The following is a 71,938-nucleotide window of genomic DNA, read 5'->3' as shown; positions in this document are numbered from 1 at the left end:
AAAACACCGCTAAATAAAAACTTACAGCTTCAAAATTGGATGTGTCCTCACTGGCCTGCTCCCGGATGGTTGGTATTGATCCCGGCAATGCACGTGGCCGTGGCTCATTCCCCTGATAGGTGGAGAGTTGACCAATAAGCAGAGCACGTCTCTTTGTGACGTAGGAAAGTGTTGAAATCTGGATCCGTTTTTTTCAGATCCGTTTCAGCCACTTTTTTAGAGATTTGGCGAAGGAGGAAAATAGAGAGGGTTGTGTTTTCTGACACTTGGTGAGTTCCCTGGAACACCGGGGACACATATTCATGTATAAAAGACGTCCAAAGGTGCATTTTGCATGATAGGTCCCCTTTAATATAGACTCTGACAAGAAGGTAATACATTTGTTTTGCTTTCTTTGTCAGTTTGCCAGGATTGCAGGAAAATGACTGGCCATGAAACTCCAATTAAATGTTGGAGCACATTATTGTCAGTGGAGGTCTGCACTCTCAAATTCCCCTACTGGTTTACTGTCTTTCAATGTAGGGTCTTTGGAGCTATAATAGGCATATTATTGGAGGTAGGGAATAATTGTGTTCATACTTTACAGTTCCTCTAAAATGACACATGACATTTTTTTTCATCGACCTCTGATTCACCAGTTTGAACTAAATCACCATAGCTCCATTTTAACAAGAACATTTCAGTCTGCTGTTCCACAAATTGACCATTGTGCAGCAGATACTCAAATATAGCCTCCGTTTCAAAGGGAAAATTATGGATCCCTATGGCTCCCTTGTTCCTCGTGTAGCTGCAGAGTCTATCCCAGCAGTGCGCAGCAGTTTGGCTTCCTCTCCGCCGAAGATACGTGAGGCTGTACTGAATCTGACAATTATGTGGGGCAAACTCTTCGGTGTCCCTCGCCCATGCACGTCTCTGCTCACCATTTAATGGGCAAGATTGAGAATCCCTGCTTGGATGTGCGTCAGGAATCATTTGGTGACGTTTGTTATGAAGACAAAAAACTAGTTTACAAGATGAAACAATCCATAAGCTGTCCCTAGAAATTCATTGAAACCTTTCTTTTGACTCAGGCTGGTGTTATCTGAAATACTTCATAGAGAATTCCAACACAATGACCTTCTACATTGTATAAGCTCTACTGCATTATTTAGACACTGGCCTCATGCTCTGATATGGTGTCTTTGATAAAAGTTGCGTTTTCTTTTGTTTTGAGCACATCAAGGTAATGCTACTGTCGGTTTTTATTTTTATTTTACTCATCTCCACTTCCTGACAGGCTTTCATTCCTTGGACTGTTAGATGACCATCCAGCTGGAATTGGTCCAAAGATGAACCACCACTGGTTGGTGAAGGTTTTTCCCTTCTGTTCGACTTTATCGATCTGATAATCCATGAAGTAATTGGTCCTAACTATATTAATAAAAACCTCAAGCAATCTTGCTGAATGCCAAAGCATTGATGTGGTGGCTTATGAGTTAACCAATCATACTGTATGTTGTGTTTTTTGTATGGAAATGTTTTTCAGAGCTTCTGTAACCATATTTCAGGACAGCGTGAAAGAGTGCTGCTTGTACTCAGGCTTGGATAGAAATGTCCAACAATGTAGAACAAGCTAAATACATATAATTATAATATGTGCAGAATTGTTGCATTCACAGAAATGTGGCGTGCATGTGGGATTTTATTCAGTTGCCATGCCAACCACATGCAGTAGTACATATCTCCAGGTTGGTAGCCTACTGTATGTGCCTTTCAAGGTAAATGATGTATGGAATAGTCAGGGCCGGCCCTAGGCATTGGCGAACTAGCCGGTCGCCTAGGGCGCCAGATCTGGAGGGGCGCTGGGAGAAAAAATAAAATAATACATTTTTCATTGCCAAAGTGCGAGCGAACCTCCGAGCGAGCAAGAGAGAGAGAGAGAGAGGGCGTGCATCGGTACCGTGGATTGTTGTTGGACTGAGGCTGATAACTACAGCTCAGTGAGGTAAAGGACTCTGAGTGTTTAGATAGTTCACTTTAGTTATCTCAGTGGGTCTCAAACGGTTTGGTCACAATTTATGTAAACAAATATTTCCAAGGCACACCTTTATGATTATTGGGATAAATAAAAACAGGTTTGTAATCATTCCAATGTATAGGCTACTATAGGACAGTAACCAAAAATATCGTTTAAAACTGGAGATATTAAAAAATATGCATGAATAAATTAATGTTAACTAGGTAAAATAAGATATGAATGAACAACAACAAATAAAATACGTTACATTTATTTGTTATTGGCTATGGTAGGTTATTGGTTATGTTCACATACTTATTTGATTATTAAAATGTAAACCGATCTTTTTCATATGGGTGTTTTAGAGTTGTACCCCCTAGATCTAGTCTCTAGTAATTCTGCTCAAAGTGCACCAGATTGAAGCATTTTACTTTCAAATGTTAAAAAAATGAATACATTTGAAAACCTCCTTAATGTATACAACCAACATGTCAATACGCTTCAGTTTTTGTAGTGTATGGGTCTTTTGTAGAGATTTTTCATTTATTCTTTATATATTCTATTGTGTATTGCTTGGAGGGGAGGGGGGGGGCACCAAATCATAATCTCGCCTAGGGCACCAAAATGTCTAGGGCCAGCCCTGCTAGTCAGTGCACAGTTCCAAGAGACACGTAATGATGTACCTCTATGCCCGCTACACCCATGAATGCACATATTTTGTATAATGATGTGAGTCATGACAGTATGGGCATGTGTGCAAAACATTGAGATCCACCAGTGAATGTAATTTTAGAAAAGAAACAAACATTAGTCTTCCCAAGCATTAAATGCATTTTGTTTGACGTTCAAATTGGTTCTACACAAGCACTCGATCACGTGCACTAATGAACCTGTGCTCCACGAGGCACAGGTCACATGTTAATCATCAAACATACAGCACGTATTTCACCTATTTTTCACTAACTGCTAAGAAGGACGCATGCTGTGATCAGGAGACCACAGGATGTTCAGTCCTCGATCAGCAGAAAGAAGTTTAGTAAATTGTATACGTAAGCTCAGAAAACACTGTGGAAAACTTTTTAGAATATTAACTTCTATCCTTGTGTACAGCACAAATTGTTGGATTTGTGATGGCTAAACTGTCTCCAGTAAAGAAAAGAACAACAACACAAGAGAAGGAGAGAGGTTAAAAGACAGAGTTCTGGATGTCAGATAAATCAACAGAAGAAAGCAGACAGGAACTAAGTACTAACGGGAACACGGTATGGACTCTACTATTGTTTACAGAAAGAAAATGTGAACAGACTTGGACTAGTTCAGAACAGTATTGAGTACAGTATTGAGCTTTTTTCAAACAGTTTAGTTGTTTAGTACATGTGCAGAAGAAATTCCACATTCTCAAAGTCTTTGTTCTCGAAACTGGCCATGATCAGAAATCTTAAAGTGGTACTTTCTTTTACAAAATAGTACTGAAATTCCTCCTATACCTTGACCTCACCTCGCTGGGAAATGAACCCTTCACAGCACAGGAATAGTCCATGTTTAATTTACAAAGATGGGATGAATGGACCTTATATGTGAGTGACAGGTGGGTTCAGTGTGATGATTAGAAGATTTTCAGTTATGTAGGTAGGTACAAAATATAAATCAAGCTGCATATGAGGAATCTCATTTTGAATTTACCACGGCTCCAGTCTTATTAATATGCCGTGCAGCAGCTCTGGCTTTGAATAAGTCTACAACACTCGACATGTGGTTCAACATCCCCATGCTCTTCTGGTATTGATCATCTATTTTCTCTCATGCGCAGTGGTCTGTGCGTTTGATCATCAGATCAAGGGGGCGTTGGGGAACTCCAGTTCGAAACCCGCTCCCGCCCCACTGCGTCAGGCCGTTGTGTCCTTGGGCAAGACACTTCACCCGAATTTGCTCCTGTGGGTATTGTCCACAGTAGATGACCATTACATGTATGATCTGTATGTGTAATGTGTATTTGTAAAGCGCTTTGAGAGTCTTTGATAACGCGCTATAATAAATATAAGGATTATTATGCTTTGCCAAGATCAGCATCAATATTGCACTCATTTTAATAAATTACTTAGGATAGGTAATCCAGCCAGTTTTAAAATGTTTCAAATGGTTAATGGAAGAAGCTTGATCAGTACATGGATCATGTGTGTGTGATGGAATGTTTTAATACCTTTTTTAAAACCCTACATGTTATTTCTAACATCTAACGAGGAAGAGGTAAACACAGCTGAGTGTTGGCCTACACTGTGATACAAGATAGAGTTTGTTATGTGAAATCCTGATAACCGCCTTGCTTGTTGTCAAGGCAGCAAACAAGCTACCAGTCACTCTACATCTGGACAGCTCCTACTGTGTTCCCACACTACTGAACTCGCTCGCTCCAGCTAACAAAGAGCACAAAGCACTAACACAAACAATTAAAACCAACAGGTTGTCCAAGCTGCTAACGGTTGCCCTGGACAACCGTTAGCAGCTTGGACAACCTGTTGGTTTTGGTAGCAAGGATAGGAAAATATATCAGGATGTCGATAAGGCTTTGTTTCCACACTTTGCAGTTTAACTTGCTTCCCTTGGGGGTAAAATCACATATTAACGATTTATCAAGCTGGAAGCTGTGTCCATTTACCAATTACCCATTTTCCTTATCTTATTTACACAGAACTAACGGTTGCAAAAAGTAAATACAGATCGGTACGTGTGGGCAGATCTGTGTCACCTCTGCTTCTCCCCTATTCGCCTTTGCAAAGCTTCTAAAGCTCTATTAACTCTGAGCTTGAAAGTAATTATCAAGCCATGCCAGGGATGTTTTAGTGAATTGAGGTCCGGACCCCGTCGCTGGTGTTGTGTTGAAACCATTATAGCTTTGGCTTTATTTTTTTGTTCTGTGTCTTGTTGGATGTTTTCCTACGTCGCAGTTCTCCTGCTGAGTGTGTCAGGTTTTCTCGCAAGGCTTTTTCTGCATTATGCTAAAGTCATTTAATATAAACATTGCATTTTCTAAGTAAATAATGTCTGCAGGAGGGCATAATCATTCAGAGTCATTTCTTATGATTACATTTTTCCACAGGCCAACAACAGCTTCAAAAAAACTATTTCCCTCAAAGAAAAACCAAACATGCCCTGCTGTCGTGAGAGAAAAAGTGCAGAAGGAAACATCCATTAAACTCAGTGTGCTGCTCTGTGATGCTAGCTCAAGTCAGATACTTGGCATCTCATCTTGGGTGCAAGTTCATCAATGTTTGGGGTCAGGCTCTGAGCGGAGGAGACCCTCAGGATGGAGTGAAGGTGTGCGTGCAATATACCGGCGGGCCAGATCTAATAGGAATTAGAAATTATCCTGCGGGCCGAAGTTAAATCTACCACGGGCCGGATTTGAGTTTGACATATGTGGTCTATATCATCCAGTCATTCAACATGTCAAATATGCATCAGGACATGTTAAGATAAGATAAGATAAGATGGTACTTTATTGATCCCAATTTGGGAAATTAAAAGACAAGGCATTTTACAATAACACAAAAATAAATAAACAAGAATAGAAATAAAATAAAATAGAAAATATACATGTAGATATTATACATACATATATATATATATACATAAATATATGACATATGGAATATTAATCTGAATGAAGCGTGCCATGTTTTCTATCATTTCAATATAACCAGTTGTGTATTTACTGCATGCTAATGAATGCTTCGCCTGCATGAAATACACAGTTTATGTTAGCAGACACTGATCAACATTTGTTTGTTCGGTTGGTCAACTTCAGTATGAAGTCCAGCATGAATGTCACCAAGGTCTTTCATTTTATTATTGCAGGTGATTGTTATTTCCTGGCCCCTTTAGTATCGAGTCATATTGTGGGGAAATACACCCACCCAATTACTGTAGCAACTTCTCCTCCTGGTGAAATCCTTTCTGTTTTGGTTTTTCTTCGAGTACTTTATCCGCTTGTGCATGTTGATTCCAGAAAATTGAGTTTGGTTTTGTGTAGTTTGGACAAGAAGTTCTTGAGATATTCAAAGAACTGGAGTGTCCTTCGTAACCGTCTGTTATACAATGGTCTGCTATAAAGAAAAAATCGACTGTGGAATGTTAAAATTGTCCAATCAGGATCAGCTGTTTAATTAAAATGGCCCTGTTGTGCTTTTTGGGGTTTTCCCTTTCCTGTCGTGTGCAAAAATCCCAAAGTTCTCCAGAGGGAGTTTCTCTCCCCTGCCTGAAACGCCTCCATTTGACTCCTTTTTTCACTTGTGCAATATAGTGACATCACTATGTAACACTGGCACTTTCATTGGCTTGAGCTTAAACACATTGTACGTGATAGGTTAAAGGTTGGGACATCTCTTAGTGTTTGACCAATCGAAACAGAGCCAGCCAGCAACCAATCAGAGCAGACTGGGCTCTGGTTTCAGACAGAGGGTGAAAAGAGGTGCTGCAGCACAGACATGTGAACAATGAAGAATTTTCTAATCATTAAAGCACGTAAAGATGACTGATTTTAAATGCCATTTTCTGAATGTCTTTCGTTTTTTGTAAAGCACTTTGAATTGCCTTGTGTTGAAAGGTGCTATATAAATAAACTTGCCTTGCCTAAAGAAAATAGAGGCACAAAATACAAATATGAACCTCGAAGTAAGCATAATATGTCAAAAATACCTCAGTAAAAAATAAAATAAGGGTTTGAAACGCATTATTAAAAACGCGAGCTGGTGTTTTTACGAGTGGTTCTACAAAAAGCTGCATGCTGCAGAACCTTCATTTACATACTTTCACATCTCAAGTATACTGTACATATTTTTCTCTTTTTTTTGCTTGGTATGTGGTGTAGCACTACATCTGATGCAGACGAGTGTGCTGTTTTAAAAATGTATCAATAATTTCTCCCAGAGGTTTCTTTCCATCATACAGTATGTGAAGGGTCACTTCCCAATGAAGAGAAATGGAAAAAGAATATTAAGCAGGCGTGTAATTAACAGAACTCACATGCATATAACTTAACTAATTTAGCTCATGCTTAGATCTCAATGTACTTTGTACAAAGAGTTGTCTAATTCAGAAACCTTGACAGCATCCTCATTAATAACCACACTAATGCACCTTCTTTTCCTAATGTCTGAGAGAAATGAAAGGCAGAATGTACACGTTCTAAATGGAAAAGTGTACATAAGTGGCCTCTTATAAGGTGACACATTGAGGACACTTTAGGAGGTATGTACAGACAAATACTAATCTTCTGATGGTAATCAATTAAAATGCATTTACAGGAATAATACAAAAGTTTATAGCGCTGGTCATTTGAATTGAGAGGTTTCAATTATGTTCAGCTTTACATGTAAGTATGGTATGTGAAAAATGTTTGTTCCAACTGCTTTTAAACTTGCTATAGTTAAGCGTCTTTCCGATAAGCAATCTGGACCCATTATAATAACAGGCCTATTATTATAGTAATAGGCCTGTTTGGTCCAGATTTCAGGCCTATTTCTAAGCTACATTTTCAGTTTGGAGAAGGTCTGGAGAAAGTCATCGTAATTCAGTGGCTTTTACAATAACATAATCGTAGCAAACTGTATGTAAAAGGTCTTCAGTCTGTCGTTGCACAATGTCATTGTCCTGAGACAGTTAATTTGAGAGTTTTTAACAATCATCTATTTATGCATTAAAGGTACTGCCTTCAGCTCACCAAGAGAATATTTCCTGATGGGCTTACCCCACTTACCTGTGGGGTACCTCAAGGGTTCATTTGGGGTCTTCTCTTGTTCCCATTGTATAGGCTGAACATGGAATGCCTTTATATAAACAACATCATTCCCTTTTATTGTTTGTTGACAATTTAAGATATTATTTGCCAAAAGAAAATAGTAGGTTACCCTTTAGCCTTTTCTGAAGTGTTGGATGGATTCAGACATTCTCAATGTTTTTTAAAATAGGACTGTAGTTGTTATGTTTGGTAAACAGACCAATTAAATGTCTCTTTTGGTATTCTTGGCCATTTAGTTCCTCAAAAATTAAAATGTTGTTAAGAATCTTGTCATAATGTTTGACAGCTTTCCCAGGGCTTATAGCTCCAAAACATCTTTACAGAATTATGTATGCCTTTATTACCTCAGCGTCGTGTAACTTTTTGATTTGGAAGTGTCATCAGTCATCGCTAGTATGCTTAACATTTGGTTTCTAATCTGTTTATGACAAAAGGAAAGTTTAAAAGAGATTCTGGCAGAATGTATTTATTAAAACAAATGTTATACAGGTGGGGAACACATTTTTGCCAGGATCTGCGGGGGACGCTGCAGTGGTCTTAAAACTGTACCCTCTGTGGTGGGAAAGCATTTTTGATTAATTTGTTTCCTTCGAAAAAGAGCGCAAGACCGTAAATTATTTTAAAGCCAGTGATGTCAGACTCTTGTGACATTATATTGTTGTCCAATGGTATTGATCATTTCATTGTTGCAGCTATATAATCTTCACTATGGTATATTACAGCTGGCAGGCCTTATGATCACAAGCTGTTTCCAACCTATACAGCTCACTATTAACCATTTATCCAATCAATACATTGTAACTACCTTTCAGATTGACAACTGTGTTGTTGAGAAAGACCTAACAAAGCAACAAATCATTCAGAGATAAGAAAAGAAAGACATTATAACACATCTCAAGTCTCAGGAACATTGAAGAAAATTGGTTGGACTATCATGGGGAGCAGATAGAAAAAGAAGTGCAAGGTGCTTGAGAACCGTGTAAAACAGAGAGGAATGTCATGTAGTGATACTGTATCATGTGATCAAATGTATTCATCATTTCATTTTAGAGTTTAATGGTTGCTAATTTTTTGTGTTTAAAATTCATTTAAAGAGGAAATAATGTGCTCATTTTCAGGTTCTTGTGTATTTTCTGCCTCCACTGTGACATGTCTCTAAGCTTTAAGATTTAAAAGGTCTTTGTTTTTCTCATGATGCCTGAAGAGAAAAGACAAAACTCCCTCTGGAGGGAACGTTGGGATTTTAGCCTTTGCAGACCATTTACATGCTCAACCATCTATAATAGGGCCTTTCTTTAAATGATGTGACTTTGCCGTTAAAAGCCTTTTTGAAACACTTTATTTTACAGCCTAAAAATTATAGTGTGATTGAGTGTGATAAGAAAAGTACCATTTCAGCTCTTAGACGTTTTATTTTTATTTATTTTTTTCAGGCAAGAATGGAGAACACTTCCACCGGAGGAAACTCAATTGTGTTAAGAGTGAATCCACGAGCTGTCAGTCAACTCTCTCCCCACTCTGTGAAGCACCTGGGGACGCTGCAGTGTTCGTCCTTTAAGCGTAAGAATGTCATTTTCGAGCCTGAGACCTGAAAAACAGGCTCAGGGTTTAACAGAGTGCTAAGAAGTGTTTGAACTTTAAATCCAAAGGAATATTTCCCCCAACAAGTAGAACGGCGCTGGGATGAAGGGAAACAGAAATGTTAAAAGACAGTTTATTTGGCAACACCACAGAGGTCTCTCCTCAGGGGTTGAGAGCAAAAATGTAAACATGTTGAAACATTGATCACTGAGCATCAAGCTGCATATTTGAAGATATACATTTGAATCACAGACACATGTAATCACTGACTATTATGACCAACAACAATCAGATATCTTTTACATGTAATCATATAACATTATAGCAAAATAGATTGAAGATTCACATTTAATGGACATAAAATACATATTTACAAGATAAACCACATTCTCATCTGAGTGAAACACTTTAAAATCACACAGCATTTAGATGAATTTCTGAAAACATTTCACAAGATCATTTATTTCATGAATATCCTAAACTGAAATGTAACATGCAATGAAATATAAGCACCAACTTTAATGCAAATGGAATGTCCATTTCATTATACGTGTTAATTATTTCGAGAAAATATCCTGATGAATATTGTGCTGTGGCTCCTGAATACAATTTTTGACTGAGAAAATAAGAAACATTGCCACTTAGGCAAACAGTGTTGTGTGCAAATGCTAAGGTCAATGCTGTCCCAAACAGGTCTGAACCAGGCCCGGCGCCACGAGGGGCCAAAAGGGGGCATTGCCCCGTCAGTTGTATTCTTTGCCCCCTCACTTTGAGCATCATTCATCCATCAAAAAGTACAATAAATGTCACAATTATTAAATAACTTTAAATAATCATTTTCCCCAATTCACGTTACTATGTTTAGATCAGATATATGGGCAAGTCAAGCAACGTGTAAAAAAGCCTCAACCCTAAGTGAGCTTGTAGTCTTAATTAATGTTAGCATCTGTGCTTAGCTGTAAACACAGTCGGATGGGTGACCAAAACGCCCCCGTTTTCCGGGCGAAGTCCCCGTTTTCGGTGGGTTTTGAATGTGCGTTAAAAAACTTAGAGCAAGGTGAAATCAAATGTTACATGTCAGTAAAAACAGAGTAACAAGAGGTTTATCAATTCTTAAATGTCCCCTCCTCGACTCCTATCCTCGTGTCTTAGTCCCGCCCACAGGAGATGCGAGCGGAGGACTGAGGAGGGGAACCGAGGAGAGAGGAGGGGAAGCAGCAGGCGGTTAGAGAAATGAGAACTCCTCTCCTCTGAGCGGTCATCTTAAAGAGACGTCCATTAATGATGACAGGAGGCACAGCAGCCTGATGGACAGATGTGTTCATGATGACTTACATATTTACTTTGATTCATTGACAGTGCGGTATAATGAGACAATAACAGGCTACAGATGCGGACACACACACACACATATATTTATATAAATATATACAATTTCAGCCCCCTCAGTCATTTCATCCTGGAGCTGGGCCTGGTCTGAACAGTAAAGTCGGTGCATTCTCTTCAATGGCCACCACGTGCTACTAAAAAGTGGTTGAAAAGATTGTATAGAAGTCAGTGAGAAAATGACACTACTTCTTAGTTGATTTAATACATATGTAAACATATTTTACTCAAGAGTTTATGGTCTCAAGTGATAGCTCGGCGTATACTTCAAGCCTCATTTTGTCAATAAGGATCCCATTTAGAGTACAATAGACATAAAGAAGGATATGCTTTATTGGGTGGCTACCCTGAGGTTGATGAGACGCTACCACGTCGTCAGGTTTGGGTGTTCGTCCCCATTTCCAAATGTTAACCCTGTCACAATTTGTTTTCAGCGCATTAATTGTAACATTGTCTTGTTTAGTGTCCGGTTGTACTTGCTTCCCCCCTCCTTTGACACTTACTGTTCCTTCTTTTCATATACAGTCTTTGGAGGGGAGCAGGGATTTCTGGTATGAAAAAACCTAGAGAGGTGACCTTGATGAAAGCCACAAATATAAACTTGTATGTCTATGTCCAACCCAGTCTCACGGCATTTCGTGTTATAGTCGCGAAATTTATTTCATCTATTGATTCGTGTTCACCAACACGATTTTCGCATTTTTTTCGTGTCACACAGAACGATTTTAAAAGCAATGTATTTCTATTGGTAGTATGTCTCGTGCCTGCACCACGTCTTTTTGTCCGGTCGGGTCTTGGAAGACCGGAAGCTGTGTGGTTCACAAAAACATTTTCTATCCCTTTTATTTTAAATTGTATAATGTCGGAGTTTTTTTGCCGTCCGCGAGGAAAATAAATGTGGCAAAGAGCCTCAGAATACTGAAATCTGTATTTTTTTAAATCTGTTGTTCCTTCTAATTTGTTATTATTTACATTGGTTTTAAAATCGTTCTGTGTGACACGAAAAAAATTGCGAAATCGTATTGGTGTCAATAGATTCATTTCGTGACTATAACACGAAATGCCGTGAGACTGTGTTGCTATGTCAGAGTACATGCAGATGTTTAGTAGGTATATTGATAACCATGTTAACCATTTTAGTTTAGGTGTGTTTTTATGCTACCATCTGCTACTTACAAATAAACATACATGAGGCTGAGCCAGTGATTCACCACCAACCATACATCCAATGACACACTTAATCCAAACAAGATTACTGAGCAATTGTTATAAAAATAACGTCAGATAAATAGACGTAAAACAGAATGTGTTTCTTTGAAGAGAATGCTAGCTATAAAAACACATGTTGGCACAATGGCACTGGCAGCAGGGTGGAAAATATCTCTGGAACCATCTGACCAGTATAACATTCATTTGTATATAATACTATAATTATAATGTACTATATACCCGGGCTTCTCAACATTTGAAAGGTATGGCCGTTATCTGAAATTCTCAAAAGACCACCTTCCTAAATAAATAAGGGAAAATAACACAATATAACGAATAAACTGAGCAGTGAGTATGTGTTATGCTCCTGTGAGCTCCAACTATCGTATTCAATTATTAATCGAAATGTAATGTATTCAGGGTCATATTTCCTTGGATATTTTACTCGCGTTCAATTGTCTCCCATATTAATATTTCATTAAAAATATATATATATACAGTATTTAGCATTCAGAGAACGTTGGATAGGTAACACGTTTTCTCTACCTGATGTGTCACGTTGCTGATACTTTTATTCAACTTTTATTTATGTGAACTCTTGAGCAAATGTAGGTATAAAAAAGACCAGCGGCAGCCAAGAAAAGCTGCAATAAATGACAATTGGACAATTAAACTGTTAAAGAAATACAAAACCAACCTTTCCATTGTTGTAGGTTCTAGTCAGACACTAAATCTATTTGCAAGAGAATATTCTAGCCACTAATGCATATTGAATTGACCATTTTAAAATGTAACTGTATTACCTAAACCTTTTTTTGTACAATAAACTGCCCCCATCCAGGGAGTGATTGGTCAAAAACTGACAACGTTGAGTACATCAACCTCATGCGATGTTCTCACTTATCTCAATCTTAAAATGATTGTTTCATGTAAATGACCTTTTAAGCACCAATGCTATATTAGTTTGAAAATTAGCTGCTTACAACAACAAAAAAGAGCCCAGGATGTAGAACTCTTTTTATCCTATTTTACCTGAGTATCCAAATGACCTTGCTCAACCCTATGTGTCGAGAGTCCAATTGGAAAAGCTCCTGGTGCTCCCAATGCTCATTCAGAATATGGCTGAGGTTTATGGGAATAGTTATTGTGCAGGTAGTTGGTTGTACACCGAAGATATGGGAAAATGTAAGATTGACCTGATGATGCAACAAAAGAAAAAGTCAGGGATCACCAAAAATATTACAATTCATCTCCTTGGAACCATTCATGCATTCAACAGTTGTGAGGACATGTCACTCAAAACCACAAAATGTCATCTTCATATTGACAGGAGAAGAAAGGTTTGGCGATCAATAGGATTCATCCTCAGGGAACCATGAATGCCATGCATCTTTTGTAACGATTGAGATGTCAACATGATTCGGTGGATATGGGAAAACTTTGACCTGCTGGTAGCGCTAAAGAAATCAGTCAACGTATTCATCTTCTGGAAACCTGAATGTCTGTACAAAAAGTAATGGGAATCCATCCAGTAGTGTCAGTCTGGACCAAAGTGGTGGAACAACCAATGGATAAACCACCATCTCTAGAACCACAACACTAGCAAAAAAAAGTAAAACGTTCAATGTTTTTAAAGAATGTGTAAAGTAATACCGACTTGATAGCAAGTGTTCCATTGTAATATCCCTGTAAAGAATGATTGTGTGCGTTTTACTTCAAAAATATTGTCTCACTATAATATACTGTAACTACACTGACGTCTTCTTCACACTTATTAGACAATGACAATACCGTAAATCTTTCTTGTGCGAAAACCATGCTGTCCTGAGGTGAGTTTAAGAGTCCGGACGTCTGCTCTCTGACAGACTCTTGAGGCTCATGTACAGGGAGCTGACCATGGTGGCCTCCTCCTGGATGGACTCCTTCAGGTCGGGCTGACCCGCACACATCAGGGCCACCAGGGTCTTTGGCAGCTTCCCGCTGAATAGCAGGTAGATGACGGGGTTCGCACAGCTGTTCAGACTGGCCAGCAGCATCAGGATGGTGAAGGTAGCAGCTGGAAGAAACAAAAGTACAATATTTAACTTTCCCTGTCATTCCTTTTGGAGGTAACATTTTAATTGCGATTACATTTGCAGTTCTGTGTGAGGGAGGGAGGTGTAAACAATTGGCAACACTCATACTCCTGTGTTTGGTTTTTGGCACTGTACCTATTTCAAAATCAAAGTTGCTATGATGTTGAAGAGAAAGTTAAATAAAGTTTTACGAAAAAATCTCTGGGGCAGACTATACATTTATGATTTTTTAAGACATACGAGAACATATCTGTATAGTTAAAAATCCTGAAACACGGCAAGAATAAATATCAGTGCATACATTGTGAAAGAGAGAAGGACATCAGAAAAATAAAGTTTGTTGTACTGTGTTTGGTGAATGTTTTATTTGCCAGTGGCAAAGAAAGAAAAAAAGGAAATACATATAATGGACAATAAAGTATTCTGAATCTGAAAAGTATGTTCAAAAATAAATAGAAAAGCTGGTTTAGCTATAGATTACAGCTTATTCAATGTGTCTGGCTAGCTACATATTTATTTGTTCATGTTGTGAGATACCAAACCCTGTCCTTTTTCTCTGAGCAGGTGCCTCCTTTTCTGAACCTACCCCAATTTATTCCACATTAAGTCAACATTAATACTGATAACTTATTAAAACTCTCATTGGCTGTACAGCAGCGGAAGTCAATCAGATAGTGATATTTGGATTTCATAATGGGATATCTCTATTGATTGAATCATCTTTACTTTGTATCCTCATGCCTTATCTTGTGTCTTTTACCTGTAGCCTACCAAAAACGAAATAAATGTTGTTCATGTTGTGAGATCCAAAACCCTGTCCTCTTACTCTGAGTGGGCGCCTCCACGTCCCACACGGACCAAAGCTGCACGGTGAAGAAAGGCCCCCAGCAGAGGATGTAAGCGAACACGATCACCACGGTCATCTTCACCGTCTTGACCCTCGCTTTAGACACCCCCGCCACGCTGCTGGCCCGCGAGGACAGCGGCTTCCTGACCTTCCCTGCGCCCTGCTGCGTCTTCATGTGGAAGTTAATGTACACAGTGCGGCAGATGCGGACCTGACACACGATCACCATGAGAATGGGCAGCACGAATATCACCAGAGTGGTCCACGTCACGTAGGCTCTGGGACCCCACGGTTTAATGAACTGAGCCCAGCAATCGTACACACCGGGGGCCACCTCCACCCGGGAGAAGATGAAGATCTGCGGGAGGCTACCGATGAGAGAGGCGCACCAGGCGGCGCAAACTGGACCGTTCCAGCGTGCCCTGTGCCTCTGGAAAGTCACCATGGGTTTGCAGATGGCTTGATATCTGTCTATCGTCATCACTACAATCATATAAGAAGATGCAAACATCCCGACCACCTGCAGGTACTTCACAGCGCGACACAATACGTCCGGTCCCACGAATCGGTCAGTGATGTCCCACATGAGTTGCGGGCAAACTTGGAAAAATGTAACCACAAGGTCGGCGACGCACAGGTGGAGGACGAAGACGCGCATCCTGGAGAGCTGCTTCCTCCGCTTCCACAGCACCAGCAGCAGCCCGAAGTTTAGGATCCCCGCGGTGATGAAGATGATGGACAGGAGAGCTATTTCCACCCGAGCCAAGCGCTCATCCCGCGGATCATCGTCAGAGAGTGCGTCCTCCAAAGTGATGTTACTGATGTTTACAAAGAACCAAGACATGCTTAAAAGTAGCCTTTATAAACCATTACAGGGTAATCCAGATGAAGTGGGGCATTTAAAAAAATAAATAAATGATAAGCAGGCAGCCTGGAATATGACTTTAAATATGACATTAAAAGGGACATTTGTTGAAAAAAATCGTTATGGCCGTTTAGTGGTAAAATTACACATGTTGAGGGTCTCCAGGCAGAGAGGGGGCTTTATATCTCCTCTCTCTGCAGGAGGGAGGAGCAACCACCCACACACACCCACACACACACACACCCACCACACACACACACACACACACACACACACACACACACACACACACACCACACACACACACACACACACACACACACACACACACACACACACACACACACACACACACACACACACACACACACACACACACACACACACACACACACACACACACACACACACACACACACAAACACACACCACACACACACACACACACACACACACACACAACACTACACACACACACACACCACACACACACCCACACACACACACACACACACACACAACACACACACACACACACACACACACACACCACACACACCACACACACACACAGAGAGAGAGTTGTATTCTGCATGCACTTCAACACAACCAATCACCATTTCAGTCTTTTCAATAAAAAGTACAACCTATTTATAGAGCATGTTTCTTTTCAGAAAATGAGGAGAAAAACCAAACTTATATATCAAATTATATAAAAAGCTGTTTCTAGTACACATTTGTCCCTCATATGCATTTTGTGATCTCTTTATATGATGATGGAGAACAAAATAGGGCTACTTTAGAATGAAATCAGCAGCTCTGATCGTCAGAATTATTGTCGTGTCCGTTTTTCTCAAACTAAAACGTCTCAATCAATACCCTTCAAGAGCACAATTACAGCAGCCAAACCCTTATGGTGCGACATGACAAAAGCACGTCCACTTTCCTCCTCAAATCACGACTTTACGTGACTGAGGAGTTCATCTTTGTCCATCTGATAGCCGCTTTTCTTCCAGACGTCGCGGAGGTCCTGTAAGGTGGAGCCGATCTCCTTTCCCGTCGTGATGCCCATCCTCCGGAGGTCGTGTCCGTTGACGGGGAAGCGAGGGACGGACCACCCGCTGAGCTCCGCAAGCAGCTTCTCCTCACCCTGATACTTCAGCAGCTCACACACTTTACTCTGGGTGTCCAGCTCTCGACTCTGAAAAGACACATTTGAGTTAAAGGTCGCCTATTATGCAAATTTGTCATGTCTCTTCTACATAAACATGTGTCCCCTCTTCTTCATGTCTCTTCTACATCAACATGTGTCCCCTCTTCTTCATGTCTCTTCTACATCAACATGTGTCCCCTCTTCTTCATGTCTCTTCTACATCAACATGTGTCCCCTCTTCTTCATGTCTCTTCTACATCAACATGTGTCCCCTCTTCTTCATGTCTCTTCTACATCAACATGTGTCCCTCTTCTTCATGTCCTCTTATACATCAACATGTGTCCCCTCTTCTTCATGTCTCTTATACATCAACATGTGTCCCCCTCTTCTTCATGTCTCTTCTACATCAACATGTGTCCCCTTTTCTTCATGTCTCTTCTTACTCAACATGTGTCCCCTCATTCTTCATGTCTCTTCTACATCAACATGTTCCCCTCTTCTTCATGTCTCTTCTACATCAACATGTGTCCCCTCTTCTTCAGTGTCTCTTCTACACCACAGTGTCTCTCTTCTTCATGTCTCTTCTACATCAACATGTGTCCCCTCTTCTTCATGTCTCTTATACATCAACATGTGTCCCCTCTTCTTCATGTCTCTTATACATCAACATGTGTCCCCTCTTCTTCATGTCTCTTCTACATCAACATGTGTCCCCTCTTCTTCATGTCTCTTCTACATCAACATGTGTCCCCTCTTCTTCATGTCTCTTCTACATCAACATGTGTCCCCTCTTCTTCATGTCTCTTCTACATCAACATGTGTCCCCTCTTCTTCATGTCTCTTCTACATCAACATGTGTCCTCTCTTCTTCATGTCTCTTCTACATCAACATGTGTCCCCTCAGTGGAAAGAGACTCTGAAAGTTTCAGGAACAAAGATTCTCTCTCTTTTTGATCCATTTCTATAAAAACCTGTCTGAAAATGAGCTGATCAGGTTTTGGCCACTTTATGATGTCATAACGATTTTTTTACTTGTGTAACCATTAGCCAATCAGCAACCAAGGTAACCCCCCCCCCCCCCCACCTTATCACCTGAATCTCCTCCTAGAGCACCATTGAGTTCTTTTGAACCAAATGTCTCTCAGAGGGGCGTGGGGAGGGGCTCCTTACTTACATCTAAAGTAACAGACAGAGAATCAGCACTTTGGAAACAGGGCTGAAACAGAGGGGATTATGGGTAATGCTGCAATGATCTGTTTGGTGTTTCAGCCAATCAGAGACAGGCTCTGTATATATCTGAGACCTATAATATATTGATGAAAAACAGTATAATAGGGAACCTTTAAAGCCCCTGTCAGATTTAAAGTACTTCCTATCAAATTATAAGCACTATTAAAAAGGGGGAAGTTGGTAAATATTTATTTAGAGTTCAAGACTCCTCTGATTTGTTTTCATCAGGACTTTGTGAGAGTGTTTTGATTGGATTTGATTGGCAGCAGTTGACACAACTGTCGTACTATTCTGAACAAAATATTCCTAATTGTTTCACAGAAATGTATGACATCTCCTTTTTTTCCCCACTTCTAACACAAAGCAAAGCAAACGGCGTGTAGATATTTAAAAACCCACTTTTCATTCAGAAGTGGGCGATGGGTGGAGGTGGAAACTGTCCAGCAAGATGAAGGAAGCGAGTTACCGAGGTGTGTTTCCTGCATTCAAAGTGGGCTGGAGTCACAATTATGTTCATGTGTGGTTCAGTGGCTGATTAAATGACTTGATTATTTGTGTCCCCTGGGGAGAGCTGAACACATTTCCCAAGAGCGCAATGTCCCAATGTTAAGTCTTCAAATTGATCTCGTTTTGTCTGACAGACCGTTCAAAACGCAAACGTGCTTTGTACAGGTAACATCATAGCTGGGGAGGAAAACATGCCCATTTCATCTGGAACCCGCTGCCTTTTCTTTTACGGCCATCGAACATCGGAACATGCTTCCAGCTGAGTTTAAGACGTGCACTGACTTCCACTATTTTTCCCATGGTGCAGGAAAATGGACGTTGAGCAGCATTACTCTGACTGTATTGTGAAATGTTAGATTCAATTAATTGTAACATTATAGTTGTGCTAGTATTTATATGTTATACTTCTGTACTTTGATCTGTATTAAGTGTGATACACTATGAAGTGTTTGTTGATTGTGTGTTTGTGATTTCTCCTTGCATTTCAAGCTAATTATTAGAGGACATAAAGCCCTCTAATTATGCTATTGTTAGCAGTCACTTCATCAACTGGCACATCACTAAGCTGATGAGAAATCGTGCCTGATAAGAATATGGTATACCAATCAATGACTACATTGTTTTGTTAAGTGTCCAAACCATAAATCTCTCCTGTCTTTTTTATAACACCACACATGTACAATTAGCATGGGCTTGTTTCTACAGAGGAGGCTTAAACTCACGTCGATGATGAAGTCAGTGAAGGGTTTCAGGCTGTCCGGCTCCTCTCTGCTCTTGCACAGCTCCTGTCTGTATTTGACCAGGAACAGAGCCAGGGTCTTCTCCTCCTTGGACACCTTCAGCCGGAGGTCCATCCTCTCCACCTCCTCCGGGCGGCGGAAGAGAGCAGCCAGGACGGTCATGGGTTTGGGAGAGTGGTCTTTGGCTTTCTGCCACACTCGCTTAATCTCCTCCACGTTGCCATCTGGAGGCAAACCTGAGGAGCAGCAGACGGGACTTTAACAAGTACAACAACACAGAATACTACATTTTGCTGTTGGTCAAAAGCCGAAAAGTCTTAATATCCTTGTAGAAATCGTCAGTGGTGAAGAAATTACTTACTTACTCATGAAGGGTAACCATGGCAACCATTGCAACCATGCGCGGGAAGTCTTCTTCGCTGCTTTTGTGGCAGGACTACAGCGCCACTTACAGGCCTGGCATATGTACTACAGCGTCTCCAGCGCTTTCGAGCGGTCTCGTGTGAACGGACTCGTTTCTGGTGCCTGTTGCGTGTGGACGGAATACTTTTTTGATATCGATTTCGGTCCGTTTGCGTTATCGTCTTCGTGTGGCTCCAGCCTTAAAGCCTGAGCAGCTGACCCTAAGGGACTTTCATTAACATCAGCCGGTAATTGCTGGAGAGCGAGGGGCTACAAAGAGCTGGAAGTGGTGTACATTAGGAAGGGACAGCACTTTGCAACACATCACTTTAAGTGGGTTTGGGACTTTTCATTTAAGGTGTTCACTTCCTTAGAGGCCAAAGCAATTTAGGAATTGGTCCCTTATATGACCAGGCTTACAGAGTGGAAGAGAGGTGATTGTCAACTCGGTTTTGTTAAAACTATACAATAAATGGTTGATGCATACGTTACATGTGTTTATGTAGTGAAATATACTAAGCTGAACACCCATGAGCACACCCTTATGCACTGTGACAGATGAACCATACGCACAGTAGGGTTGCCAGAAACTGACCATGATCAAAATCGATTATTCGGCAGCCCTGGCGAATAATAATCGATTATTCGACCGACCCCGACCCCCCCCCCTCAGACAAAAGGAATTCCGTTGTTTTTTTTACTGGAACATGTTTAACAGTACAAACAACAAACATGCACGCATGTCATCACAACGACGTGGCCTTGAAGTGAAGTTGGTAATGGCCGGCTGTGCTGCGTCTTTCTCTGTAACCTCTTTGGCGTGCTTCGCACTCAAATGCGAACGCATTGTTGAGGTTGAGCTATGATAGACCAACGTCTTTTCGCAGAGCTTGCATTTAACTTCCTTTGGACTTGTAAGTTCGAAGTATTTCCACGAGGAGGAACTCTTTTTACCTGCCACTTTGTTCATCTTTAGTCGCACGTGTGAGGGAGAGGGGGGGTGGGGGCGGGGGCGGTGTGAGGGAGAGGGGGGGTTGGGGGTGGGGGTGGGGGCGGGGTCAGTGTGTAGCGTGATGCAGCAGCAGTCTGCTCTGCACGCAGGCTTCCTCCAAGTTTACACTAAAACAAACTGGTGGTGTGACCAATGGCCATTTACAATTATTAATACTATTACTATTATTAGCATTAGTCGATATTTTGGTTGAAACTAAGCCAGAAAAAAAATAAAATAAACATAAATAATAATAAAAAAATATATAAATAAAATCGATTTTTAAAAATAATATTCGATTATGGAGACTGTAACGAATAATCGAATAATCACTGGCATCCCTAACGCACAGGCATATCAAGCTGGAATACACCACAAACTCTGCAAGTGTAGGATTTGGGATTGCACCAATGACTTATTAGCATGCTACATGTTCTCTCAGAACATTTCCAAACAGGATTGGAAGAGACGTTCCAACAGGTACTACTGCATTTGACCAAACTTGGCCAAATGCAGTAGTTTGAAACCGCCATGTGCATCCATACTGTAATCGAAAAACATCACTAAAAATGAACACGTTCCGATTTCCTTTTTTTCTAGTGTTTAAGTGGAGGTGAGCAAACTGCCCTCTGCCCCAGCGTCATATAAAAGTGTCTATTCTTTTCTTAAATGGTAAGTACTATCATAAATAACTGCCATCAGGTCAGGTTTATTTAAGTACAACCTTTTCTAGTGTGTTCTTGAGGAAATAAATATTTAAACATATTTCCTAATGGACCCACAAGCTCTTTGCTAAATGTCATCGTTGTCTCCTCTCTTTTATACTTTCCACTCTATTTGTGTGCATTATCTGATTGCCCCCCCCCTCACCTAAGTACTGGACCAGCTCCAGACTGTACATCAGCTCCAGCAGGTGATCAGCATGGTTACCAACAACCATCTTCTTCAGCTCCGTCCAAATCCGTTCTCCAGATATCGCTGCAAGGCCACGACTGTTTTCCCGGATGGCGTCCAGCGTCTTCGGGTCGTGGCGGTCGGGCTCCGGAGCCACCCTGCCGTAAAACCTGGGGGGGGAATACGAGACTGGAGGTTGAGGTTCTTGTACGTCAAACAAATACAAATGATGAATTTCTTCTTTCTTTCATTGGCTATTTCAGTTCAAAGTGAGATGAGGGATGAAGTAGAAATATAATAATAATGTATTACATTTTCCTTTTAAGGTGTTGGGAAAATACTGAATGTACTCTTCAAATGTCAGAGTAGCACATGATAACAAAGAGCATGTGAAGGACACTGTTCAGGAACTAGTTGTACCAAATGCCCTAACACAAGGTTAAAGGGAAATAAAGACATCCCACCTGAAATAGCGCAGTATTCTCAGGTAGTCCTCTTGGATTCTTTGTTCAGCGCTGCCAACAAAGCGGACTTTGCGCTCCTTCAGGTCTTCGTATCCTTTGAAATAGTCGTATAATGTGCCATCAAGCCCTGTGAGAGAGTAAAATAAAGACAACACATCATACATTTCTGACAAATGAAAGCTTTAGCGCAAGTTCAATAAGGAAGACCTAACAATGAGTCACGTACACGTCACTCTATGGCTCCCTTCCCCCCTCATTAAATACGAGGGCGTCACCCCTCAGCAGCCAATCGCTGCACATACTAAAATCCTTAAATGCCTGCTCTTCCTCCCTGTCAGTTGTCATTGCAGATGATCACACGCAACCCGTCTCCACCCCTCTCGCCTCCCGTCTCCTCCAGGACAAAGCTAAACCTTCCTCCTTCAGACCGGTCCCACCTACTCATCACCACCACCAGTGTCTAGACCCCGGGGATTTCATCGGAGCGGTTTTTTCCCTCCTGAATGATTATCCTGCAAACCGGGGCCTAATCGCCAAACACCATTCCATTCTCCTGTTGTATTATCATGGCAATCATTTCATTCATATGACGTGTAACAATACATATGTATTCCTTACATCACGTCTCTCCGGTTTGAAGTATAATTAATCGTGATAAAATAGGTGACAATGTCTTGTGAAGTAAAACCAGACGCAGATACAAGTCCTTTAATTGAGTGGAAAACAAACACAAATACCTAGAAACATGGAGTTGATGGTGAGGTCTCTGCGCTCAGAGTCTTTCTGCCAGTCCGTGGTGAACTCCACCTCTGCGTGACGTCCATCCGTCTGAACATCCACCCGCAACGTGGTCACCTCGAAGTTCTCATTGTGTAGCTGTGAGCGAAACCGATAAACAAAACACCGATGATTAAAAAAGGCAAAATTAGAATGATGCCTGGAGACGTGTAAATATGGCCTCATTCTGGAGTCACTCTCTTAGATGAAGGTAAGCAGTATTTCAGACGGCAAGTGTCTAATGTGGAAAGGAAAACATATACAATGAGTAACCCAAACACATAGCTGATAATAGATGGAGAAAATTGATAGAATATTGCAAAAACTAAAATACAACTTTAATGCTCTTTCTTTAATGAAGGCCCAAACCCTGTTCTCCTTTCCTTCACTGGTTCCTTTCAGTTCTGCTTACCTGCTGATTGTGAGTCTGCACATCTTTGTACATATGTATATGAGCGGAATCGTGCAATTTAATTTATTATTTAATTATGTACATATTACCTATCATGTCTATTTTAAGTCCCATTTATTGTTTTTATAGTGTCTTGTTGTTGCGTGTTGGCACCTTGAGTTTATTGTAATTTCGTTGTACCTGTACAATGACAAAATTAAAGATCTATCTATCTATCTTAGACTGCACTGTAACTTTTATCCATGTATTTTTTCTTTTAATGTTTATTTTATTAGCTTTTCTTTTTAATGACTGTTTTTAAATGCCTTTTTCTGAATGTCTTTCATTTTTTGTAAAGCACTTTGAATTGCCTTGTGTTGAAAAGTGCTATATAAATAAACGTGCCTTGCCTATCTATCGATATGTATTCAAGTAAGTATGTATGCATATGAACATGGGTATAGCTGGGTATGCGTGTATGAATGGTTATTTATAAATGCAGCACTGTGCTCGACCTTCGATGAATATGAATAGAAGCGACTGGGAGACATGAGAACATATCTAGGTCCCCTCTCATTTCATTGCTCTGTAATCAGCTTTACTTTCAATTTCAATACACTTTTTATTTCATTTTCGTTTTATTTTTTGATTCTTTGTTGTGATTTCCCTGTAAAACAAACCTGAGTTTGTATTCTGAGCGAATCGCATCAGCAAATGCTATGAGAACAGTGACTCTTCTATTTATCCAATACTGTTATATTATTAAAAGGTTAAGTAATCAGCAGCAACAGCATATAAAGTAATTCAATGTTGCTCCACATTTACCAGCTTGGATGAATACATAAATGCATCAATAGTCATAATCCAATCATTTAATACGTATGATTATGTAATGGGCTATTATGCACAATAAGTACTTTTAAGTTAAGCTAATGTTCTGCAAAAGTAAAGGACTCTGCAAATAGTTGAAGTAGTGTTTACAGCAGCTTGAAAGCAGAAATGGAACTAATTGAAAGCAGGACAGTTACATCCTGCGTGCCTCTTACTCTTGCTGTAATGGTCCCATGCTTCTCTCCTTTGTTGTTGATCATCCTGATGCCAGCTTTCTGGAACATTTGCTTCATCTCCTCTGGAGTTGCTGTGGTGGCAAAGTCCACATCGTCAGGCCGCTTCCCAGACAGCAGGTCCCGCACCGCGCCGCCAGCGATCCTCAGCTCATGCTGGTGCTTCCCAAACAACTCTGGAAACAACAAACACACACTTTAGGGAGACTTTACAGAGGATATGTGTCAGGGCACACAAACAATTGCACTAGCTTGAATTCAACTTGAAAGGCATAACCTGAGAAAACTAAAATGTTTTTGTTGTGTATATCCTGACTGCAGTTCTCACTTTGCCTATTAGTCTTATATGCCTATTGCTTTTTACTTAATATACGATTATTGTTGCTTGCAGAACAGCTTTTGTAATGTTCTTCAGGCTTAACATTTGTATGAAGTTCTAGTTTACTAAACACATAATCATATTTGACCCATATTAGGGTGAAATGTTCAAACAAGGTGAGCACATCAGAAAATGTTGGCCTCTCCTGTGTCGATTTTGACTGTTTGCCTTTCATTTGCATCAGGCCTAGTAACATTGATTGATTGAAAAGTTTATTAACAGCTTGTATATTGGGTACAGTACAGTACAGCTCAAAACATACAATTGTTAAGGGGATGCAGACCAGAGAAAGACTTTCGTCTTGTTTACATCAGGGTCCCCCATTTCCAATTCATCATGTCATTTAAGACATATAAGACATATTTGACATACAGATGGCTTATTTACAATTTACATTTTAGATTTCGTTCTAATACATCCTAACCGGACATTTAAGATATACCAAGTCTACAGATATACAGTTAGTAACAGAAAAAACCATATTTTTTGAATGAAGAGCAATACTCAAATCAGATGAATACAGTTCCACCAAAATACTATTATGTTTCATAAGTAATACTCTTCACAGAGACAGTATTTCGAATAAGTCTCGCACATGTCTTTATCTACACTACTGTACTGAGTTGTTAAAGCCACCGCTGCGCCCCGCCAACCGAGACCCACGCCCCCCTGAAAAAAAATTATAATTTATTTTATATATATACATATAGCACCAAATAGCAACATTAAACATGCGCTCTTTTATTAAATAAACTAAACGCTTTCATTTTAAGTTGTGAGGTTAGTGTTTTTGACCCTAAGAAACACTGATGCATTAATCAATAACAATAATCCACAGCTCCAGAGGATTTAAAAAATATATATCCCAGTGCCACCTCCCCCCAGTGCCACCCCCCCCCCCCCCCCCCCCAAGCAGTAAACCTAGGGGAAACACTGCATATTATTGATCTAATATGTTCCTCTTTGAACCTTATTACTTGTTCTATTGTGAAAGTTCACTACCTAGCTTTACTGAAGACAAGAGGTCGGTATCAGCACTGTTTAGAGGTGTGTTTGTTGTCACATCTCACCTGCTAGTCCTTTCAGCCCCTCACTGAACAGAGACTTGAACTCACTGGTGTTCAGCTGCATGGTGAAGAGACTCCTCCAATAGAAAGCTGTTCTACCAATCACCCGAGGCTTCAATATCCTGCTCCACATCTGTACAAACAACAAATAAGTTATCAAGTGTTTGTTATTTAGAGCTTTTTGAGAGCTAGCTTACTGTTAGCTACATGTCATTGAAGTCACGCTGGCTGGCTGACTTGTAAAGCTGCTCAAACATCGCGAGAACATGAGAAACAACATGGCAATGTCAACGCTTCAAACATAACGTACACAACTGAGAGCCACTCATATATAAAGTGTTATTACCAGACAACGCTACTATCACTTTATGATAGCCTTCTCTGACATCAGCATGCAGCTAAGCAGGAAGTGTTTCGGTGGTTTCTGACCAATAGCGTGAGGTTTAATCACACCGACGAGAGCAGCTTGCTGTCCACAACTGATCGCGAGATTTCAGTTTGGTGGTTAAGTGACTTTATTTATGTAACTGGATAGACCCCTTGCTTTGTTGTTAACGATTATCTATTCTTTATTTGCAACATTCAATGTTATTGACAGAAAACAAGTGACTTAACGGTTTGGAAATGACTCTTGATTAATAAAGTGAACACAAAAAAAACACGCCAACGAGAGCAGCTTGCTGTCTACAACTTCTCGTGAGAGTTCAGTGTGTTGCTTTGGTGACTTCAAGGCTTGTGATGAAGTCCTGTCAGATCAGTACACGGAGCTGGCAGCAAATGGCTAAAGTGGAGGTGACTCCGCTCAGATCCTGGGAAGACTTCTTCCCCGGCTCGGAGAGGTTCTGCAAACCGGACGAGAAGGACCCGACGAGATGGGGCAACAGGGTGGTCAGCAACCTGCTTTACTATCAAACCAACTACATCGCTATAGCCCTGGTGGCTTTCATCTTTGTTGGGTAAATTACATAATATGCATACAGTAGTCGGTGATGTGCTTATTTGGTTGTTTGCAGCTAAATTCACTTTTCATAGTTGTTTTTGTCTCATGTGTATTGCTTTTTGTTGTTGTTGTTCTGTTAGTTTAAACTGCACTGTAGCCTACGTTAAAGGGATTAAGTAAACAGGTGCAGAAAGGAACGTTTTGTGAAGAAGAGTTTTACAGTGGTGTACTCAAGTACGATTTTGAGTATTTCAATGTTTTGCTACTTTGTACTTCTACCCCACTACAATTCAGAGGTAAATAGTGTACTTTTACTCCACTACATATATTTAATACATTTAGTTACAGATGTAGTTTAATGATATGAAATATAATCAGCTCTTAAATCAGACTTTAGTTACACCTGGAGTAAATTCACAAGCTACCCTGCAGTATACAAAGTCATTACAACTAGCTGCTCCTTTACCAGCTTTGAGAACACTTTCATGATCAATCATTATAAAACATATCATATATATTATTCTGAAATGGACCAATCTGCAGAATGAGTAGTTTTACTTTTGGCACTTTAAATATATGTTTATGCTAATACTGATCTACTTGTACTTGAGTAACATTTTGAATGCAGGACTTTTATTTGTAACAGAGTATTCCTACACTCTGGTACTTCTACTTTTACTGAAGTATAAGATCTGAATAATTGTTCCACTTCAGACCACAGACAGTTGGATTGAGTCCCTTAGGAGTGAATGGAAAATAATGTTTCAGCGATCATGTGATGCACTGTTACTGTCTGTATAAAACTGTCTTCTTTCTACCAAATTGAACAAGTTTTAACCAATGTGTCCTCTTATGTAGGATATAGGTAAGACTTTTTCATTGATATTACTATATAATGCAAAATGTATGTCATGAAGCACCTATTATGTAATAATGGGTACAGACTGCATTCAAGTTATTTATTTAGCACTTTTAAGATGCAAAAGTAACAGAAAGTAACCAAAATAAAACACAAAAAACAAACAAACAAAAATAATAGCAATACCAACCCCCTCCTAATAGAGCAACTCTTAACTTTGTAATTAACAAATACACTTTATACCAACAGAAGTCAACGAACACAGGACAGAATAAAGCATATATTTCAGTTAAAAGCCAATTTAAAAACAGTGGGTCTTGAGCATTGACTGTATATATAAGTGTCTTGAGTTGTCCGTTAAAAGTATGAACACTCCAGGGTTTCCCACACATAGACTATACTTGGGCGGGCCGCCCAGGTATATTAACGGCCGCCCAAGTATATTTCGCGACCCATTTAGTTTTTTGTTTTTTTTTTAATAATTTTTTTTTTTTATATATATTTTTTTTTTCCGTCCGTGACCACGACGCCATCTGCGATCGATTAACTTGTAGACAATGATCCCTCGCTCCCTTGCTCTGATCTCGCCTCCTTCTGGCCTGTTAAGTGGCCTGTTAAGTGGCCTGCCTCACACAGGGTGACTGGCTGTCCACATGATGCCGACATGGCCACTGTCATACAGATCATAAATCAAAGCCCTTGATTGGTCTCTGTGTGTCATTCAAGCTCGGGATAACCTCAGCTCAGGTGAGGTAAAGCACTCTCTGAGTGTTTAGATAGTTAACTTAGTCTAAGTTCTCAGTGGGTCTCAAACGGTGTGGTCACCATTTATGTAAACACATATTTCCATTTGAGAGGGTAGCGATTGGTCTAATGGATAGTGAGGTGGGCTGAAGATCGGAAGGCTGTGAGTTCAAATCCCGCCAGGAACACCACCACTAGTGTGCCCTTGAGTAAGGCACTTAGCCCTTAGTTACTCCAGGGAGAATGTCCCTGTAATCGTCATTATAAGTCGCTTTGGATAAAAGCGTCAGCTAAATGAAATGTAATGTGATTAGTAAAATATGCATGAATAAATAAATAAAAAGTTAACTAGGTGAAAAAAGGTAAGATACACTTTTAAAACTTGTTGAGAGAAAACTAGTCTTTGCTGCTGCCTCAAAGAGGAGGGGGGGAGAGGGGGGAGAGGAGGGAGACAGGAGAGGCTGATTCAGGAGCACAGACACACTCACAACTATAAATGAACCAAAACTAAATTAATAAACAAGTTTCAGTGTTTTTTTCATATTGGAAATGGTATGTTATTGGTTATGGCCTTGATTTTATGATTATTGAAATGTATACAGTTCTGTTTAATATAGGTGTTTCCATAGATGTTTCTCTTTATTTTCCCCTCAAAATGCACCAGATTGCTGCATTTAACTCCAAAATAAAAAATAAAATCTTACCGGGGGGGCATGCCCCTGGACCCCCCTAGAGGATTTGAGGTCGACCCCCACTAAAAATCACATGGATAGGTTCCTAAATACATTAATAAATACATTAATTTTTTTAAATAGTAATCTATTTCCATATGTTCATGTGTGGGTAGTAGATTTAAACTATAGGGCTATCATTATGGACCCTGCCTGTACCTGTACCTGTTCGCTCTGCCATCGCGTGAAGGGTCTGCTAACAAGCGACCAACAGAAAGGTTAATGTTGTTGCACGTCACCTCAACCCCCCCCCCGCTACCACCACCCCCCAAAGTATATTTCAGATCTGTGGGAAACACTGGCAGTTAATGGACCAGCACCAGAGGCATTCCCATACACACAGGCGTTGGAGCTGTTCTTCATGAAATCCCAGAAGGATGAAGTGCTCTGACAAACAGTGCCATCTTTGCGCAAAATGATTATACCGGAATGAAAAGTCAATAAATAATGTTGTTAAAACTTTTTTTTTTTTTCGCGCACCCCCCTTGCCACCACCCCCCCCCCCCCCCCCTTGCCACCACCCGCCCAAGTATATTTCATATCTGTGGGAAACACTGCACTCTTTTGGAGCCCTCCCATAGTCCTGTGCCATAATAAATACAATCAAGTATAAGCAGCAGCTCTAACCTAGACTGCTGCACACTTCCTGAAGAACTAGTTTATTATCTAAGGAGGAAGACAGATTTACTCAGACCAGGAAACAAGTGGTTAAATCTCTCATCTGGGGAAATATCTTCTCATAGTTGGCACCACTTTGTTCCAACAACCAAAGCCTAATATACTAAGAATAGCCCCGTCATGGTCTGTCTGCTGACCTGTGTGTTGAATATTGGTGTTTTAGTCCTGAAGGCCTATAAGGTTTGTCTATCAGCGTTTGCAGAAGCACAGTGGTGGGAAAACAGCGCCTTAAACAGCTGAACCCCAGATTAGGGAGATCACACAGTATTGGATAATTTAGTAAATTCTGAGTCATCATCCTAAACAAAGATGGACTTTGACTGACACATTACATTTGTATTTTACACAGTAAAAACATAGAAAGCATGGTTCCCTTGTTGGCACATTCACTGTGTTTGTGTGGGTGTGTGTGAGATATGCGGAGGGTACAACTTGTATTGAATCGAGATTAAAATATAAAGTCACATGCAAAGAAGTACGATTGCTCAACTCAATTACAGACTCAGGAAAATGTTTTAAACACATACAGGAAGCAAATATTTAGCATGAATACAAGGGGCTAGCATTTCTATCAGGACTGGTGGAAAAGGCTAATGCTAAGCTAACCTTCTTTTTTGTTTATTTACACAGGGTTGCCAACTTTGGGTACCTGGCTGGAGTGAGATTTTGATATCATGGGTTTAATTACATATGCGCACGAAATGACTGCTATCGTGTCAGCAGCAGGACCTTAGCATAGCCTATATATAGGATATACAATATATACAAATACACAATATTGGACACAGACTATAAAAGGCACAAAGTTTCATTCACTAATGAAAGTCAAACACATGTTTGTTTCCACTGTTTTATTGTGTGCCTGTCGCGATAAGCAATGAATTGACGTATCGTACGATAAATAAAAATGAACTCGATAAATTGGCATTTACATGAGGATGTGACTAGCAGTTTGAAAGGATGTACTTGAATTATTATTATATATTATCATTATGTCAGTGGTCTAAAATGGTCATACAACGGTGCCGACAATATTATCGTTTATCGCAATAATTTCCGGGAAAATGTATCCAACAAAATTAATTATCGTGAGAGGCCTATACATGAACCACACACACACAAACAAATCTACAGACTTACTCCAAACTGCCAAATATATTAATTAACACACTCTCACTCTCATATACTCTTTGACTCTATTTTGGCCTAGTAGAACAATAAGCAGCAGACTTTTACTTTTTTATCATTTCTACTGGTTCTTAGATCTGAGCATGCGCAATACGGGTCGGCAGTTGCGAGAGAGTATTTTTGTTGGGTAACCTATGGTAGGGCTAACCCATACAGTGGTGGGGCTCATGTCAGTATTTGCAATGTAATTACATACACGCTCCCCTTGACAGTGAAACGCCACGCGTGAGGTTTAGATTATTTCCCTGTCTCAATCCAAATTGAACTGTATGAAATAAAAAGGCACATTTGTCTTGTAGTAAATAAAAAGGGCGACCTGGAGCCAATCCCGCAATTTCTCCACAGGTGAAAGAGTTGACATGCTGAAAACCCAACCCCTGCAGGGGGTCTGGGGGGATTCTTTTGTTTTAGTTTTGAAATAGGTTACTAACATAAAATACACATTCTGGTAGCCTACTCTCTTGAGAAGAAAAATAAATAAATCTATTACTACACGACATATTTAAAAAAGTAATGCCATTTTAGTTTTTTGTTACTTTGTTCTGAAAGCTGAACCTGCTGCTCCTCACAGAGAGAAGAGGGAAGAGGCTGTGTGAATTACTTTACATTGTGGATAAGGGGGGATAGGCCCCATTGTTCTTTGTGTCAAAATGAAAGACAGCCCACACACCTATCCAGGGACGTGCACAGACATTTGGAGGGGCTATTGCTCTAAACTGGAAAAAGGGCCTCCCCCGAAAACAAAACAAACATAAGACCTTTTTTTAATGTAAAAGAAACCAAATGATTATTACATCAACTAAATTGAACAGTAATTCACATCTCATAACAAAATAAGCTAAGGCGACTACTTGCATTTAGTGACTTAATTTCAAAAATGAAAATCAGGGACATTTTTTGTTTTGCGGTCCATATCTCATTAAAATATCTAATGTTAGTAACTATTAAAGACAAAATGGGGACAATTCTGTTCTAATGTAGTTTGACCATTGTAACTGCTGTGCAGTCCAGACATACTGATAAAATAGGGCCTCTAACCAGGGGTTAAATTGGGCCGGGGCTGGCCGGGGCTCAGCCCCGGCACATAGGACGATGCTCTGACGTCATCGCCCTCGCTCATTTGTCATTTGTTTAAGCCATAATGTCAAAACATCTCGTTCTTAATATAGACTTTATTTAGGGTCGATATGTGTTGACTTTAAAATTTAAAATAGCAGATCTCTGTGACAGGATATCGTTTTTCCGCTTAGTGAACGTGTGTCTCTGCTCCGATCAGGAGCTGCAGCACCGTGGCTCCTTCGTGCAGAGAGTCTGCAGCGGTGTGTGTGTGTGTGCAGAGAGTCTGCAGTGGTACCGCCAAACCCCCGACCCGTCTTGTAACACGGAGCCCGTTTCCTACACCATCAGGGCCGGTTCTAACCAATTTGCTGCCCTAGGCGAGATTTTAGCTGGCGCCCCCCCCCTGCCAGAAAATCGTTCAGTAGAACAAATAAAAGAAATGTTTGAACATTTAAAGTAACATTCTTCAATCTGGTGCACTTAGAGCACACATTACTAGAGACCTGATCTAGGGGATACAACTCTAACGGCCCGTCCACACAGCGGCGTGCGTTGAAGCTTGCCGGCGGGCGTGTCTGAAACTCGACCAACAACCAATCACATGAATCTCCCGCCCCTGACATACAAGCAGCGGTTTGATTGGCTAGAGCTTGTACTGGCATATGATTCGATTGGCTGACGCTTCTGCCGTGGCTTCAAAACTTGAACATTGCTCAACTTTTTTAGCGAGCCACGCCAGCAAAGTGACGTCACCCCATTCAAAGTGAATGGTGAAGCTTTCAACGCACGCTGCTGTGTGGACGGGCCGTAAACCACCCATATGAAAAAGATTGGTTTACATTTTAATAATCAAATAAGTATGTGAACATAACCAATAGCAAATAAATGCAACTTATTTTATTTGTGTTGTTCATTCATATCTTATTTTACCTAGTTAACATTTATTTATGCATATTTTTGTATCTCTCAAGTTTTAAACGATATTTTTGGTTTTCTGTCCTATAGTATACATTGAAATGATTTCAAACCTGTTTACCCCAATAATTATAAAAGAGTGCCTTGGAAATATTTGTTTACATAAATTGCATTTATCTCTCTCGCTCGATCCCACACCCACTTTGGCTGTGAGCTGCGGACGCCTGATAAGCCAACACCCCCCACTTTCATCACTTAAAGCGTCCATCGTACAGGGCAAATGAAAAGTGTAACCGGGGTGAAAAGGGTGTTACCTTGACTTAATTATGAATGTTGTTACATCAAGGCCGAAAATTAGGATGAGCGCAAACAGTAAAAATGTTTTTTTCCCTCCCAGAGCTGCCAGCGCAGCGCCCCCCCCCCCCCGCCTATGTCGCCATATGCCAAGAAGCGGCCCTGTACACCATGCTAAATATGTCTGCATAAAGCTGAGTTATGATCGGTCATAATAACACAGAATTTGGTGATGATTAAATAGTTTACAGTGAGATTTACTCCCATACTTTTGGCCATACTCACGCAGCCCTACAAATGAATTGAGATTTCCAGACAAATGTTCTTTAGCAAGTGTGCAGAGCAGTGTTGATTTAAAAAAGCAATTTGAAGGTTGGATATTTGTAAACCTTTTTTTGTGTATATATATTCATAATTTAAGATGTAAATGAATTCCAGTTTATTTGTAGTACTTTCTATTTTTATTTTTGACATTTGGTGGCATCAATGTTTGCATTTGATACAGATAATGGAGCAGTTGTTTTAGGGCCACAGTGTAGGCCTATATCCCTTAAGGTCAAACAATGAGATCCTCGATCATGTTGATTCGGCCACAACAGAAAAAATAAAAATAAACTCTCGCTCTCTCCAGAGGGGCAGGTCAGCCAAAAAGGCCAAACGGGCCGTTGCCCTGGCAACATTAGCCCGTACCAAGCGGCAAACTGTGGGGTAGAGCCGGGAAGCCAATACGGAAGTGCCACACACTGCAGTTCATATATTGGCCGATAGGCGATGGCTGCAGAAAGGAGCAATTTCCATAGACCCCCATGTTAAAATGCCCAACTTTACAGCAGAAAAAAAGATGTTTCTACCCCTGGCTCCATACATTTTATCATCGATATAGTTAGATTCCACCTTCATGATTATGGATCTGTGAGTGAATTGTTTTCTAACGCGACCCTTTTATTTATATTAGGTCTTAAAGTGTGTGCATAAATTAGGGCGTGGTCACATTGAGTGACGGCTCTGTCAAGTGCCTGCCGCTGTTAGCTTCTTGTCTCTCTGCTAGCTGCTCCGTGAAGCTACAGGGACTCTGCCTGCTCAGAGTTCATCCAGGGAACACAACTTGAAGCCGGCCGTGGTTGTTTGTTCTTCATGCTTATATATCGGACTATTGTGACTCGCTCTGCGGTTAAAACAGACGGTGCATGAATGCGGTTTTGCGGTAAGTGAAATTCTAGTGCTTTATTTAAGTGTTAATGATTTTTAATCAGCTACGTAATGAATGGTAAGGCTTGGGTTAGCATGTAAGCTAGTGGTAGCTACATCGGTGCTAACGATTGTAATCGTAGCCTCCAAGTTAAAATCATAGACTGTATATAAAGGTTACAACGAAATAGATTAAGTGGGATAATACTGTTGAACAAACGGCTTCTGTTTGAGGTTGATAAAATAAGGTTACATCCTTGTAACTTAGAGATATTTTATTATGTAGGTAGAACTGTATGCATCGCTAAGGTTAATTTAAATTGGCTATGCTCAAGTATGTAGACAAGCTAATGTCGAAGTAGTGTATGTGAAATCAACCTCACAATAAGATGTGTGTATATTGCAATTATTAATGTCATATTTCAAGATGATTACTTAAATATTACAATATGGTTGGTTGAGCTGGAGTTCATTATTGAGCTTACACGTTAACGTCACAGTCATCTGAAGAACGAACCCAAACCTTGTTGTTTTTATTAATTGTATTACCAAATGGGTATCAAATAAACAGTAAGCATTGGTAACACAACTTCCAAAGTTACAGTAAAATAAAAAGGACCCTGACTCGGACAATACACAATCCAACATGTTCAACAGAAGAGAATCAGTTATATTGTTTGTACACATGGTACTTTACATATATATATATATATATATATATATATATATATATATATATATATATCTGTTTGTTTAAGGTGTCCAGGTGATGCAGACAGGCTGGACCAGAGAGTGAGAGACAGAACTGGACTCCTCACAGCAGTGAACTTCAGCACAGGTACAAAGACTCTTTTTTCATACTGTACAAAGAATCAAGAAAGATATTGGTTTAAATAAATGAAGTATTGACTTGAATACACTGATATACATTCCATTAAACAATACTAAATACTAGATCACCTACACATCAGTTAAGTTGAGGGTTTTTTCCATGCAAAAAGTTACATTTAGATGATAACAAGCAATATGACTTTGTCAGCTTTCTAATTTAATGTATTGAAGGCAAAGATATTTAACACATAGTGAGAACTGCTACTATTTATCTCTCAATATTGTCTGTAAAAAACGTGGTAAAAGTTATTCTTTCAGTGAGACAACAGAGCAAGCTTCTACAGTTGCACTACGTTTTGATAACAGTTCAATATTATTTTGATAATAACATATATTTCAATGTTGATGAACTTCATACTGTTCATTCATAATCTGATTGTCTTTGTAGCTCATTGTTGAAATAAAAAAAAAACATTACAATTACAAAATAATTATATCTACAGCCCCTAAACACACAAACACACCGCTTTCATAAATAACACACTTGTTCTGCGATAATATGTTTTATGTTTCCTGTCATTTTTGTTAGGAAAGGACATGCCTGAAAGACAGGACATTTTCTCCTTCTCTGAGGGTCAAGAAGAACATCCAAGAGGAACATTAAAAGCTGATTTTAAGACCAGTACAGGACATTCACTAAGAAACTACTTTTATTGTAAAAACAGTCAGCTGATCGAATGCAGCTATTTCCACATCTACACTCCATCAGCTGATATTTCTATTTGCCTCACTTTATGAGCTTCACAACATGTACCTTGTTTTGCAACGTCACAAATAAATGGGGCCAATCTTCAGTCAGATGTGAATGTGTAATCTAACATTTTCAGTAAGAATAATGGACAAAAGGAGTGCAAATACAAATACAATTTATTGAAATGTGAACCAAAAGTTAATCAAATGTTTTAAATAAAAAGCACATATGGACAGAAGGTGTAAACCTATTAAATGTATTAAACACATTTAGTCAAATAAAGTGACCGACTAGGCCTGTGCAGTTGGTATCAGCTTTGCCCAGCATGGGCTCCTCCATCAGGCCTGGTCCCCCTCGCAGAGGAAAGACCCTCAGTCCTCTCCAAACCAACAGACAGGACGTCCATCACATGGAGGTTTCTCCCTGAAGTCTCTGCAGCTCTCTGGACACCAGACTGTCTCAATCCGTCCAAACTGAATATGAGAGGGGAAAATGAAAATAATAAATGCTTTAGACAATAAGAAACATAAAGTTGACTGTTGAGTTGCTCAGTTTTGTTAGATTGTCAATACTATTACTGTATAACTAATATCTCAGGTTATGAGGCACATTCAAATAAAGATTGGTCTTTAAATACATTTTGTCTTTTGAATTGTTTGTCTAAAGTCAAGGATCTATAACTGGTACTTAGTTTTAATGATAGTCTGGTTATTATGCTGTTTGGAGGAGGCCTCACAGGTAAGAGCGCTAACTAGCTACCATCACATGTACCTTAGCTTGACTTAAATGTATTAAACGTATAGTTAAGTGATATCAAAATATAAATAACTAATGTCATGCAAACATATTAATATTTGCTTGATTCCAGTGTTGAATTTAGCACAATTGCATACAAACGTTAAGGGGTTTTAAGATTCTGAAGTATTATGTTAAAACTCAATAACTTAGATTATTATTTATAGTTTTGCTGAATAGTTTCATGTCCGCTTACCTTAGAAACGTAAAATGCGACGGCAGCGTGCAGATGGGGAGCATGTTAGCTTAGCTTGGTAGCTTCAGCTAGCTCTGGAACTTCCAGCTCGGTGGCAGCAGGTCCCGCCTCGGCTTCGCCTCTTTGCCCTTATTTGGAGCAGGCTGGAACAGGCGGGAGTTGAACTCTGACGTCACTGTCGAGCCGTTAGTGGCCGACTCCGCCTACTAAGGGCTTCACGGCAACTCTGCAGAATCCTATGGGTGACGTCACGGACCCTACGTCCATTTATATATACAGTCTATGGCCCGTACCTGTGCACGTCCCTGCACCTATCAATCATCAAACCGTGGGGTCTTATTTCATTACGTGTTGATATCTATCAACACGTAATGTTGTATCGATGTATATAGAGATGTACTACAGCAAAAGTATTCTCCGTCGGGACTTCCTGGAACAACACCACGCCGTTATCTTGATTCTGATTGGCCAGAAGACATTATCAAAGATGTTCTATTGAGAAGACGATCACTACCTGACAAAAGTTTTCAAAACCGTTTCTAGTCTTCGGTATTCTTGTTTTTGGCGTGAGAATAGTTTGGGCAGCGTGAGAGCGTGAGATTGAGAGTGAAAGCCTGTGTCACACGCCAGATGCGTGAGAGTTGGCAACCCTGATTTACATGATGTCTGGAGATTTTCAGAAATGTAGTAACTTTCTTACAGTGGATAGACTACTGAAGAATATATTGTTTTGTTATAGCTTATGACAGATAAATTGATATAAACAAATATGTGATGATGACCGTTAGTAACAAGAAAGGTGATTTAAAAATGTGATGGTTGTTACATAGTTCGTCCACCAGAGGGCACTGGCGAGTTAATGATCTCACCTGTAAAGTGGACAGTGGATTTGATGTGGGTTAAGATCGGTTAAGATGTATCTCCTTATGTAAATGACTCTTTGGAGCAATATATATATACTGTTCTACAATATATGGATAATTTCAATTTTTTATTATTTTGTGTCATTGGTAAATTAATGCAGCTGTGCATTTTACAATTGAGGAAAACAATTAAACAGTTTAAGGGTTTTCAGGGCTGAAATTAATGAATTGCATTAAGAGTATATTTACTGTATCTTGGTTCCTGTCCTGGTATGCATAATGTCTGTGATACTAACAGGTACAATGTTCCATCCAACCACTAGGTGGAGCCAGTGACCACACATACACATACACACACACACACACACACACACACACACACATACCATGTATACATCACTTCAGGGGACATTACATTGACTTACATGCATTTCCTGGAGACTTATCCTAACCTTAACCATAACCAACACATGCCTAACCCTAACCCTAAACCTAACCAAGTGTTCACCCTAAAATTAATGATTCCCCTCATGGGGACCTCCAATTTGTCCCCATAAGGGAGGCGAGTCCCCACATGTGACTGTGTAAACAGATTTAGGTCCCCACAAGTATAGTAATGCTAGGCCACACACACACACACACACACACACACACACACACACACACACGCACACACATGATGTCAGAGGGGCCCTATTATACTAAACATAATTCTGGTAATTTTCAGGTTCATATTAGTATGTTGTGCCTCTACATGTCTCCATGCTTTAATGTTCAAAAAGCTCTTTATTTTTCTCATACTGCCTGTGCTGCAGCAGCTCTTTTCACCCTCTGTCTGAAACCAGAGCCCAGTCTGCTCTGATTGGTTAGCTGGCCGGCTCTATTGTGATTGGTCAACCGCTTAGAAATGTCCCGCCCCTTAGCCTATCACGTATAATGTGTTGGAGCTTCAGCCAATAGCAGTGCGAGTGTTAAGTAGTGATGTCACTATGTTCCGGAGTTTAGGGATTTTATCCTTTGCAGACCGTTTACATGCACAAAAAAACTACATAACACACTACAGGAAAGGGAAAACCAAAAATACATTTAACTGACCGTTTCCTCTCATGCGTGTCCCTGCCAGGTGCCTGAACCCTGAGGGGATGTTCGCAGCCATGGCCCTGGGGTCGGCCATCTTCCTGGGCTCAGTGTGGGCCGCAGATAACCAAGACTTCATAGGCAGCTTGAAAAGAGTCAACCCCGTAGTGTTCGGGATCGGCCTCACGGTCACCAGCTACATCTTACTCTGCATGCTGGGGAGCATCATGTGCTTCCTGTCTGCCATCTATCTCCCCCTGGCTCGTAAGTAAACACACAGATTTCAATTTCAAAGGTTTTATTGTCTTAAGCACAAAGCTACAGTGTAGAAATGGCAATGAAATTCTTCTGACCTGAGCTGCTCCAACAATGCAACATATATCTAATAAAATACAAAAATACAAAGTAGTGCAAAAAGTCTACATGTCAATAGAATAAGGGATATTAACAGGCTATAGGAGTAACAGGAATAACAGGATACTGTAATCAGAATACAAAAAAGTAACGGTGTTGCCTTACAGTTTCATAAAAAAAGGCGTAATCAGATTACTATTACATTAAAAAAAATTGGGGATTACTAAAGAAGAGAGCATATAGTGTTTGTTGTAAAATAATCCGATTGTATTTCTTCTCTGTAAACTGTACTGTTCTGTCGGCTCATACTTTAAGTGTGGATCGATACGTCTACTGCCTGAATCTGCTTTATGGTTTTCACTTTCTTTGGTTCATGTGTTCTTTTTTTAATTCAGCAGGTGAACCTTTTCTGTGTGTGAGCTTCACTGTATGTATTTAAACTAAAACAGAGGATTTCCTGTGAGCTCAGATTTTATTTCTGCTTTTTTATACTGTAGTCAGTGCTGGAATTGGGCCGGTACTCACCGGTACGCAGTACCGGCACTTCTGGTTCTGACCCATGGAGTACCGGCACTTCTTGCTCAGTACCGGCATGCTGGCGGTACTCCGGTACTCATGCACCGTGCCAGTACTCAACACTCTCCCGCCGTTCTTATTATACATCCATATATATATATACAGCCGCCCGGTACTCAGTAGATGCGTCATGAGGTGCCGAACGGACATTCTCATCGCTCTAACCGCTGGAGTTTCACAGCGGCTGTCAGCTGTTTACTCCTGTCATTCAAACAGAACGTGCTGGAGAGGGGGCGGGGCTTATCTTCTCCATGTAAATACTGTGGTGGAAACGACTATGTCAAAATTAACCTATTTGACCGTGATTTAATAGTAATACACGTTTCAAAATAATAATAATAATAATAATAATGCCGAAGTAACAACATACTGAAAACTGTTAGTAAAACCATGTTTTAATGCTTTACAATTTACATACCTAGATGCACGTGTGTTGTGTTTATGCAGTGCAACTCCCACCCAGTGGGTGGCTATGTAGAGTGATAGAACAGAGCAGGCACGCCCCGGAGAGAAGGAAAGCAAGTCACGTCACAAATTAGCATTTCTAAAATGTTAGCGTGGATTAATAAAAGTGCAAAAAGACAGCGGTTGTCGCCGGAAGAAACTTCAAATACAGAGAATGCTGTGCCTGTGTTTGGAAATTGTGTCTGATGGGGAGCTTTCTTTGGTTGATCCTCCTGCTCCAAGTTCTAGTGCATTAGCATTAGCACTAGCTCCGCCGCCTCCTCCAGAGCCTCTAACGTTAGCTGCTGCTGGCGCAACTGCCACCACCAACACCGGGCAAAGCGATGCACCTGACTGCTGGACAACGGACCAGGTGCAATATTTTTGCAAGACCAATGCATGGCTCCTTCTTAAAGATAAGAAGCTAGGATGTCGGATATGCAGAGATGTCAAATCTTTGGGAATACACACTGGACAAGGACTGAAACTGTCAACTGAATGGGGTGAGTGTGCAGTGTCTCATTTCGGTGTTGACAAGGGCAAACAACAAGCTAGCCTGAGAAAAAAAATCAAAGAACATAAAGAATCACAAGCCCATGTAAAAGCTGCTGACATCCTTACATCTGCTTCACGTGAAACTATTCAACATCAAGTGCAGTCTATGCATACATCTGAATTAGACACCACTATCAGAGTTTTTCGAACGGCATATAAAATTGGCAAACATAGCCGGCCATTCACAGACATGCCAATTGATTTGAATGTACAGAAACTGAATGGGCTGAACGTGGGCAGGGTTTTGCACTCCAATAAAACCTGTGGCGAAATCATCCACCACATAGCTCATGAGCTGAAGAAAAAAATGGCAAAAGACATTACAGAAAACCAAAGAAAACTCTGTGTTTTGGTCGATGAATCTACCACTATTAGTGGTAAAAACGGTGCTTGTTGTGTGTCTACGCTCAGCATTAGCTGATGCTGAGCCCGAAACGTTTTTTTGGGAGCTGATCGAGTTGGATGGAACAACGGCTGATGACATCACAAAGGCGTTAATGGAGTGTCTTGGAAGAGATTTTAACGAGGACTTTTTAGGTCAGTGTTTCGTTTCTTTTGCATGTGATGGGGCTTCAGTCATGCTAGGGAAGAGAACAGGCGTTGCTACCCAGTTGTGTAGTAAATTCCCAAGCCTGTTTGTGTGGCACTGCTCCAATCATCGTCTAGAGCTGGCAGTTGGGGATGTGGTCAAGGAGGTCTCAGGGCTCAATCATTTCCAGATCTTTTTTGACAAACTCTATTCCTTGTTCCATGCCTCCCCCAAAAATCAGAGGCAGTTAGCGCAGTGTGCGCAAGCAGTCGGACAGCGTCTCCTGGTGATAGGGCGTGTTTTGTCCATCCGCTGGGTGGCTTCAAGTGAAAGGAGCGTCAGAGCAGTCTGGGAAAACTACCGAGTGCTTCATGATCACTTCACAAATGCTGCAAACGACACGAGCAGGGATTCCAGAGACAGAGCAAAGTACAAGGGCCTGGATGATGTGCTCACATCTGCAACGTTTGTCAGCAATCTGGGACTGATGTACGATGCGCTCACAGAGCTCAGCGACCTCTCTCGGCAACTCCAAAAAAGAGAGATGACACTGCCTACAGCAGATAGGCTCTTAACTCGAGAAATACGAGTTTTTGAATCCATGGTCACCATGCCTGGCCAACACATGACTACAGTTCATACAGCTCTAGCTGAGAAGTCCTTCAAGGGTGTTGCCCTGCGTGAGAATGGCAGGCTTGTACAGATTCATGCAGGTCAGTTTTTCCGCAGTATGGTAGAGAATCTGAGACACAGAATGACTTCCACAACCTCCTCTCATGTCAGCACAAGAGAAATCCCATTACATGGCCGGGAGGCCCGGGACAATCAGCTAATCCAGGACATGAAAGTTATCCATCCTGGAAGTTGGCCTGAAGAGGAGTTAGACGTACAGTATGGGGACGTAGAGGTGCTACGTTTGTGCGAAGTGCTGAAAGTGGACAGAAGAGAGACTGTTCAGGGCTTTCGCGAATACAAGGAAACCAGGGCATCCCGTACACCTGCTGCCATGGAGCCTCTACTGAAAGCAGTCCGAACCATCGCTGTCTCCACTAGTGAGTGTGAGCGGGCATTCAGCTGCATGAACGATATCCTTACTGCAAAAAGGAATGCTCTCTCTGTCAGCCGACTGTCCAGCCTGGTTTTCATTAAATATAATGGACCATCACTAGGACAGTTCAATCCGGAACAGTATGTGAGGTCCTGGCTGGCAAAGGGAAGGAGAAGTGCTGATGAAAGAGCCTGTCCAGCTCCAGCCCCTGATACTGATGTCCCCAAGGCCTTCTGGAGCCTTTTCTAACAATGTGAAGTATATTGCAAAGCAGCTCACCCAGTGAGAAGACTTTTGGCATAATGTGCCGATTTGTACAGATCCTGGAGATAGAAGGACTTCAGACCAACCAGGGAGTTATCTGATCAGCTTGGTGTTCAATGTAACTCTTTACCATGGCTCAGACTTTGTTACTTGCAGTTACAGTTTCTCATTTTAGATTGTGCAAATTTTGCATTTGTTTTTACATGTTCTTTGTTCATGCTCTTTATCATTTTTCTGAGTTGGAAAGTTAGATTGCATCATAGTTTACTTTATACATATTTGTATTCTTCAGTGGTGAAGTATATTGCAAAGCAGCTCAGCCATGTGAGAAGACTTTTGGCACTTTTTCGTTTTCTGAGTTGGAAAGTTAGATTACATTCAAAATGTACACAAATACTTAATTTTGTTAAAGCTTTTTATAAAAAATGCTTCTGACCAGAGCTTTGTTTCCTTGTCATTAATGTTGAACACCACCAGAGGGGCTCTCACCTGAAAGGTCTCTGCTTCATGTGTCTTCAGCAGAAGATCTAGACTTTGATTGCTATATTTTCAGTTAATATTGACCTTACTGAGCTTTAGCCATATCCGCTGCCTATCATAAAAAATGTTAAGTACAGTGAACCTTTCTAAAATATACAGTAGTAAAGAGACAAACCCACCAGCATGATAGTAGCCAAATTCTTGTTTGTGGGCTGTATATATAAAATTGACTTGAAAAAGTTGCTGATTTTAGAGTACTGGCACCTTTTTCATTCCAATTCAAGCACTGACTGTAGTATGTGCTCATGTTTCATTGTAGGTGTATATAGGCTACTGCCTGAATATGCTGAATGAAAGGCAGGTTTTCCTTTAAATAGGTTTCTTATTTTCAAAGTTCACATTAAAGGTAGGGTAGGTAAGAATGGAGAAACCAGCTTGAGTGCGCTAGAATTTGAAAGTAGGCAGCCAAAAGAAATCTGCCCCTTCCTTCAGACTTCCTTACAGAGCCCCTCCTCCAACACACATGGACGCGCACATGACCAATGAGGGCACGAGATAAGTTTGTGCACGAGATGGAAGGCTGACAGGCAGGTAGGCCATCCAGTTATTTTAGCCGGCTCAGATGATTGGTCGTGCTTTTTACAGCGCCACGGCTTCCACAGATGATATTTTTTAATGGATTTTTTGTCAAAGCATTTCAGATATTCATTGCTATCGGGATGTTAAGAGCATTCCATGGAATATAACAAAAAGTGTATCTCGAGCCGGTTTCTCAAACTTACCCACCCCACCTTTAAGATACAAATTATATTAAAGTACTGATTCCATTTGTTCTCAGGTAACTAGTAATTGAAACAGAATATATTTTTGAAGCAACCCTCCCAACACTACATATATATATTTCATCTAGCTATGGTATCATGATCTGGATCATTCAGAGTATTGTGAAATGACAACACAGATCTTTCAAAATCAATGAAACATGTTTTGGACTGAAATGTAGATTCTCAACGCTGACACTCTTCTGGTTTGACTCATCACGAAACAAAGTTTATAGGCTTGTTTTTGCCAAACATTCACTCCCCATCTGCTTTTCAGTGATACTTGCACACGCATCCTATCGCCTGTGCAACATGAAGAATAAGATGGAGAACACGATAGAGGCCGTGGGGCTGAAGAGGTCACCCATGGGTCTTCTGCTGCAGGCTCTGGGTCAGCAAGAGAAGAATCTTATGACGATCCAGAACTACCTGGAGGAGAAACTGAAGGATTGAAGGGACTTTACGCACCAAAGATTGTGACTTGGATTTGTCGGTGAATGCCTCAGTCTAAACCCTTTTAAAGTCTGTTTTCCTGTGTTGTGTTTTTTAAAAAGACAGCTTGTAATCTGAAGGGCTTTATCTTTACCTCAGGGTATCTCTCGCTCCACCCAGAACTTGTCGGGGCACTTTCACTTCATGCACTTCACTCCTCTGCTATGCAATGTGTTCCTGTGCACAGCTGCAGACTCTGAAGACGTCAGAATTCAGTTTAATGACTCTCAGAAATGGTTTAGTTGAAGTTGTGAAATCAACGTGTCGTTCTGTGACAAAGACTTAAAGGGTGCAGACTCGACACATATCACTGCCACGGTATTTGGAAGGCTAAAGTGTTGAAGTTTTGGAATAATCTCTCCTTACATGTGGAGCAAGTATTCAGATAATTCGCAACAAATATATATTACACTGTAAATAAATACTTGAACATGTGTGAGTAGTATCATGAGGAAAATGTACTTAAAGTCCCAAATGTGAAATGTCTCAATGCAGAAACATGTCTACTGTGAGTGTATACATCAAATGGGAGTATATGTGCAATACACTGCAATATATTATGACCCAATAAAGTTCAAGCAGAACTCATTTTAATTTTTTTTTTTTGATTGATCATTGAACTGTGTGATTTGTAAAACGTCACATTTAAAGTGGCCCTATAATGCTTTTTGAGTTCTCCCTTCCCTGTCGTGTGTTATATAGGTTTTATGTGCATGTAAATGGACTACAAAGGCTAACATCCCAAAGTTCCCTCCAGATGGAGTTTCCTTCCTGATTCATCTTTTTAAATCAAATGTATACTGTCTGGCAAATACATTTTTTTGTACAATGCATTGTATTTCAAAAGTGTTTCATATGTTTTCTATGTAATATCTTTCTGAAATGTAGTGAAGTAGAAGCTGTCATGAAATGGCACTGCTCAACTGAAGTAACTCACATTTGTATACAAATATAATATATGTACTTCACTGTACTATAAACCTTTCCAACTTCCTGTTCATGCTGTTCAGAAAAGAAACCTTTGTCTTGAGCTATGAAATAAATACTTCTACAAACACTGAGTCAATATAAGAAATGAAGACTTCAAAGGAGTGTGAGGTCTTAACCCTGACCATCAGTATTCCTGCCGCACCTCTCACTGCTCTGTTTAATCTTTGACAATGCCCCTCTGGCTGATGGATTGGCTAACTCTGCCTTTCTCTCCACTTACCCTCATGCTAATCAATGGCCTGCAGTAGATTATAGTGTGGAGAGCTGAGTGCTGCACAGACTCATCTGCAGTCATTCACCTCCAAACCTCGCTTCAACTCGCTGGGTCAGCAACTTCAGACAAAAACATAAATAGGATTCCTTTTGAAATTGACTGCAGATAAGGAGAATCCATGTGGAACTGTGTTATATGTAACGTGGCAGTGTGTAAGGATGTGGGGGAAACATGAAGATAAGAATGATGGGGATTGGAAAGAACTTCAAAGACTGAATCTGGTTTTAAACGTGCCTGTGTTAATTCAGACCTGATGTCCACTTGTTGCAATATTTAGCTGTTGCTCAAAACAGCTCCCTGCACTGCCGCGGGCCGAGGCAGATAATTGGACTTGCTTTTTACAGCGCCACGGCTTCCACAGATGAGATATTTGTATATATTTATTGTCAAAGCATTTAATGTATTCATTGCGGGATGTTAAGAGCATTCCATGGAATATAACAAAAAGTGTTTCTGAAGTGAATTACCTACCCCACCTTTAAGGTGAAAAACTACAAGAGAAAACTCTAGTTGTTTAGTGTAGTCAATTCAACAATTTGGGCTAATTTGTTTTACTTGTCCTCTTTCAGATACATGCAGTACAACAAATATAATATCTTTATTTAAGTGGTAACTACTATTTTCACCCTATTTTGTTCTTTAAGGGCCTTGCAAATGTAGGTTTTTTGAGGCAGACACCTCCATTTCAGTAGCACTTAAATACACCAAATGTTCCTGTTTCATTCCTATCTTCCTAACATGTCAACAAAGAAGTTTGTTTATATTTCACTCAAAGCCTCATTCATATCAGAAAATGTTCCCAAAACATACAACTTAATAATCTTGAATAATTAAATCAGCAGTATTTTTTCTACAGTGCCTACAGTTTATAAACGACCTAGCCCTTCAGTTTTAAAATGACTAAAATCCATTTTAGGCTGCATCATTACTTTGAAAGGTACGTGTGGTATTTTTCTAAATGAACCCTGTTAATGACCTCTGCACACTCAGGTGTGACAGTACTCCAGTGGCTCTCCTCCGTGCTTCAGTAAATCAGTAGTGATAAATGTCCTCCCCTGCCGTGCCTCATCTACGTCCATGTTGTGCAACACGAGGGAGTGAACACAAGCACTGGTGGCAATAAACTCGTGTAAAGTCAAGTCTGTCTCTGGGGGCACAGTGGAGGCCCTTGTGTAGCTGCAGCTGCTGTGATGATCATATCAACACGTGTGTGTGTGTGTGTGTGTGTGTGTGTGTGTGTGTGTGTGTGTGTGTGTGTGTGTGTGTGTGTGTGTGTGTGTGTGTGTGTGGTGTGTGTGTGTGTGTGTGTGTGTGTGTGTGTGTGTGTGTGTGTGTGTGTGTGTGTGTGTGTGTGTGTGTGTGTGGTGTGTGTGTGTGTGTGTGTGTGTGTGTCTGCTGCATGCCCAACAGGTGTGTCTTTGGTGTTTGACAGAAACCAGTAGAGGAAAACAACAACACTAATTAGTTATTGGTGTTTTTGTGTGAACCCTTGTCGTTTTGAAACATCATAATTGCTTCAAAGGTCATGTTCAGTGAGGCAGTATGAGTCAGTGACACAAAAACAAACCTGTGTACTGTTTCTGCGCTAGTTGCTAGCACTTGCAACATCTGTGTCATGTTTGGGTTCCACCGCACATTGGCGTGGGGCATTACATTTAGTGACTTACAAAAAGTGCAATCTACCATGAAGATTAACAGCGAGAAATTCTGCAATAAGGCCAAACAATCTCAAGCGTGAGTGCATTAGCTTCAAAAAGGCTAAAGTGCTCCATGGCATACAGACATCTGATGTTTTTTAGCTTTTGATGGCCATGTTGCACTTGAAATAGGTCGGTGTTCAGTCTGTAAAGGAATATGTGTAGACTTTCTGCAGTTCCAAAATCAATGTAGATCTGGTTCCACCATTTTGCAAGACAGTGCATGTTTTTATTGAGGGGTAGCTGAGTCCCACTGCTAGCTAGCCGATTAGCCACTTTGGAGCAAAGTGCATCCATGTCCCGTATGTAGTGCCTGATCCATTCACAGCACGTAGGCCAGTACCAGTTTCTTGAAGAAGATTCAGGCAGCCACTGGTAGCCTAAATGTTTTTGGTAATGCACACTCAGGTTGACCCCTCCATTCCTCAGCATGCCCGTGAGGCTTTGGTTTCTTACTGGCCAAGCTAGTTAGCAAGCCTCATAACTCAGACAGCCTGTCAGTCTGTTAAAAAAGCAGGTTTGGCTGCTTGGACCCAGCTGATCACGTGACAGATGCCCCCTGTGACCTCTGCAGGATGCCACATCCTTATGAGCTCTTCAATCTGACCGTACACCCGCGGCACGCTGCTTTCACTGCCTCCTCTACAGAAGGGTGTCTGTATTATTAGCCCATGTGACCGCGCAGCTAATCCCACTGTTCCCTCTCCACAACGTGTCAAAGCCATTACCCCCTGGAATGGATCAAGGTAAGTGTGCTGATCCAGGGGAAGCCGAGGCACAACAAAGTCAATTTAATCTGAGCTTGTCTGAGCCATATGGCAGCAGTGACATGTCTGACATCCATCTGCTACTTACTGGGTGTTGTTTATGTTTAGATTCACTAATGTATGTTTCAGTACTGACACCAAAACGATCCAATTTTAAAAGCTTACTTTGATGCCAACATGTTTCTTTACAATAACGGTCATGGCTAGATGTTTATCCTAGATTTGACAAACTCTTGCAAGATGTTCAAGTCTCGGGCACAGACAAGGACTACTGTCCTGGAAAGACCCAAAAAACCTGACTGCAATCACCAAAAAAGCCCCACATGCTAATGTCGAAACACAGCAGCATTTTGGGGCGGAACAAGCGTCATGACTCATACAACATAATCTTATGAGGTTATAATGGCTAAATTGTTAGGCAGCAGTTGCCTATTTACACATCAAAAAGTCACAGCACAATATTAGAGTTAATTTATAGTCATATTATTGAATCAATTGAATGAATGAATTGTACGACAATATTCACTCTACTTTAAGGCGAGACACGGCAGGCAAAAACATCGTTTTTCAAGTACTGGTCAATTTTGAGATTTTGTGCTATTTTGATTCTATAACATATTTTCTTTCAGGCTTTTGGAAGGAAAACGTACAAAATACACATTTAAGTGTTTATTTTACTATAGTTTGTCTATTTGCGTCTGTAGATTTCTCCTAAATTCACCAAAAGTTAGCATTCTAACGTAACATAAAGTACCGCGACCGCTGTGTGCACCATGTCAACAGAGGTATCGCTGGAAAGCTGTGTCTCTCCTGCACAATCTCATCGGATCCAAATATGGTCATTTCCTTTGTATCAGCAACCAATCGTGAAAGCACAAAGGGGTCTAAACCAAGAAACAAAATCTCATTGGCTGGTGTCAATTTCTGACAACGTGATTCGTTCAGATGCGTCACGTGGTGTGCTAAAACACTTCCTGGTTAGCTTTCAGCTAGAAATTGAAATCTCAAAATGCCAAAAGAACGGCGAAAAAAACGTTCACAGAGAAGAGAACAACAATTGTCACTTGCACGAAGCAAGGTTATAAACCAAAAAATGACCCTGAACATGAAATACCTTCACGGAGTGCGTCGATGCGCAAGCTGTCATCCAAAGAACAGGAGGGTTTAGCTAGCGCCTCACTGCAATCTTTAAAGGTCGTTTTCTCAAAATGAGTTTTTTCTCCTACTCTGAGTTCGAAATTTCAACTTCAGTAGCACGTACATACACCAAACCTTCCAGTTAGATTCCTATCAATATTATGAAGGCTTTTACAGAAGGGTTTGTTCATATATATAATTCATAGCCTGAATTATACAACATTGTATACCTAAAAACATGGCGAAAATGGATATTTTAGGGCTGTTGACAGTATTTTCTGATTTATGGAGTGATAAAAAGAGATATCCAATATCCCTTCTGTAAAAGCCTTAGATACTAATATGACTACAAAATGAAACAAGAATTTTGAATCTGGCTATATCCAAAGTTCAGATTTCGATTCCTGAAATGTGTTAAAATATGTGCATATCTAATGAGATAATGGTTAATTTGCATATTTAAACATGCTATTTCAGAAAAGTTGTAATACAAAAGACAATTGCCTTATTGTAAGTAAGTAACTGGAGAAATTTCTAGCTGATACCTTTAAGTTACAAAAATTACCCTATTCACCTGGGGTGTCTCGCCTTAAGCTCTGAGGAGCCCAAATACCAAGGGAAATATGTGGCTGGTTAGCCCAATGCTACGCTATGTTTCCTAGCACGTTGTTAACTCTGCCTGTCTGCTGGTCACGCAGTTTACAGTTGGTTTATAATGAGTTTTATTTTTTACAAAAAACAGCTTCTTGCTATTTCTAAAAACAGGGTTCATGAACCCTGTTTTTAGAAATGACATCCATCCTCCACAGCAGCCAGCAATGCAGCCTGAGGTGAAATGGCAGTTGGGACATTTGATGGACAGTTGGACAGTTAAAAAATGATACATTTGAAATAACTCAACCGTGATTGGGCAGGACAGTGGATACACTAATGTGTTGACTATGTGCATTTTTTTTTTTCTATGTACACACATGTGTGTGTGTAAAATAGTTCAGAAATGACACTGAGTGTGTTGAATTGCCTTTGACACAGCAGTGTGTTAAAACAATTACACATTCATTCTAGGAGTGTAATACTTTTACTAACACTATATATAGTAATAATATGCATTCATTATGACAATAGCATGCTACTAGGAGTGTTCTATAGTGTGTTCAAAAAACAACTATAGAAACACTATATATTATACTATAGTAGTACTATTTAAAAATAATATAGGAATACTACAAAGATCTAGATACATAGTATTATAATTGAAATATTATAGAGAAGGTTTGAAGGTTTCAACACTTCCGGCTCTTTTTCTTCCCATAAATGCCATAATCGTCCCCATCTTCCAGTTTTGTCTGTAGTGTTAGATGAGGGGGAAGCACATAAGAGCCCATTGTTGATGTAGTGGAGTGTCAGCTGGAGCAGCCTTGCCTGATGTCTGTCTGCAGCTGGTGTGAAGCAGCAGAGGCACAGAGACACAGGGAGACAGCTGGATACAGAACGACCCCCCCCCCCCACACACACACACAACCCACCAGTTCCTCGCTCTGCCTCGGGTTAAAGCCGAGAAGCTGGAAGTGTCTGAGACCTCCCCTGAGACGAAACACTGGAAAGGAGCACTGCATTTTATTCCATTCTATTTCTATGCTATATTTGATTGTATATGTTATTATAGTTTTCCTAAAATAGTGTTTTTTTAATTTTTGTTTTACTTTTATGTATGCACCATGACATCAAGTTAAATTCCTCGTACGAGTCGACCTACCTGGTAATAAACCTGTTTCTGATTCTGAGAGCAAGTGAAACTGCTCCACTGCGGCCTTCATAAAGAGGCATGCAGGATATTTGGTGGTGGAAAAAATGTAGGAAGGAAAACAGAGTGGAAAAGGAGGTGAAGGGTTTCAGCGTAATCTACATGTGTACAGCAGACTTCTAAAACACTAGGCCCACAGGGAGGGTTGGGTGCTATAAACACCGGCTTGTCATACAGAGGGAGAACAGGTTTATAACCCATAATGGGTGTGACAGCTTTTAAAGACTGGTTTGGGCGGTTCTCGGCTTAAGGACACGGAAAACCAGCCGAGCAACACAGCAGGCGGTGGGAACAGAAAGGCTCTGCAGCACCAGAGGCAACCTAAAAGCAGATCATGTCCTCATAAAGAGCTCTCATCAGCTCTGCATTTATTCATACTGGATAAAAAAAACTGGGATGTAGCCAGTTATTTTTCCAAGTATAATCTGCCTCCTTAAATGCAACGCAGACTATTTATATGTAAAGAATGTATTTTTATGTTTCAATAGTCGTCCTAAGCCACTGGGCAACACGCCTGTTGTTCAGAGCAATTAGGTGTTCATTAGAGTTCATGGAACTTTCTTTAAACCGCATTTCATGAATTGAATTAATTACTAGATTTAACAGATTTGAGTTTAAATCCTGTGTTTTCCTGCACTCAGGTTTTTTCACTTGATTAAATTCCCTGAGATGTTGCAGAGTCTTTACATTACTTTTAAAGGAGTCATTCTTCGTTCACCCTCCTGTTGTCTTCGGGTCAAATCTGACCGATTTACAGCTTTCATCAATCATAACTTTTTTGTTTTACATTCGATTGCATTAAAGCTTTATGATATCCTTCACAGTAGACATTTGAACATATACAATTGCTGATCACCACTTTCATTGCATTTTGGATGATTTAGTCAACTTTGTAACACCATGGTGTTCCCAGTCAAACATGACCGCCATAAAGAAAAGGAATTAGTAACCATCCGGATCAGATAAAACACACATACTCTAGATGTGTGTGTCCCCCCCCTTATGTGCCCAATCCCCCCACATGAATCACACCTGGCACACTCAGTACATGTTCAGTGTCTGTTCTTTGTATATTTACTGCAGTTTTTCATGTATACCAGTAATCTGATACAATATGTACAGTTTGAAAGGGTGTTAAATGAAGTTGGTGATGATTAATGGTTTTTGTGTTAATGTAATAGCAGTTAAAACAGGACCGACCGCGAACACCAAAGTAAGGGGGGAAACGAAGACAAAAGGAGGGTTAAATGACCATTTGTTTGATCAGATACTGCTCATGAGTGTCCTTCGATACCTAAAGAAATCGAATGCCTGCTCGTCAAATTAAGTATCCAACATCAGAAACAAATTCCTGCGGATTTGAGGTAAATCTTATAATTTTTGACAAAAGTAAAACTATGTCAAAACATCAAACTCTCACAAAGACTGTGCAGTATTTCACAAGTCTCCTTTATTCAGGCCTGTGCTTAGCAGCACGTGCATTTTCATTAAAACCACACATGATAAACGAATGGCGCGCCTTTGCAAGCGCAACGCTTTTTATGCAGAAGTGTAAAAAAATGCACAAGTTGTGAGAGTTTGTAAAAAGATGCTTTCATAGTGTTTTACTTAACTGCACTTCCAGTTTGATTCTTCGTTCTCTGAAAAACAAAATGGTAATCTTGCGGGCGAAGTATATATTTTATAAATATGACTGAAGACAAACTAAACTGATCTAAATGCTGATTTTTTTTATTCAAACAAATGCAATTGTACAAATGACTAAGAACCAGCTTAACAACCATTGTTTTCACTATATATTACATGCTTTTCAAATACATACAAATGCTCTAAAAAAAGACGGAACCAGTGTATTTACAAAACCAACATTTACATACGGCTTCATTCTCTTGTGAGAAATTAGGAGCACCAGTCCATGATTTCCAGCATGGATGAAAATAACCATGTTCAAATAAACAAGTCTTCCTGCAGCGACTGATCAGATGTGGCAGTGATCTTTAAGTGTGGGTAATACTCCGAATGGTGACAAGTATTTGGCTCATTTGTATTGCAAGTACTGACAGTGAGAATACTTTGGAAATGACAAACAAAGAGTATGGTGGGTGTTAGTAACAAGCTACAATACAACTGGCTCTGCAGAGTGTTCCAGGAAGTAGCCATCACCTTTTGACTCATTCATAACGAGTTCAATCCTTCATTTTTTTGATAATGTCCTTATCGCTCCTTGTCCGATCCTTCATGGTTACAGTGTTCATACATGTGTGTGGCGGAGGGTTGTTCGCAGCGGCTCAGTAATCCTCGCTTTGTAAAGTTCACTTTCCCTTTGTCTCCACCACACAGTCCACAGCAGGTAGTTTCAGTGCATCACCACCACCACAAGCACTCCCAATCCAGACACGAAGACGCTCCCGTGGGCTTTTTTGTTCGGTACGATCACAGCGTTGTGGGTCAGTTTGGCAACAGATTCCTTTACTCTCACGAAAGTTAAGTTCCTTCATTCTTTGGATCCTCGCGTACAGAGAAAAACAGGTAAGTGCAGTCTAAGGCACAATGACAGCTTGTCAAGGTGTATGAATTCAAACGATGATGACAGACGGCGACTACACTATTGTTCCCGGTTTTGAATCTTCGTGCCAGTGTATCTTATCGTCCGGCTCTGGGTTCGTGTGCATTTGGTCACTGACATGCGGGTCCATTTGGTTGACATCTATGTAGGATCTGGAAGAAACAGACAAGATGAAACACATTAGACAGATGGAAAAGGGAATGTCGATTGTGATTGGTTAAGAATGGATTGACCCTGGGCTGTCAACATTGTCCTATTTTATTCTAGCTTTTAAGTGTCAAGATTAAGAAACTAGAGCTGCAACAAATTGTTTCAACTATTAAAAAATCTGCCTTTTATTTTAAGGATTAATCGAATGTTCAATAAAATGTCAGAAAATTGTGAAAAATGCTCATCTCAAAGTATGTCTTGTTTTTTTCAATTCAATATCCAAGTATATTCACTTTACTGCGATACAAAACTGAGACAAGCAAGACATCTTTGTATTCGAGATATTTTCTGCCATTTTAGTGGAAGATTTAAGGACTAATCAAACCGAAATAGTTGTTGATCATGTTCCGTCTACAGGACACTAAACTAAGAGAAATAAGACGCACTCTGGTTTGTGTCAGGCGTGTTGTTATCAATCTCAGTTTCAGACAGATGTCAAACCCAGGGTCAATCATTCTCACCGTACAGCACAGCAGATGCATGCAGGCATTGAACACAAGCATAGCCTTTGAATTTCAGGGGTCACATGTTCCTCCTCTGCCACACAAGTGCTCTCCCACCACCACAAAACACCCAGGGAAACACAGCAAATCTGAAATGTGAGATGATTTCGGTTAGTCCCTGCCACACTGCCACAGATATCCAAAAACACATCACCGTCACCATGAGGGGGAGTTTTTACCCTCTCGTCTCTCACCCTTTCTGCTGTGCTGGGACTGATAATGGGAGGGGACAGGGGGGGGTTTATTTCTCTTGTTTGGTAGCATAGGCAACATCACCACGCCACTCTAAAGGCCGTGCAGGGAACGCCATCCTACCACGGCTCCGCCTCTCAAACTCTGGGGGACATCTGCGCATGAGAGGGGGCAAAGGTCAAGGGTGAGCGGTGTAATGACACTTTTTGGAACACAAGGCGAAACACTGGAGAGCTCGAACTGATGTCAGACACTGAAGAGTCATTGGAAGTGGTGGCCAGAACATTGAGAAAGACATTAGCAGCAAAGAAGTGATACAGCTCCTACCATTTGTGAAAAAGCTCTCTCACCCAGTCTCGAGTATTTAGCTAGTTCTAAGAGAATAATCAACATTTGATAACCAGTCAAAGCAGGCTCTGTTCCCAGCAGGGAGTGATGGGAGCTATCCACCTGATAAGATGGACGCCAAGATGTCCTCACTGCTCTGACACGGTTTGTCCTGGTATTATCTGAAGAATGTGTTATGAATGTTTTGGGCAAGCCGACTCAACTATCTGGGTCATAACTGTACACAGCTCTGGGAAAACAGCTTCCCACTGATATCAGGACAGTGGAGAGACTACATATCTTCCATTGCAAACTGAAGACCCACCTGTTTCGCTTGACCTAAGCAGCAGTACAGAACAACCATGTTTGAAGTGAATATTTCAGGACTGTTGTTCTTGTCCTTAGTTTGAATCTTATGGTTTATTTGCACTTATCGTAGGGCTGTGCAATTAATCGTATTTTAATCTCGATTACGATTTTGTCTTGCAACGATTACGAAAACAACGTAATCGAAAATAAAACGATTATTATTTGTATAAATCTTTTATTTAATATTGGTTTTTTAGTTGAATTATACTTGAAGTTCAGGGTAATCAACTGTTAAAAACATACTGTTACTTTTTTTTTCAATAAATTGATGTTTTCAAAGTAAATGGATAATCGTTAATAAATCGTGATATCAATTATTGACCAAAAATAATCGTGATTATGATTTTTGCCATAAATTCACAGCCCTAACTTATCGTACATCTCTTTGGATAAAGGCGTCAGCTAAAATCAATGACATGATAGTTAAAGAATGACAAAGCTCCGAGGCGGTTTGCCCGCATGAGGCAGGGGAGTGAGAGGAAAGGCAATAGCTAAGATGACTAGAACTAGAAGCCATGTATACAATGTGTGGGCCGAGAGGAAGGCAAACTATGTTGAGAGAAATGTGACCACTGTGACAACAAAAGCCGGCTGGAAGAGGAAGTAAGGCAGGCATGTTTTTTTATAAAGAAGCCAAGCCATGCAGTTACCTTATCATACATGACAATGAGCGATCAGTCAAACACACTTCAAAACACGGACAAGCAAGACTATGGAGTCACGTTGCAGACAAAGTGAACGACGCGCAGGCTCCGGGCGTTTCCGTCTACTTACTATGAACTACCTTTAGCAAAGGACACCTTACTGAGCCTGTGCCCTCTGGAGGAGTTTGGTCGTGAAGGGCTGGAGGAAAGCTGCCTCTCCCGACACCCGGGGGAGTAGGAGGAGGAGGAAGAGGAGGGATAGGAGGAAGAGGGCGGAGAGGAGGAGGAAGAGCTAGCAGGGAAAAGGGCACAGCGCCTCTGGCCTTCGGGGCTGAGCCAGGAGCCTTTTAAAAGCTGGGAGGCGCCATATCTATAAGAAAGCAGGCCCGGTGGACAGTTAGGAAGGAGAAGAAGTCTTAAGCTCCGAGGAACTGAGTGCACAGATCTGATAATCCTCAGATGAACCTCGCTTGTAACCACATTTTTTCCAAACTTAAACTGAAGAAATGGTCTCATTGGCTAAACATCAGAGCACAGTATTGTTGTTAAGAAACCATAAAGCAGCTTATTTTGTTCTGTAAACAGCCATTCTGGGTAATGAACAGTAGTGTTAGCTGTGGGGATCAGGAGGATCAGGGAGTGGCTTATTGGATAAGACGCTGAGTTAAAGCCAAGTTGGCCAAGTTTCTTCTTTCTCACCTGCTGTGGGCGGAGTGGCTGTAGGGCGCTGTGCTGTAGGAGTAGGACTGCGGTGCGTGCGCGGGCATGTCGTATTCTGACATCGCACTACCAACACTCATGTGACCGTGCCAGTTTCCACTCAAGGACGCTGAGGACACTGGAGAGAAAAATGGTACAAGTCAGCATCTGACCTTCATGTGGAAACGCGGTCGACGGCACAATGCAGGAGACTAGAGATTCCCTGAGGACGTTTCTGTGATGTTTTTGATTTGTCTCGTTATAGCAGCTGTTATATCGTGGAACGTTTTTCCACAACATTTGTCAGTATAGACCATCGAAATGTTATCCTTTCATTTGTTATTGCCATCTATTAATAGTGATATGCAAAGATAGACATAGGAATCATAAGGAAATAACAGGGCATAGTTCCCTCTCTAATATCGATTTGATATAGATCATATTTTATACAAACAACTATTTATTCTTGCCTAAAACAGCAATTTACAAGATACCATTTCAACACATTAAGACAAATTGATAATTAACCAGATTTTAACTGAATAGAGCTTGAACAAATCATCTCAAGTTAACTAGCTTGAATCCTGCAGTTTTTTTTAACACATAATTGTCCACAATGCAGCGAGATCAAATAATAAAATAGGGTTACGTTCGTGGCCGTGTCACTACTTCGTATATTGAATAAAGTATCTCAAAAGTAAATGTTGGTGGTTTCTTGAGCTGCTCAGCAACTAATTCTAATCTACCATTTGTTTTGTTTTTACTCAACATGGTCCAATAATATATATCTGATGTATCGGGTGATCCAGCTGGAATCCATAACACACGGCGCAGTGATCTCACCTGAGGAGTAGGCGATGTTCCTGTGGTTGTGGCTCTGGGCGGAAGGCATGGTCTGATAGCCCAGGCTGTGCTGCGAGCCTCTGTCATAGTCGTAGTTTCCGTACGCAGGCTGTTGTTGTTGTGCGTTGCGTTGGTACCAGCCTCTCAAATGTTCTGCCACGATGGCTTTCTGGAAGTTCTTGACGGGCTGCTCGTTGCCGCGGGGGACCTGGCGAATCCTGGGCGGGCGCAAAGTGGCGTACGGGTTCTGCGACATGCCGTCCATCTCGTCGTGCCCGTAGTGACCGTGCACTTCGTGGCTGTGATAAGTTGGCTGTGTTGGGTGGTACGAAGGATTGACGGTGTAGTGTCCCTCCATCTCGTTGTCGTACATGTACACTCCGTTAGCGTAAGGCTCTGGTTCTGGGTAGCCCGTCACATAGTAGGCCGTGGTGGTGGGTCTGGCTCGCGGTTGGTTGGCATGGCGATTGTCGGGCTGAGCCAGGTTGGGCATGCTACCTGTGTTGGCGTACATGTCTTTTCTGTGGCGGCCGCGAGCTCTGCGCCTGTTTGTGTGGTTGCCGGGGACGCTGTACTCCACGCTGGACTGGCTGGTGTAGGAGGAGCCGTCGTCGAGGATCTCGGTGCTGTTGCTGCGTCGGGCGGGGGTGAAGCTGAAGGTCGGCACGGGGGGCTCGGCCTCCGTCAGCTGAGACTGGGACTCCAGGCTGCCACTGCGCTGGCGGAAATGTTGTGGAACGTCCTCTGATCTGTAATAAAAAACACCAGTTAAAAACGTAAAGAGGCCCTTTTAACATAATGACATCACTACTTAACATTTGCACTTCTAAGATAAGATGGAGCTTTATTAATCCCTGTGGGGAAATTCAGTAGTTCAAAAAGCAACAGGGTGAGAATGGAAAACACAATTCACACAGATTAGAGAGGAATAAAATGTAAGATAAAATCAAAGATAAAAACAAAATGATATACAGTAACTTTAAAATAAGAAATTAATTAAAATGAACATATATACACATTTAGGTCATATATATATATTAGATATATTGACATGTATGTGTGAAAACAGTGTGTATTTTATGTCCAGTACTTGTTGTGCAGCCTAATGGCTACAGGCACAAAGGATTGTCTATTGGCTAACACTCCAACAGACATTACGTAATAGGCTAAGGGGCGGGACATCTCTAAGCGGTTGACCAGTCACTACACAGCCGACCAGTCACTACACAGCCGACCAGTCACTACACAGCCGACCAGTCACTACTAGGGTTGCAAAGGGGCGGAACATTTCCGGGAAGTTAAGCTGGGGAATTTTGGAAATATTCTATGCAAAATTAAACAAAAAACACGACATTTCAACAGATGTTTTTTTATTTAAATTTTTGTTAAGTAGAACAGAACAAGTTTTAATTATTTTATTGAACAATTATGTGTTTCATTGAAGAACGAAAACATGGAGGAATGCACAGTGCCTGTAGGGGGTGTGGTCTCACTAGCCATGCAGTAAGCCGTGTGCTATGGCATAGATATTCAAGTGTACTTGAATGTCATCGGTTTGTTTTAGTCAAGATTATGCTAAAATATACTTTCCCCAACTATATCTAAGTTCCCTAAGAAGTGCCAACCTTCAATTTAGAAAATTCTCAGTTTATTCCCATAAATTCCCATGGAAAGTTTCCATCTTTGAAAATTCCCGGAATTTTGCAACCCTAGTCACTACACAGCCGACCAGTCACTACACAGCCGACCAGTCACTACACAGCCGACCAGTCACTACACAGCCGACCAGTCACTACACAGCCGACCAGTCACTACACAGCCGACCAGTCACTACACAGCCGACCAGTCACTACACAGCCGACCAGCTAACCAATCAGGTGTTTTCCTGTTCATCCTTTAAACTGCACACAAATGCACAGCCAGGATGTTTTGTAATTTGCACCAAAAGAGTGAATAAAGTAACACAGAGTGAACCTGAACCTGAGGGCTGTACCTGAGCTGGCTGCTGCTGTAGGCGTTGCGGGTGAGGAGGGGGGTGGGGGGCATGCTGCGGGCGTCACGCGGCTGCCTGGAAGCCGGTTTGAACAGGCTGCTGTGGCTGGATAAGGCATCGCGGTGGCCGTAATGGACTGATTCCTGGACCTGGCCGTAATTTAATCTGAAACACAGATAAGAAGGAATTATTTCAGGGCATTCTGCTGTCAAAACTGAAGGGGAAAAAAACACCCGGGGTTTGCTTGGATGCATTTAAGTGATCACTTAAACCTGGATGGCTGCCGTTACATAGTCCACTGACCTTTCCTTTTATGCACCAGCAAGCATTATGACTGTATCAAATCTCTGAGGCTATAAATGTTTTAATACGAGGGAAGGAATTATCTATTATTTAAGTCTTTGTATTGAGTAGAAAATGTGCAAATGCAGGTTAAAAACGTCATGATTTCATTGCAATAACTATTTAAAAACAGCTTTGAAGCCGAGAGCAACACATCACACATATAATTGAGTAAACAGTCGTGAAGTGGCTGCCGTTTAAACTCCAAGTCCACTTTCCTGTTTCCCTTTTGTTGTCTGCTCCCTCGCAGGCAGCGACATGTTCTTTCCCATCTATTTTTAAAGCGGGTGCATTGGGCTGATAAGCGGCAGATTGTGGGAGAGGCAGGAGAAGGAGGGAGGAGGTGACTGGCAGGAATGTAACTCTGGATCTGGATGTCTACAGGTCTGAACTAGCTTCATCTGCAAAAACAACTGTCAGACCCGTTGGAGATTCAACATATTAAAGGGGACCTCTCATGCAAAATGCACTTTTTGATGTGTTTAATACATAAACATGTGTCCCCGGTGCGTCGGGGGACTCACAAAGTGTCAGAAAATAAAACCCTCTCTCCTTTCCTCCGTACCCACATCTCTAAAAACGGAGCTGATCCAGATTTGCTGAAACTGAGGGATATGAGGCTAGAATGGGTGATCTTTTGGTATTTTGAGCAAATCACTTCATAGACATGTTTTTTATTTTTATATATTTGTATACATCGGAGACCCTAACCCTTAGATGCATAAGTCTGTTTTGACCCGGTGAGGTGGTTTTCTTGAAGTATCTTTGAAATTACATTTTTTTATCATTTCATATTCCAGCTATTCCTCAAAAAACATGTTTTAGATATCATGCCATTCACATTTTAAATGTACATTTGATACATTTTAAGAAATTGTAGTTTTTGTATGACTAGCTTCCATAAGTGGGTCAAAAATGACCCGCATGCATTTTCTATGGAATCCTCTGGGAACCTTTGATTCTTATCATCTGTTGCCGTCAGGAATACATTCACTGTGGACCACACAGACGACATCACAAGTGACACCTCTCAGGAAGATCATTTTACACAGCAAGATCTGATACCTGTCAGTATAATAATAATACATTATATATTTATAGGGCTTTTCAAGGACTCAAAATCACTTTACAACATAAGGGAAGGTTAGGGTGGGACTATCAAACTTGATCAACTGGCATGGATTGACGGGGGGGGCTATGAGTAGACAAGAGGAGAAGAGATGAGTTTTGAAAAGGGACTGGAATACTGTGAGGGTCTCAGAATAGCGGAGATCTTTGCATCGATATGTTGAAAACGGTTTTTTTCAAAACGTAATTTTTTTTATAAATGTATGAATAGTGAAAAATGTAATATAAAATATTTCTGGTGTGAACCAAAAATGGCATAAAAACACATATTATTCTAATACGGGTCCTTTTTGAGTGTAGGGTCCAGTCACTCGTGCATCTAAGGGTTGAAATAGCATGATAGGTGACCTTTAATATATTTCACGGGTGTCAGAGGTATCTGTGTACCTGCTGTCTGGCTGCTGGTCCGAGAGCCTTCTGTCGTTATTGTAGTGGATGTTCAGCGTGTCTGCGTGGTGCGGTCTCGGGGAATACTGAACCGATCTGGAACGCTGCCTCTGGGAACTGAGCTCATCATCTGGGGGATAACAAGTGGTTCAAATGGTTATGAAATGCAGTGGGTAGGGGGGAGGGGGGCGTTAGTGAACACATGCACACTGGCTATGGCTCAGCACTCACCATCATCCAGAGTGAGGCTGTCCGATAGAGAGCTGAGGTCTGAGGGGTTCACGTCGTCTGGTAACACAAGAGAGAAAAGGGATTGTTACTTATTCCACATAACGAGAGTAGTTAGTATTAAATAGACGATTACTTAATACATTCAGAATAAGACAACCTGGTCAATGAAATATACGTAATGGGAAAAATCACCATGACAATCTGAATAACGGTCTTATCTTTGACAATAGATGAGAAAAAAGGATAAAGAGTAAAAAACAGTCCTCGGAGAATCTTTGAAAACCAAAACATAGATTAGATTTGTTCCCTCTGCTGTTGTTAACGTACCTGCTATGATCAGTGAGGCCCTCTGGGTGGGTGTCCTCCCCTTCCTGACCCGGTAGGCGTTGATCTCCTTCTCGATCTCCTCCAGCTTCCTCATGGCGTCCAGGCAGTTGCTTTTTCTCTTTTTCTTCACCGTCTTCCCGAGCTCGCCCTCGTTGGACAGCTTGATGGCCGCTTCCACGATCTTCTGCTGCAGGGCGAACCTGCTCTCCAGATTCCTCAGATGTGGGTCCTGCGGGGAGAAACACAACAAACACACGGTGAGATGGGGAATTTCCCGAAATATGAAAACAGACCCTGTCAACGGTAGCAAACAGACTTCCAACATCTCCTTTTTCAATGTGTTGACATATTCTTGTTCATATTCCTTTCACCAAATGACAGATGGAACCCAGCTACACCACACAACATGTTTCATGCAAACATTAGGTAATCTAAGCCTCAAATTAAAAAGGTAATATCTTAAGCCTCATTTCAACAACAGGGTATATGCAGGAATCCTGAAGTCACATGTAATTCCTTTTAAGACCTTTTTTAAGACCCTTTCCATACATTTTAAGACCTCATCGCCACTTGGAGTTTTAACCGGTTACCTTGGCGACACTCTACCTCACATTGACTATATACAGTATTGATTGTCCTTCCTTCTTATCTTCCAACCATTTGGACGCAGACTTGCATTTCCCCATAACGATGTTGTTTAACAACCGGCGTAAACGGACCTTCGCGCTATCAAGCAGTGAGCGTGCGATGTCCTGTTCAGATGACGTCACATCCAACGGGATGCCATCAATAAACTACACAGAATCACACTACACACCTACGCCATGATTACATTCAGGCACACTGTAGAACACAACCTCTTTGGGCAATTTATATACTTATTGAAAACAAGCTACAAAATGTGATACCTTGGAAAATCCCGTTTAATTCGTTTTAATAGCCTTAATCTTCGCTAAATTTATTTATCAACTTGTAATACTGTTTAAGACCCCGCGGACCCCCTGAGCAAGTCACATGATCTCTAGGTACTGTGTTTCCACAAAGAGTGACTTTATAGAACAGTGATACATCACAACGAAACACCAACCTCATCGTAGGGGAAAAGGTCATCAAGCTTGAACTCTGTCCCGACGCGGCGGCGTACGGGAGGAGCCTTCTCGCCTGTTGCCAAGGGATACTCTTTGGGCAATTTGCCTGTTAACTCCTGCAGATTAGAAACAATATTCAACAGTCAGCTGAGTGGATATTTTCGGGAGGTGCTGTAATGTTTGTTGGGGGTTTTCCTCGTCCTGTAGTATGCTATATATATGTATAATAAGAGAGAGAGACACTCACTGCTTCTTTCAAGCAGATCTTCTTCAGTTCCTCAAGTTTCTGTTTCAGCGTGTCTTGGAGGTTCTTCGCTTTATTTTTCAAATCCACAACCTTGTCTTTCTTCTGTTCATCTGTGACTTCAGAGTCAGCAGAACCTGGAACAAGCAACCGTCTCATTAACTAGAAATGATAGCAATCACTCATCATCATCCTGATGATGTAACATTAGCAGGTTCTGCTTACCGGCTGAGATGAGGCTCCCGTTGCTGGCCATAATGAGCTGGTTCTCTAAGCTGGAGAGTTTGATGATCCGCGGGGCGCAGATCTCCGTGAGGTCCATGGCGATGTCTCCTGAACTCCGGGTTGTGGTCATCTGTGACTGTAGGGGAAGAGGAGGGACAGTTAGCAGGAGGAAAGAGGGAGCAGCAGCGAGGGAGGGATTGGGAGTACTTCATTTTAATGATAGCACGCTGCAAAAAGCGGGCTGCTCCATTTGCATGCTGGGTACTCAAAGCCCGTTGCTCTCTCATCAATCAGTGTAGGCTCTATTCCTGGATGACACACCATCTGCCTTCGAGAGACACAGTGGCTGAATAACCTCATTTGACTGCGGCAGCACACTCATCCATCTCCAGCAGGAAGAGCACATCACACAGCGCTCATACTGTATAATAGCCCCGCTGCTCAGCAAATATGCATCATAAACACAAACACATGGACCACCAGCATCTTCAGCCGGCTCTTAACACTCGGACTGGGATCTCGGCTGTGGACAAACTGTGGGCTTTATTATGCATTATTAATGTTCGGGCTTTTAAAAAATAGTATGTTATTTCTTTAGTGAATTGCAGAGGTGGGACCAAGTCATTGTTTTGCAAGTCCGAGTCAAGTCTCAAGTCTTTGCGCTCAAGTCCGAGTCAAGTCTCAAGTCTTTGCGCTCAAGTCCGAGTCAAGTCTCAAGTCAGGATGGGCAAGTCCTAAACTTTGACAAAACGAGTCATAAACAAGTCATTATGTGCTTTTCACCAAATGTAATCGATCAACAGAATAAAACTTAATAATCAAACCGCTCTTTATTAGTCACATTAATAATTTAATAATCCATTTTCTCTCTGCTGACAATAAATCCTGAGTGGTTACCAAAATAAAAAACCCTGCTCTGAAGATTATTTTCATTTTACAAATCCTGCACTCAGCTTTGCTTTCTCCAATATCATTGAAAAGCAGCCGGATGCTGCTTCTTTTTTCGGTTTTCGCTCATTTCTTGACTTTTTCCGACGCGCTTGCGGCCTGTACCACTACACCTGCTGTGCCCCCCACCCTTCTTTCACATAATGGTATGATCCTAGTGTGTCCTCGCATATGATTGGCCGCATGGTGGGCCAGCTAAATAAAGTCCCGCCCCTGCCTGCAAGGATTCTCAGCAAGAGTAGGAGCGGCTGAAGATTCTGCTCTCCCCGACGGGAGTCTGCTCTTCTAGCGGCAGCTCGCGATCGGCGTGTTGAGACCTCTGAATTAAAGTAGCAAGTCACCTCAAGTCAGAAGGCTCAAGTCCAAGTCAAGTCCCGAGTCATTGGTGTTCAAGTCCAAGTCGAGTCGCAAGTGTTTTGTGATGTTGTCAAGTCGAGTATCAAGTCATCAAATTGGTGACTTGAGTCTGACTCGAGTCACATGACTTGGACTCGAGTCTGACTCGAGTCCAAGTCATGTGACTCGAGTCCAAGTCATGTGACTCGAGTCCACACCTCTGGTGAATTGTATTTTTGCTTTAAGCCTTAGATGATTTCTCTTAGGCTACATACAAGGCGCAATAACAGGGGATGAACAATTGATTGGAATTCTATTAAAATTGCAGATTAGTGCAATATCCAAATCGAGGAGCCGCAGTATTAATAAAGAAAAAAGATATATAACAAAACGACAACAATGTCAAACCAAAAGTATATTAACTCAATAAATCACACAAGCAATAATGTGATCACGAATCACATATTTTTCTAAAATAAAAACAATAATAAAGGTAGGGTCGGTAAGAATGGAGAAACCAGCTCGAGTGCGCTAGAATTTGAAAATACACAACCGGAAAGAATCTGCCTCTTCCTTCAGACTTCCTCACAGAGCCCCTCCTCCAACACACACGGACGCGCACATGACCAATGAGGGCACGAGATAAATGTGTGCACAGATGGAAGGCTGACAGGCAGGTAGGCCATCCAGTTACTTTAGCCGGGCCGGCTCAGATGATTGGTCGAGCTTTTACAGCGCCACAGCTTCCACAGATATTTTTTAATGGATTTATTGTCAAAGCATTTAATGTATTCATTGTATCGGGATGTTAAGAGCATTCCATGGAATATAAGTGTTTCTGAAGTGAATTACCCACCTCACCTTTAACAACAATAGGCACACCAAGTTCAACTATATTATTCTCCCTGTTCTATTAGCATAGTGATCAAAGTATTTATTACTCAGAGGAGTTAGAAGCTCTCAACTTAATCTACCAATCATTTAATCTACCAAACACAAGCTCTATCAATAACAGTGATTCTATTCATGTTAAACCAATGAAGCAACAGTTTCCAACACAGGATCTATTTACATTAAACTGGTGGCCTGTCACTTCCCATCATCACGCTGTTGACACAAGTCACAAGCATAGGACCGGATCAGGCAGTAGATCACATGATGAACAGTCACCAGCACACCACGCTGCCACACTTTCACAATAACCTCATGAGCTTCAATCAGTTCAATTCACACTGAGAGAATGGGGTGATGAGTGTGTTTCAATCGGTGTGAAAAACAGGTCAACAATATAGCTCGTACATCCTAATAAAGGTAATCACTCTAAATGAAGTTCATGATAGTGTCATTACTTGTAAACTATACAGAGAGGAACACAAGCACACTGTGTCTATCAGCCAATCAATACACTCTCAGCATCAATGCCCCTAACCCTAATGTTGTATAATGAGCACATTTGTATCTAATCTTCCTATGTTTAAAAACAACAGCTTTTAATATTGGACATTTTACTTTGACTTCCTACTTACTCTCCATGTTCAAATATGTATTTATTTTTAAATTCCAAAATGGAGCAACTGTCAGAAAACAAAATGTTCGCCGCGGGATAAGAAAGTATTCTGATTGTAATTTAAAACATGATTAACACACAGACACATGTCCCTGGTCTGTCACCAATGTGAGTCACTTGGTGCGTTATAAGATGTCTACACAGGAGGAGTATTAGAAGGTATTATTAGATTTCAAACTGTATCGGAGTCAGCAGGAACTATGGTGAGGGAAAGTGTGAGGAGAAAGAGACACTCACTTTGCTCTGCTTTCTGTCCAGGTAGAACTGGTGCTGACTGATGGCCATCACCCAGATGGTTTTAATCAGAGAGTGGCTGGCATACCATGTGTGAATAACCAGACCGGTCTGTCCGAACGTTCGCTTGGTCACTGTCCTTCTGAGAAAGATAGCAACATAAACCTTCAGTGCTGCTCTGAGACACAAAACAGCTGCAAACACGGGTTGATAAACAAGTCTTTAATTAAGATGGGTTAAGCAAAGATAACACAGTTTGTCTAATTCAATGTGTGGCTGTTTCTTAAATAATTAACTGAAGAGCAGACAGTGGGATTTAATAACAGCTCAGGTGGCTGAGAGAGACGCATGTGTGAAGGGCAGAGGTCTTACAACAGCATTAGAATAATAAAGCGGCCTTTAAACAACAGGAAAACAGTCATTGAACAGAGCAGCTACAGCCATTAACACGGTGCTGGCTGTGGATGCCCTTCACAGCGTGTAAGGTGTAAGATAAGGACATCTGAAGCCAGCTCAAAGTGGAGCACTTCAGACAAACGGGGGGAAAGGACTTACTAAGATCAGTTAAGATAAATGAAACCTTTCTCTGACCTGTGCGGGTCGTTCACTTCCACAGCAAATTTCTTCTCGCGGAAATACAGATTCTCTAACTGCTTCCACTGATACAACTGCAGAGAGACAGGGAATAAAGGGGGGGAGGGGAGGGAGACATTACAGATCCGTGAGTATACACAACACAGGGCTATTGATTAAAATGAGGCGTTGCTCGACATTAACAGAGGTATAACTTGGCTGTAAAGCGCAACAATGTAATCAGAAAGGCTTCCCAACACCTTGAAACCACTGGGTTTGCTTCAGCCGCAGCAGCACGCCGTTTAGCAACCATTTTTCTGCTTAACTTGCAACATTAAGGAGAAACAACTAAAGCAGTGAATGGGGCTCAGCGGGCCACGGTCCTGTGTAAGGTCGTCAAACTGAGCCAGGCAGCAAGCTATACTAGTTTCTCATTTCCTTCTGCTGTGGAGGGAAACAGAGGAAGGGCTTCTGTGTGTCAGGATGAAACCTCTGCTCCACTGATAGTGTGTTCAATAAACTCAGTCTGAGCCAGTGAACAACTCTTCACTGCTCAAATGTAGGTAACAAGAAGAGACACAACAGTGGGGCGAGAGGTTATGTAGGAGAAAATGTTTGTTTGACCGCACTCCTTTCTAAAAAGGTAAGAACTTAAATGACTTCAAACAAAAACTCAATATATAAAATCGAACCCAGGAGGTAAACTGTGCCTGGGGTAAGAAATGACGATAAGCAGAGAGAACATATTTTCAAAGCATATTTAAACTTGGCACTAACTGTAACACATTACACTTCCCTGCAGTGTGGCTCTCACAGTGACAGACTGCCTGTAGAGCAGGTTCAACACATTTAGGAGAACGTTAAAAGGAGCACAAGGAGAATAAAAACATTCAAACCCCTTGACTATTTCAAACAGCTTGGACACAATAAAAAGGCTTACCGTGGTTTTTTTGGTTTTTAAATCAATGCTGAATTCCCTCCGGTTTGTATTGAATCTTTAGAGTTTCCCACAGGGCTAGTGCTTCCTCGAACAATACTCTCTTGTCTGTTCTCAGGGAGCCAGATAGGTGTTGCAAGAGTTTCAGCTGAGCAGGCCACGCCCCATTAACCACCCCCTCTCCTCTGACATCACAGAAACATCACAGATACCTCAGGCACTGCTCGCTCTCTCCCCCCCTCCCTCTCTCCCTCTCCAAACACAGCCCACTTCCCTTTGAGTCAGACCAGATGAGCAGGTTGTTCACAAGCTTTTGCCGGCCCAGGTTTTTAGAAGATTTCTCTGCTCCACTTCCCGTCACATGCAGATAAGCGATCAATCTTCCACAGACTTTGAATGCTCTCACTTCCATATAGGAAGTTCCTTGCTTTTCATATTGTAAGTGGCACACAAAGCACTGCTGTGGGGCTGAATTAACTACTACCATGTCCCCCAGCAGGGCAAACACGTTAGGAATCTGTTACTATGGTCTAATCATTAATAGCAGGGACGAGGGTGCACTCAACTGCCCATACATGCACTTTGCTCCAAATACAAACTCATATATTTACAGGCAGTATGCGCGATATCCGAAAGCAGTACGTGTATGAGAGAAGAAAAGAGAAAATAAGGTATTTAGTATATAACATGAAAGTGATGACAGTGTTTCCCACAGAATTAGATTCTATTTGTGGGGGCGCCGCACCCCCCCCGGCAAGAAAAGCCAAAGGACCCAGGTGGCCCACGCATCCACCCCCCCCCCCCTCAAATAAGAAAATACATGCGAGTTCATGGCTACTGTAGACAACGGTCTTGTTGCTCTGTGTTGCGTTGTTAAGGAGTGAGACACACCGGAGTTGAGGATCTGTGGGGTTTATTCTCCCAACAATATCATTTACAATGTCGGCATTTAGCAGACGCCTTATTCCAAAGCGACTTACAACGACCAATCACAGGGACATTCTCCCTGGAGTAACCGAGGGCTAAGTGCCTTACTCAAGGGCACACGAGTAGTGGTGTTCCAGGCGGGATTTGAACTCGCAACCTTCCGATCATCAGCCCACCTCACTATCTATATTAGAGCACCAAATGTATGAGATCCATTTGTGGCAGACGATATTTAATTGTGGCGGCCGGCCACACATAAATCAATATATGGGAAACACTGGATGATGTAGTTTTACTTCTGACTTATACTGCTATTATCCATTTAGTATTTGTCATATCGTTACTGTAATTAGTTTAGTGTGTAAATATTCTCCTTATTTCCAATTTGTTATAATAGTCTATTTGTTGTAATGTACTGTTATTTGCTCCTTTTCTACAACTCATTCCCCTGTGTGTCGATGTATGCACTATTTAAATGGAAATAAGCTAATTCCTCGTGTGTGTAAACCTTCTCTGCAATGAACCCCATTCTATAGCGATCGTTTGATTTCTTGTCTTTATTACGGTGGGCTCTAGATGCAAAAAGAAGCATGGGTACCGCCTTGCATGCAACTTCCAAAAAGCTCTCATCACTGCAGATGAGAGCTCACACCAATTCACACTCTCTAGTCACCATCATTAGCATCATAACAACCGATCTGAAACAAAGGTCTAGACAATGAACACACGTTCACAGGATCATTCCCCTATTAGAGATACTCCACACCAGTGTGCCAGTAACAAGATGAAACTAAAAGACTGCGGCTGAAGCCATTGCCAACATATTTAAAGGGCCTGACACACCTTTATCTCTACTGTCACAGGTCGTATATTTTACTCTCTTAGTTCCTGCTCTCTTGGATGCTTTGTAGGCTCATAGCTGTGACCTTCATCTGTGCATGAACCACCATTTATTACCAGTTTAGGGTCAGAACTGCTTTTTTATTGGGGATTTAATTGCAAATGTACCCATAGGTCTGAGGGTAACTCCACCTACTGCATCATCTCTCTTGTGGGCAAGGGGCTGGAGGGGGGGGGGGGGGGTTGGGTTGGCATGAATGTGTGATTTAGATAATACGTGGTGAATAACACTCTTTTTTTATTATAAAAACTTAACTTTGAATATAAATATCATCTGGTGTCTATCTCAGAATTGGCCTTGCGAGGTTCAGGGCTGATTTGTTGAGCCATGTTCAACTCAGGAAATGGCGATTTAATTAAAAGTATGTGTTTATTAACACCAGCTTAAATGTGTTTTATCACAGTACAGTTAACACTTGAATGAAGCTTCAAAAACATGTGTAAGTGTGCAGCTCCTTCTTTAAACTTGATCTAGCATGGGTAATATTTCATACTATATAAGTCATATACAAAAAACACAACCGTAGTGCACAGTAGATGTATTTCATTTTTCTCAACAATGAAGTAACTCAGTAATATTCTTACATACTGATTGAATGGGGTTGGCAACCTGAAAGTTTCTCTTGAAGTGGAAACGCTCCAAGAAAGTTGGACTACGTAAAAAAAAAGTGACTCATCAGTACAAGTCATAGGTAGAGAAAACAAAAGCAACAAAACGTTCCTAAAGCAGGAGAACGCCAGCTCGCTCATGATTTGAGTAATTACACTGTCTCTCCTATCTTTAGTATTTCATCTCCCTTTGTTTTTGCCAAACATTTCATTAGCGGCAGAGAGCCAGACATGCCTGTGGTTTCCGATGGGATCAGGCTGTTCAGATCCAGCCTCACACCCACTATCCGAGGAACCCCAGGGCCACGAGTCCGCAAAATCATACACGGATAAATATGCTCTGACTCACACGCTCATACAGAAAAAGATCTGCCACACCCTCCACGTAACACGTCACATTCCCGCAACACTGTACGTTGCACAACACGTTGATTTAGGTTGGGAAAAGTGAGCGGAAGAATATTTGCCCTACTTCTTCAGGGTGGGATGAGTAAAACAAAAAAGTGGAAAGGATTTTATTTCAGCTCTTTAGGTCCCATGTCATTATTACCCAGAGGCTGACACTGTCCCTCATAATACACTGAAGATTCATTTGGGTTCTGCTGGCTGACCATGTGTGAGGACCAGCATGTGGTCTTGGAGGGTGTCCCATTACCCACTGGGAGAGTGTCACCCAGAGAGGAGGAGAGACAGAAAAGTCTCCGGCTTTAATTCAGGGAGAATTGAATCTTGACTTGCCATCTGCTTCATTCCCACAGTGTGTCCTGGATACATTGAAGCACTGTTGTGTTCATCACATCAAATGAATGTTTCCTCCACCTACGGGACAGACCGTTTGGCATCTTGTATGCATTCTTTGTCCTATTTTGGAAGACACAAGCTACGCCTTGTACAGTAGAGTAGGCAGTGCTTACTTACATCTACATGATATTGAAATATGATCAAAATCTCAGTATGGATTAGTATATTATCCCAATCCCAGAAAGCACAATATATGGTTAAGGCAAACTCTGTTTTCAAATAGCAAGAACTGCAGAAATGTCCTAGCTCACAAATGATATTCTACTGACCTCACAAAACATATTTGTCTGGGGCAGATCTTCTTTCAAATCACCCCAGTTTCAAATCGTGCAGCTCTATGTTCAATAAAGACTGATGGGACTGGCATGCGTGCAGAGAAGATACTGGGAGGTTAAGCTATTCCAGTGGCTTTCAATCACTTTGACAAAACTTAACATCACTTGAAGTACTTTTCTATAATTACACAAGTACTGAGCTCTCCCCGGGGCCAGCTCTAAATCCAGCCCCAGCCCCCTACGCAGATAATTGTTCTGTATTGTTTGATCAATTGTATCCCTCCGAGACACACACATGGATTAGCATAAAGAATACAGCCTGCTGAGAGGGGCTGGGCAGAGGGCAGGGCCGGGGT

The 71,938-nt window shown here is 41.1% G+C and overlaps 4 protein-coding genes across 6 annotated transcripts in view; 1 reads left to right on the top strand and 3 right to left on the bottom strand.

The window, feature by feature from the left end:
* Window positions 1-13,804: 13,804 nt before the first annotated feature.
* LOC117543715 (vasopressin V2 receptor-like) lies at window positions 13,805-15,736 on the bottom strand. The gene is made up of 2 exons (XM_034212213.1): window positions 14,871-15,736; window positions 13,805-14,025 (listed from the first exon to the last, which is right to left on the bottom strand). Exons 1-2 carry the CDS (start codon window positions 15,733-15,735, stop codon window positions 13,805-13,807), a joined length of 1,086 nt encoding a protein of 361 aa, XP_034068104.1. The 5' UTR covers window position 15,736.
* Window positions 15,737-16,504: 768 nt separating this feature from the next.
* Window positions 16,505-26,221, bottom strand: LOC117543768 (CCA tRNA nucleotidyltransferase 1, mitochondrial-like). Of its 3 annotated transcripts, XM_034212325.1 has the most exons (8): window positions 26,163-26,221; window positions 25,820-25,949; window positions 24,353-24,546; window positions 22,876-23,014; window positions 22,139-22,265; window positions 21,651-21,844; window positions 19,370-19,623; window positions 16,505-16,957 (listed from the first exon to the last, which is right to left on the bottom strand). In XM_034212325.1, the coding sequence occupies exons 2-8, from the start codon at window positions 25,947-25,949 to the stop codon at window positions 16,712-16,714; spliced, it is 1,284 nt and encodes a 427-aa protein (XP_034068216.1). In that variant the 5' UTR covers window positions 26,163-26,221; the 3' UTR covers window positions 16,505-16,711. The 3 variants fall into 3 exon arrangements, with proteins under 3 accessions (XP_034068216.1, XP_034068218.1, XP_034068217.1); XM_034212327.1 differs by lacking the exon at window positions 26,163-26,221 and having other exon boundaries at window positions 25,865-26,072; XM_034212326.1 differs by lacking the exon at window positions 26,163-26,221 and having other exon boundaries at window positions 25,820-26,071.
* Window positions 26,222-26,528: 307 nt separating this feature from the next.
* LOC117543769 (PRA1 family protein 3-like) lies at window positions 26,529-45,545 on the top strand. Its single transcript, XM_034212328.1, has 3 exons — window positions 26,529-26,772; window positions 38,972-39,189; window positions 44,274-45,545. Exons 1-3 carry the CDS (start codon window positions 26,555-26,557, stop codon window positions 44,447-44,449), a joined length of 612 nt encoding a protein of 203 aa, XP_034068219.1. The 5' UTR covers window positions 26,529-26,554; the 3' UTR covers window positions 44,450-45,545.
* Window positions 45,546-52,870: 7,325 nt separating this feature from the next.
* Window positions 52,871-71,938, bottom strand: part of LOC117543714 (FERM domain-containing protein 4B-like) — a 27,832-nt gene continuing 8,764 nt past the window's right edge. The window contains exons 5-17 of the mRNA XM_034212212.1: window positions 67,152-67,228; window positions 66,564-66,702; window positions 63,476-63,611; window positions 63,254-63,387; window positions 63,006-63,122; window positions 61,919-62,147; window positions 61,592-61,648; window positions 61,361-61,490; window positions 59,504-59,668; window positions 57,511-58,259; window positions 56,668-56,806; window positions 56,109-56,338; window positions 52,871-53,875 (exon numbers count right to left, since the gene is read on the bottom strand). Coding sequence (XP_034068103.1) covers window positions 53,865-53,875; window positions 56,109-56,338; window positions 56,668-56,806; window positions 57,511-58,259; window positions 59,504-59,668; window positions 61,361-61,490; window positions 61,592-61,648; window positions 61,919-62,147; window positions 63,006-63,122; window positions 63,254-63,387; window positions 63,476-63,611; window positions 66,564-66,702; window positions 67,152-67,228 — 2,313 coding nt within the window. The 3' untranslated portion in view covers window positions 52,871-53,864. The remainder of the gene's footprint in view (window positions 53,876-56,108; window positions 56,339-56,667; window positions 56,807-57,510; window positions 58,260-59,503; window positions 59,669-61,360; window positions 61,491-61,591; window positions 61,649-61,918; window positions 62,148-63,005; window positions 63,123-63,253; window positions 63,388-63,475; window positions 63,612-66,563; window positions 66,703-67,151; window positions 67,229-71,938) is intronic.

This window comes from Gymnodraco acuticeps, unplaced genomic scaffold, assembly GCF_902827175.1.
Source record: "Gymnodraco acuticeps unplaced genomic scaffold, fGymAcu1.1, whole genome shotgun sequence".
Classification (NCBI taxonomy): Eukaryota; Metazoa; Chordata; class Actinopteri; order Perciformes; family Bathydraconidae; genus Gymnodraco; species Gymnodraco acuticeps.
Note: the sequence above shows the minus strand (reverse complement) of the source record. Positions and strands in the feature narration are given on the sequence as shown.

Excerpts from the sequence above, each read along its gene's own strand:
- LOC117543715 (XM_034212213.1), bottom strand. The coding sequence starts at position 15,735 with ATGTCTTGGTTCTTTGTAAACATCAGTAACATCACTTTGGAGGACGCA. Across the intron at positions 14,026-14,870 it reads CGTGGAGGCGCCCACTCAGA|CTGCTACCTTCACCATCCTG; the intron begins GTAAGAGGACAG and ends TGTTTCTTCCAG.
- LOC117543769 (XM_034212328.1), top strand. The coding sequence starts at position 26,555 with ATGAAGTCCTGTCAGATCAGTACACGGAGCTGGCAGCAAATGGCTAAA. Across the intron at positions 26,773-38,971 it reads GTGGCTTTCATCTTTGTTGG|GTGCCTGAACCCTGAGGGGA; the intron begins GTAAATTACATA and ends TGTCCCTGCCAG. Across the intron at positions 39,190-44,273 it reads CATCTATCTCCCCCTGGCTC|TGATACTTGCACACGCATCC; the intron begins GTAAGTAAACAC and ends TCTGCTTTTCAG.
- LOC117543768 (XM_034212325.1), bottom strand. The coding sequence starts at position 25,949 with ATGTGGAGCAGGATATTGAAGCCTCGGGTGATTGGTAGAACAGCTTTC. Across the intron at positions 24,547-25,819 it reads GGGGCTGAAAGGACTAGCAG|AGTTGTTTGGGAAGCACCAG; the intron begins GTGAGATGTGAC and ends TGTTGTTTCCAG. Across the intron at positions 19,624-21,650 it reads GGAGCTGGTCCAGTACTTAG|GTTTGCCTCCAGATGGCAAC; the intron begins GTGAGGGGGGGG and ends GCTGCTCCTCAG.